The sequence below is a fragment of the Delphinapterus leucas genome, chromosome 6, assembly GCF_059928025.1.
Source record: "Delphinapterus leucas isolate spDelLeu-1000000601 "Yukka" chromosome 6, BTC_Dleu_Yukka2, whole genome shotgun sequence".
In the NCBI taxonomy this organism is placed as follows: Eukaryota; Metazoa; Chordata; class Mammalia; order Artiodactyla; family Monodontidae; genus Delphinapterus; species Delphinapterus leucas.
The window spans coordinates 54,396,546-54,460,306 of record NC_143134.1 but is presented as its reverse complement, the minus strand read 5'-3'; the positions used below and the strand labels follow the sequence as shown (position 1 = coordinate 54,460,306).

The 63,761-nt window shown below is 38.7% G+C and overlaps 1 protein-coding gene and 1 long non-coding RNA gene across 6 annotated transcripts; one reads left to right on the top strand and one right to left on the bottom strand.

Moving 5' to 3' along the window:
* Positions 1-15,656: 15,656 nt before the first annotated feature.
* On the top strand, positions 15,657-27,406 carry LOC111163123 (uncharacterized). The gene is made up of 3 exons (XR_016393544.1): positions 15,657-15,962; positions 17,054-17,181; positions 25,315-27,406. It is a non-coding gene; the product is annotated as an uncharacterized LOC111163123 (long non-coding RNA).
* Positions 24,185-29,927, bottom strand: CDKN2B (cyclin dependent kinase inhibitor 2B). 5 transcript variants are annotated; one of them, XM_089913129.1, is made up of 4 exons: positions 28,943-29,143; positions 28,550-28,610; positions 26,926-26,989; positions 24,185-26,434 (listed from the first exon to the last, which is right to left on the bottom strand). In XM_089913129.1, exon 4 carries the CDS (start codon positions 26,429-26,431, stop codon positions 26,174-26,176), a length of 258 nt encoding a protein of 85 aa, XP_089769255.1. In that variant the 5' UTR covers positions 26,432-26,434; positions 26,926-26,989; positions 28,550-28,610; positions 28,943-29,143; the 3' UTR covers positions 24,185-26,173. The 5 variants fall into 5 exon arrangements, with proteins under 5 accessions (XP_089769255.1, XP_089769253.1, XP_089769252.1 ...); XM_089913127.1 differs by lacking the exon at positions 26,926-26,989 and having other exon boundaries at positions 29,117-29,927; XM_089913126.1 differs by lacking the exon at positions 28,550-28,610 and having other exon boundaries at positions 29,117-29,926.
* Positions 29,928-63,761: the final 33,834 nt, after the last annotated feature.

Here is a 63,761-nt window from a genome sequence, read left to right as displayed (position 1 = left end):
AAAACCATATAAAAACATCCCTTGGATGCGTTATATACAGACATGGAGATTGACTTTCTTCGAGAGCAGGTTTTAGACATGTATGCATTAGCTCCAGCACTTACAGTTGAGTTCCCCAAAGATTATGGTATCCTTGAGTATGGTCCCTTTGTTCTGGAAGTTGATCCCATACTCCACTGGAAATCTTGTGTAAATAAGTAGTTAATAATAGTATGAAAGCTTTCCTAGTTTTTCTTTTAAAGAACTACCAAACTCCCAATTTACTCATGTATATCAGCTCAGACCTGAGGGGAAAACCCTCAGAAGAAATAAAATATAAAGCCCAGGATCCTGGTGCTGGTTATCCCAGTCTCAGATTCCCCATGTGTAAAATGGAGTCATAATATATTTCATGGAATGATAAAATAAGACGATGTATGTCAAAAAGCTTCAAAAATTCTAAAGTTTGTTGGTTATTTCCATTACCCTCCTCAAAATTTCTTTCTTCTCTTCTTCCCTGAGGATGTCATGGCCTTATTTAGGTTTGTGCTGTGTTGGCAGTTTTGAAAATCTATACTATGAAATAAAAATCTGTCTCAATTCTGATCAGTTTTTTAAGATTATTCATTTAAAAAATGAATGTGCATTCAACAAGCTCACAGGTTAAAGGTAGAGTGCAGGGGGTGGGTAGAAGATGTTAAACATATGGGCTTGAGTTGGAATGCCTGGGTTCAGATCTAGACTTTTCACTTAATTGCTCTATAACAAAGTAACTTAATGTACCTGGACCTCAGTTTTTTCATTTGTATAACTGGGATAATAGTACTCGCCTCAAAGAGTTGTTGTAGGGATTAAATGATGCATTATGTGTAATGTGTGTAGAAGAGCAAAGGGAAACAGAGGATGACACAAGAAAATGCAAATGGAACCAAACTCATTCTGGTGGCTTAGGCAAAGTCTTCATGGATGCTGGAAGCTCACCTTAGTCTTGAAAAGTGTAGGAGTATAAAGATGGAAAAGAAGAAGAAAGATGTTCCAGGCAGAAGTGAGAGCAAAGAAGTTTGGGAAAACTGAAAGTAATTAACTGGGATGCATGGTGAGAAACCGGAAAAATAAACTTCTGGAAGAAAAGCCTGCAAAGGCGTCTGCTAAGTGCTGCTCAGATTGTCAGGAGGAAAACCAGGAGTGAATGGGATGCCGAGGAAGTGGGGACGCTCTGTGCAGGCTACTCTTTCACAGGTTAGCTGTGATAGCTCAAGGCAGTGAGTGGTGAGGGGAGGCAGAGGGAAGGTGCAAGAGGCCTGTGCACACACGTACCCTAAAGGAAAAGTGCCAGCTGACAGGAAGAACAGTTAGGAGAGAGAAAAAAAAGAGAAACTGAGGACATAGGCAAGATAGGGTATTTCTGAGGACCTGAGCCACCTAAAAAGTAAGGAAGCAAAGGAATATAAGGCACAGGGAGTCATCACAAATTTGGATGCAGGAGATTCAGCTAGATTTGAGAAGGGAGAAAAGGTCAGGGCAGGAAGTTGAAACACTTCCTTCCATGAACAAAGAGGCTGGCTTGTTTTCAGTGATGATAAGATGGTGGGCTAGGAAGTGAGAGTGCTGAAGGTTTAGGAAATGTTATGAGGAAAGAGGGATGGGCTAAGTCGGACTTAGAAGGCTTTTCATCAGCCTGGAGAACCCAGCTGAGGGTAGGTGACACTAGAGGGGCACCTGACTCTTTAAATTAAAGGAAGCCTTGCAATGATGGTGCTCCTGTGACCCTACAAATCCAAGAATAGTATTCTAGATGTGAACATTAATTCAACACATCACCAGAAAGAGAAAGAAAGACATTTGAGAAGGTAGTATTCTGAAATTAGGTTCTGGTTCTTACAAGGCACTGCAGGATTGGCAAGGTATGATATGCATAATATGCAAATACATCATATGTAAACTAACGTCATTTTATGAGGAAGATAAAGGGTATTGGATAAACAGCTCTGAACTGGGACCAAGTGACAGTCCTGATTTGACTATCAACATGCTTTTTGATTGTGAAATCCTTTGAGGCTATTCTTAGCTTCAACGTCCATATCCTTAAAATGGACTCTATCTTGCTCTACCTTTATATCTCATGAGGTTATTATATCAAGTGAGGCAATACACACAAAAGCATACATCTGTTTACCATATTTAATATTAGTATTGTTATAAAAGAATTGTTCAAAATATAGTTTGAGGTTAAAAATAAAATATATATAGAATACCTCTGGACAGATATAGAAAAGTCTGTTAACTGTGGGGAGAAGAAATGGGGAACTGGGATGGGCATGTGATTTTCTTGTCACACTCTACAACTTGTATTGTTTGGATTTTGTACTATATGCATATATTAGCCATATAATTAATTAAGTAAACATAATACATTTTATTAGACAAATAAGCATTGAGCATTGCTTTTCTGAAAACCATCATTCATAACCTTATTTGACAAAGAGTAACTGAGTTCATACTATATGTCAGGCACTTGGCTTTAAGTTGTGTATACAAAAAAAGAAGGGTCCTTAGTCAAGAGGGTAAATTGGTAGCAACCATCGACATGTTTGATTCTCTGGAGGAGGAAGTTGGTCCGGAATTGGAATGCACGCTTTAGGGGAGCCTACATTAACAGTATAGGAGAAGGAGGATGCACTCTGACAACTGACAATTCAGACCTGTGTTACCAGGAAAAAGATGTTGCATTTCTTTTGGAGAGGATCCAATAATTAACAAGACCTCCTTAGGAAACAGCTTATCAGAGCAGGTATGCTCTGTTAATGGAGCTTCTGGACATCGCTGGGTTAAGCCTGAATAGATGGGCTCTAGGGTGGAATGCTGGGTGCGGTAGAGGATTATTTGAAGACTAAAGCAATGGAAGAATAATTTCATGTACCCCTTTTAATATGGAAAGAGTTATCAAAGTAAAGACCACAGGCCTAGCTCCACCACCGACTTTATTACCTTGAGAAAGTAATACTTTATTCTGGCTTTGATATCTGCATCTACAAAGTGGGCATAATAACAACTGTGCCTCGAGAGATAGCTGTTCAGCTAAGAAAAGTGCCCCTCAAAGTGCCCCTGGGTAAGAATTCTAAGGGCTCAGTGTCCGATCTGGGTATTTTAAATGGGAAGGAAGGACTTTCTTGGGTGAAAAATGGCAACGAATGCAAGGTTTTCCTTTAATTATTTATTTTTCCGCAAGGATAAAAGGTAACTTTAACAAAAAGGGAGACCTCTGAGAAAAAGAGTAGACCTCTGTCACAGGTTAGTTAAGACACAGGAATGTGCCCCCAGGGATTAGATCTTTGGAAAATTCAAGATGGAGGATATTTTCTTTACCTTTTTACTATTCTCTAACTAAACTTAATACAGCACAATTATTGAGTATCTGCTACGAATAAGGCACTCTTTTAGGGACTCTATGATAGCTCTTTTCACTTTCACTCAGAGTTATTGTAAAATTTATCTTCCTGCTCAAACACGATTTGGGCAAAGAGCACAAAACTCAAAATCCCTTTAACTTATTATAAACCTGATATATAATTATAGGTAAGTCCTAATTTTTCAGTCTTATTTTCCAAAGTATTAACTGGGTATAGAACCTGTAGTATCTATCATCATCTTCCCAAGATCATTTTGAGGATAACCTGTTATATAGCAGATGTCTTTTCTAAATTGTGTGCAAAACAAATGTAATTTTAAATCTACGTAAGGAGTTTACTGTTAAAAATATCTCTAGAGTGGAGTCTTGTGAAATGAGGAACCTTTGAAGCTCATGAAAACAATCACTCCCTAACTCAATTGTTTTGTAAATGTCTGTTTTTGTTTGTTGAGAAGTTTCTTTTGTTGAATTACTTATGCCTATTTGTGGCTACTTGGCCAGTTGAAAAAAACTAAAAGACTAGCAGTGTGTGTGTGTGTGTGTGTGTGTGTGTGTGTGTGTGTCTCTCTCTCTCTCTCTCTCTTTATGTATATATGGTATGTATATATATATATCAATAGATACAGTATGTATTTGTGTGCATACGTGCATAATTTGTTTACATGCACAGATATGGAGAATTAGAATTAGCCTCATCCTGAGGGAAAAAATAAGTAAAGCATATAATTACAGGAGAGAGAGACAGACAGAAACAGAAACAATAGAAAATTCATTCAAAGTTGCCAGCAAAATCATAATGGCTACCATTTATTGAACCCCAACTATGTGATAAGCATTAAGCAGCTTTACATACGTCATTTGTAATCCCATGACTGTCCTGTGGAATACAGAGTAGTATCTTTTCTTCATTAATTAGAAAAGAAGACGCCCAGAGTGCTTAAGTCATAAGGTACAAGGAGATGGAGTCCAAGCTCAAGGTTCCCAGTTCTGTCTGAGAGGTGCACACTCTCCCCACTATGTTTCCCTGCTGATTGATTTGTACAGGACTTGGTGGACAACTCAGCAATGCTTTCTTTTCTTTGAGAACTGTGCCATCAGGCAGGTTGTAAATTCTGGACCCAGGGTGACAGGATTTCCACCTTCAGGAATTACTGTGCTTCTGTGTGATTATTCTTGGATAATCATACACATAGTGATAGAAATTTGGATCTTGAAGTCCCTCAAAGTGACTTAATCCAGTCCTCTCATTTTTGAATGATTTTTTCTTGATTATAGTTCACATATGTAAAAAAATGTAAGAAATGAGCTTCATAAAGAAAATGAAAAATTATACTACATGGAAACAATAACATTTTGAAATATTTCCTTCCTGTCTTTTATCCTTGCTCAGTGCTTGTGGATATAATACAATTTTGAAATGAGTTTTTCCTTTCACTTATCATTAGAGCATTTTCCCAAACTCTCCAAAATTGCTTTATAAACACTATTTTTAATAGCTACAACATACTCCACTGGGGAAAAAAAGCTCCAGTTTACCTACTGATGCTCCTGTTGTCATATATTTAAGGTGTTTCTAATTGCTACAACAAATAGTACTGCAGGTTTTCAAAGAGTCTAAGTCTTGTGACACATATTGAAAAATTGTTTTTCAAAAAGCTACCCCTATGATTTATAGATAAGGAAATGGAAGGGTGTGCATTGCCATGGTTACCCAGCAAATAAGTGTTTCCTGCAGGTCTTAAACCCAGTCCTCTCTTCATGTTCTTTCTATGGCCACAGCTACTTACACTGACTGCGACAAATGTGGTTGGTGAGGATGTCAACCACAGCCTTAAATAATAATCTTGGAGAAGACACAAATGCAGCATAGGTAATGGGACAATCTCAGTCTTCATACTCAGGTAGCCCTCATCCCTCATTTACCAGTTCTGCCGACTTGAGTAAATTACATAAACTTTCTGAGCCTCCATTTCCTCACCTCTCAAAGTGGGGAATAAAACATAATTCATAGGGTTATTATAAGGAATAAAGAATGTCAGATATAGAAAAATCTAGGTACACAGTGGGCTCTCAATAAATGGAACTTACTTTTTTTTTTTTAAGGATATGACATTTACTATCTTCTTATTCATTTAGGCCATCAAAGTCAATTTCCTCTTGGGTATTTTTTTCTCATTACTATACATTCTGGCAGGTATCTGTGGTTTGAACAAGCAAACTCCCTTCCAGAAAGTGTGATTAACTCTGTCTTCTTTGATTCTAACCCCATGAAAACAGAGCTTCTTTGTAATAAAGTTGGCTGTGATATAATAAAAGTACTTCCACAAAAACTTTCATGAAATCATGGGAAGTGATGATGGAGTGTGTCACTGTGTTCAATGTTTCCTCTGCGTTCATTGCTACCCACAACCAGTCCTTGGAGTGCAGTTCAAGTAGAAAGTACAATGGGGAAGCTATAGGCAAAGCTGAGAAATTATAAAGTTTACCTTCTCTAAACCTCTATTCCCAACCTCCCTCGTTTTCCTCCTTGATTGCACAGATTTTCTCCTTTCAAACACGTGTTGCTCTCTTAATTGCTAACCTTGAACACATACAGTATTCCATTTCTGCCTATCCTGCTGATGCTTGTATGTGCTATTATTGCCTTGAGAAAGTGAAACTCACAGAGCAGTAATATTGTGCTCAGTTTTCACTCTTGGTGGAAGTTGAGTGTTCATGGTTGATTGACTGGGTTTAACGATGATTTAGGATACTCTAATTTTGGGGAAACATCTATATTGAAGCTTTCCTCTTCAAAGGGAGACCTAGTTACCACCCTCCCCACAACTATCCCTTAAGAGTAGCCTGCCTTCTTGGAGCTCTAGAGTCTAACTGTTATCTTCTTTTTTTTTTTTTTTTTTTTGCCTTTCCTGGACTTCTGAAAATTCTGAAGCCAAACTATCCTCTGATATTGTAAAAGATCATAAGAAAATTTTCTGTGTTGGATCACTTTTCCTGGAATCACATTCTTCACCCAATATTAAACTCCTCTGGAAGGAATCAACTTCAACTTCATGATGATATACATCAATCCTGAATAAATCAGAAAATGCTTCCTATTCATGTTTTAGCACCTTTCACTTACAGATTTAACATTCACACTCATGTTTTCCTTTGAGTCTCAGGGTTGAGGGTATAGTTTTATATTTCTCTTTCTTATGGTTAAGATGATAACTCCCAGACTTCATTTTTTAAAGGCAATGATAACAGAGCATACTTTATGTTTCTCTGCACTAATTTTATATACCTAAGTCAATTTTGCCTAAGGAAGTATATTTAACATATTTTGTCTCTTTGATATCCTGCTAAATGTGAATAAGAATAGTTGCAGGCCACCTTCCAAAGCAGACATTTTGGAGGTTTTGAGGATGACTTTAATGCTTCTTCCCCTCTTTCCTTCCACCACACACACACACACACACACACACACACACACACGCATGCACACTCTTCACACTAAAGAGTTTTTAGAAAATTCTGTGCCGAAGCTATTGATTCAGATATTCAGACTGCAGCAACTGTTCTGAAGGAATCGAGAGCCCATTATCTCAGTGTTCCCCCCAGAAATTATTATTTGGGGTTATTGAATTTTTTGATAAGTTGAAGGCAAGTTAATAACTTTTTTCAGTTTTCTAAAACTAAGTTAATTTCTTATCTTAGAAAACAAGTTCATGACTATCGCTTAATAGCTATTTAGTAATTACGAATACTAGAAAAGTTTAGAATCACACTGTAAAGGCCATCATATTGGGCTTCTGTACAAGTTTACAATGATTTTTTGTACAAATTTACCTGACACCTTGGAATATGCCAGGGATTTGAATAAATATATTTTTATTATGATATGCATATTCTTTAAAATGGAGTTGAGGAATTTCTAGCTACTCTAAATAATTAAATTATAGTTAAGAAGGCATTTACTGTAAAAGTAAACTAATGTGCTTTTAAGGATTAGTTTAATTAGGCACTTTAACAATAATTGACAAATGTATGTGATACATACATTTGTATGTATGTATCATACATATCAAATGTATGTGATAGTATATGCAAACATCTCTTTACATATACTATTTTATCTAGTTCTTAATGGATGAGTACTATAGGGTACCACCTTAGGTTTACAGATAAGAAAGTGGAAGCATTGAGAGCTTTAAGTACTTAGTCCTAATACCACACAGCTAGTAAGTAAAGGAAATGGAATCTAATCACAGATCATATATTCCAAGAAAGTGACATTTCTACTTCGTGCTTCAAGTGATTCCTATGCTGGTGCATAGGTTTCCTATTTACTGCTCTTAAATTGAAGTGTGAGTAATTTATACTTAATTTATAAGGGAGTTTTGAATTAGTTTTATTCTGGGCAAGAAATGAATTTCTGAAAGAAGTTAATTTTCTTGTTTTATTATGAGATTCAATGGCTTTTAGGACTTCAGTTATTAAACTGCCTTATTTTTCAGAACTTTTCATTCACCTAATTAAATATATATTTGCTAGAACATATGTGGCTGATGCTGAGTAAAACAGAGATCCAAGGGAGTTAAGCAATTTACAAAACAACAACTAACTATAAGAGATGGAACTGAAACCATATACATATATACACACATATAGGTATATATATGTGCATGTATATATATATATAACATGTATTCACTCAAGAGGCAGTTATAAAGGGCTAAGTTAGGGCATTTGGGGCAAGAAGCACGCCTAGTTCAAATTGGCACGAGTTACTAGTCAATGACTTTTGACAGACCATGCAACCTATCAGAGCCTCAGTCTCCAGCCCATGAAATGAGACAATAAAATCCCTAAAACATAAGGATAATGTGACAATTAACTAAGATAATGTAAGTTGACGTGCTCTATTACTGTTAAGCTCCTCATAATTATTTTGAGGGAAAAGAGAAAGCAGACTTGACCATATGCTTTTAGAAGAAAGTTTCAATAAGCTTCTTTTAAAAATTGTGTTACATAAAATATATTCAGTTTCAATTATTCAGCATGTAAATTGAATGGAGTAAAATTCAAAGTGTCCCATGTTGTATGTATATTTAACAATTATTTCAGAATTAAAATATACTGCTAGTTCTACAGGTTGGGAAAGATTTGCAACTGGGGGGATTCATTGTGTTTGGATAGCTGCTGTTTCTTTAAATTGGGTGAAAGAGTTGTACAGTTGCTGAGTCAGATGGTCTGGCAGCCTGAGAGATTCAGAGCAAGAAAATGGTGGCACTCAAAAAAAGAAAGTAAAACGTAAGCTTTTCCCCCGATACATCAGCAAAGTAATAGGTGTAACATTAGAAAAATGTAGTTGAAAAGCAGAAAAATTATGATTATAAGTTGGAAGGCATAATATTTTAGTTTTACTTATAATGGCAAATTATTCTTTAGCTTACATTATTCTACATATTTCCCCCTCATCAATGTGATTTTATAGACACAAAGACTGCTCATTTTATCTATAAGTGCTTTATTCTGTTATGGCTACGTTCTACTGCAATTTTGCCTTGATCATAAATAAATATAATTTAAATCTGTGGAATACTTTTATGTTTTCTTTTTCTTCTCTTACATAATTTTATGTTGTTATGTTTACTGCCTGGTTTCTGATTTGGAAGATAAAATAAAATAAAAGAAATCCCTTATTACTTATTACTCTATCTATCTATCTATCGAGGACCATCCGTCCTATGTAAACAACAGTAAGTGTATGTAGTGTTTCAAAAAGGTGATGTCTTTTGTGGAAATTTTCTGGCTGGTGCTACAAGCTTTAATGCACAAGTGTATTCTGTTACATTCTTCGCCCCCAAATGTGTTCTGATTGTAGAGATCTGGCATCTAAGAGATAATTTTTTCCAATTCAGATGAAGGATCACATAATAATAATAAAGGGTATCCTTCATTTGGTAAAATAGCTCCTCCAATGATTTATTCAGATTCTCAGTGTCCTTCCTGGCACCCAAAGTGTGATTCTAAAATTTTAAATCTTATCTAAAAGGCTGAACCTCGATTCAAAAATAAATGAGCAAAAATAAGGTTTAAAAAAGCAATGTTGACCATATTTGTCCCAAGGAGCCACCTCCTAACAGAATCCCCCTTAAATGCTTTAAAATGCAGATTCTTGGGACCCATAGCAAATCTGCTGAATCACATATTCTGAGGATGAGCTCCAGAAATATGTATTTTAAACAGCAGCCCAGGTAAGGATGCTGCTGATAACCTTTGCCTTACTTCTTTGACGTCACATTATTCTCATGCTTAAATTAAGAAAGTAAGGGCATATATATTAACACCACTCTGATTGCACAATTTTATTAGTTGCAATTTGTTTAAGAGATTACATGTCTTTGTTCATATAGTTCTGAACCTCTACAATCTACAAAACTTTTCTTCCCTGAGAAAAAACTCCTACTGGCTTCGCAACCATGTAAATAAATTCTGAGATTTTCTTTTTGAAGGTAAAGGGGAAAATTGAGAGCTAGTTGAAGAAGAATTAAAAAGTCATTTGTGATAAAAAATAAAAATCAACTTATTCTTTTTCAAAGGACCTCTGAGGCACTGTAATTTTAAATCTTGTAGTTGACATTTTAATTTTTTCTCCTTTATTACTTCTTTCTGATTATGTAGTTCTACCCAACTGCAACAATCATTCCAGGGTTTATGAAATAGAAAACTGCACTGACAGGCAGAGATTTTCTTCAATCCTTCTTTCTTTAAAAAACAAATGTTATTGACATTTAGTAAATTCAACAATTGTCAATACACATGGGATTGCTGAACACACAGTGAAATACCATGAATTAGGATATGGTGGCTCTGCGGAGACCCCAGATTGGTGGGCATTTTCTAAGATGCAGCAGTCTTTAAAAGGACCTTCCTTCTCGTATGAACAAAGCCTTTATTTATTCCTAAGGTTTTCTCCATCGGTTGGCTTACTGACATAAAAGTTGACCTTATTTTAATACTGACTCATGTTTTTTCATTCTAATAAATGATTTTATTTGAATGTCTTGACTAAAGGAGAAAGTTTACAAACATGAGGAAAGCTTCAGTATAAGAAGAAAACTATTGAGAGACATCATCACTAGCAAAATATGACGGGCCATTCTTTATACCACCTTGCACCCCGGACAGAGAAACAAAGAAAACGAGGCCTTTCAATACTCTGGTCACCACCTAGCCTGGAAGGTAATGGAATAGCCGCCTAGTCTTGGAAGTGCCCCTCACCATCTCTCGTTCCGTTCCGTGCCTCGGAGTGACCCTGTCCCATCCCGCTCCCTCCCTTCCAGAAAAAAAGGCCTAGTCAGTTTCACACTGGGGGAGGTGACACAGAGATGTCCCCTGTCATACCTTGCACCCCCCTGGAAGCCACGAAGCCCACTCGGACTCCGCCTGTCCCCACCCCTTCCTCACCCAGGGCAGCCCCCATCCTGCTCTGCGTTTAACTCCTGCTCTGCTCTGTTACTCTAATGAAATATTACCTGCGGAAATAGTTGGGGTGAGGGGCGAGGTCCAGAGGAGGTTAAAAATAGAAGGGCTGGGTGCGTTCGCGGAGTTAGGTGATAAGTGGGCCTGTGTCCTACCCCAGCGGCCAATAAAATCTCCGGCATCCGAAGCATCTCTAAGAATTGAGAGGGTGAGGGATGAGTCGAGGAGGGTGGTTGGAGTTGAGAGGTGAAGGAGGCGAGGTCCGAGCAACTTCGAGTCTCACTTCCTACTCTGGGGTCCTGGGGACACCCGCTGCGACCCCAGCTCAGCTCTGGGAAGTGGAGAGCCCCACCCTGAAGTCGTCCAGGGAGGACTTGGGAGAAGGGGATCCCGAGGAGGGGCAAGTGCTGGGACCAGAGAGGCCTAACACCCAGGCGCCTTGGAAACAGGTATAGCCACGCATTTATCATTTATTTAAAACGAACTACGTTGTGAATAGGCACAGCGTGCCCTACAGTCTGAAGTCAGAACCCTCTCAGGCTTTCTCCAGACCTTAAAGCCACCTTCTTATATAGGATACGTGTACAACTTATTTTCCTCACCCTTTCTCACTCCTTCCCCAACTAACGCTAAGTAAGCTCTTAGTTCATCTGTACTGTATGAAAATAACTTTTTTTTTTAAACTGATGATGGTCATAGCACTTTGGAAGACACAAAAGTGTAATGAAGAAATAAAGATCACCAACCATCCTGAGGAAGCCACTATAGATATTCTGATACATTGCTGTGTGTGTGTGTGTATATGTATGTGTATGTGTAGAGAAAGAACGAGAGAAACAGAGAGAGACGGAGAGGAAAAGCAAGAATAAGAATTGTTTATTGCTTTAAATCTTACTTTTTTTTTTAAAAAAAGGAAATCACCTAACTTTATAATGTAATAATTTTACATTCTATTAAATATTCTTCAAAAACATGATGACTGTCTGTTACATTCCAGCTGAAATATTTCAGACCATAATTCCAGAGTATAGGTATAATTGAACATAATTTAACAATGTGATTGCTAGAATTTTAGGCAATTTTCAATTTCCTGCTACTATTTATCTGTTTGTATTGCTCTTTGTCAGAATCTTTCTTTCCTTAAAATAATGCCTACATATAGAAAAACTGAATAAAAGTATATGGATATTTTACAAGTTCTTGATACATAATGTAAAAATGTTCTTGCCAGTGAGGTGTTTAGGAAAGTGCATTAATCTTCAGTCAATAAACAGACACAATAGTAGTCATCAGGTATGTGAAAATCAGAATTTAGAAAACTGTAGTTTTTTTAAAGCTATTCAATATTATAATTTTATGTTTAGAAAATGAAACTATACCCATTGTTTACATTATTTAAACTGTAGAAATAAAGCACCGTAAAAACTCTTTATGAGGTTGGATTTTGTAGCAGAGAGAAGGATTCTCTGGCCTAGGGTGTTTCAGGATGGACTGGGGCAAGTGAGATTGTCACGCTTCTCAAAAAGTACTAAAGGTTTTAAAAGAGCAAAAACACTGGGCCAAACGTTCAGCCTTCCTTTAAGACGGTATTTTTGAGATGATGTAGATCACTTTACTATCAGGTGTCATTCACATGTTGGGAAAATGGTTTAGCTTAACCCTACGGTGTTAGTTACTTGTGATGAACTAACACGTAATTAGTAGACCTGTAAAATACTGTTGGATATAGACAGCAATAGGCTGTGTTGTTGTTACCTTAGGATGAGAATGGACTTTTTAAAATTCAAGAGTCCCCAAAGAAGTAAGTGAATATTAAGTCTTGATGTCTGAAAGAATTATTGTTCATTTAGAACATAATACAAGCTAGGGATCATGTACACATTGGGAATAATGGTTTATGCTAACCGTATAGTGCTTACCTTGAGAGGACACTATGCTGTTAAAGGAGGGGAAAAACCCTAAGAGTTCCCACATAACAGTAAACAAATAAATATTTAATTTCAGAAAAATATGACTAGTTTGTAAACACACCAAGGTAGAAGTAACGAGTCAATTAGCATAATTCATCAGGCACGTGTGGATAAGAAACTAGTAACGTGGAATTTTATTATATACAGTTTCCAGTTATATAAGAAAAGTCATAATGAACATGTTTGCAAAACTCTAAAAATATGTTAAAATAATAACACCTTACAGGTCTGCATTAGTATTAAATAATTCATACAAGTTAGTTTTTAGCACTATTGCTCTCAAGGAATTGTATGAGTCCCAACATAATTACCACCCATATATATTCTTAAATCAGTATAACCATAGACATAATATATATTAATGTGAAATATATAATTACATGTCACTTATAATTAATACTTCCAGATGTTTGTATATGTGTAAAATTTCATATATGAAGTTGGAGAATTGCACATATTTTCAAAACATATTCTATTCTATCTACGTCATGTGTTCTGTCTTCAGATATTTGCTGAAAATTGGGCTTTTCATATAGTCAATGCATTTAAAAATAACTTTCATTCCTGAAAATTGATTTATACCTAAATAACAAGAAATAAATGGCTATTTTCAATGAATCTATCATTTTTATATTTTTAACACTTATACAATAAATATATTATAAAATGAATATTTCTCTAACTTAAAATAATCACAATATTATATTATGTATTCCTAAAATAGAAAACACATAATTATAGTATTTACATAGATTAAATTTTTCTACTTTGTTACTATAGAGTTTTGGATGCAACTTAATAATTTAAATAAAATAACTTTATATAGAGAATAATATTAACAAACTAAGGTATTCAAAAACACATCATAGTGGCTAAATGCTTGCTGGTACGGATAAAGCACCGTTTTAAAAAATAGGATCCTGTTAATGTTTTAAAATGAACTGAAATCAAGACCAGCAACATGCCTTGAAATTCTTTACAAACTCCTTCTACTAATTCCAAAAAACCCCCTGAACTTTAATAATAATATGAAAAAGAAAATGTGTATTTTTCCTATAAATTGTTTGTAGATTTTTGCCAATAGAAATTGAGGCACCTGATTAAACACTGATAGTGTTAACAGTTTTACATTTACACGTCAAAAAGTCTATTAACGTTACAATAAAAAATAATTCCCCCTCTGCTGACCTTTGCTTTTTCAAAACACATATTCATGGGGAAATAATGCCACAAGGAAGGTCACAAAAATTAAGCCCCATTAAATTGTTTTTGGATTCATTACCCAAGTTCTAATTAGGACTCTATATATTGTAGCTATATATATATATTTCAATTATCCTCGTCATAGGAAATTACATCGACTATGTAAAGATTTATCTTATGTGAGGACAAAACTACCTAGAATTCTGTCTTTCAAGAAGTAGGCCTCATTTGGGGCCTGTTAATTGGGGCCTGAGATGACTAAAATATGATCGGTGCGATCCTTAAGACTCCCCACTGTAGTTCTGCCTTCTGCTAAACATACGGGCATTGTCCCAAGTACTTAGATACACCAGGCCGCTAAAGAAGAAACCTCCATCTCACTGCGAAAGTTTGACTCTCCACTGACTGCAAAAGCAAGTGATTGCTCCTCTTAGCAGTTACTGATCCTTCGATCAAGATCAATGTTACTATTTCGTGAAGTCAAACTCTGTGCGAGCCCGCACCCTCAAACGTCCTCCACTACTGGAAGGAGGGAGGGTTGACGAGGCAGGAAGACTGGGGAGGAAAAAGGCGGCCTCCAGAAAACTAAGACCGTTAGTGATACTTTCCTCCAGGGCGCAATAAAGTGCCTTAGAAATACACCTTGTGTGTGTGTGTGTGTGTGTGTGTGTGTTTACTGATTCCCACTCAGGAAATTCAGGAGTGACTGACTTCTAAAGTGGGTTTAGAATCTCCCGGTTTCCCCCAGAGTTTCAAGGGATTAAGGAGGTGTGTGAAGGCGGCTCCGGGCTCCACATACTGGGAGAACAGCACCTCTAAGTAACTGTAACCCGTATGGAGAGAAAGTGGAAGGAACCTCCACCCACGCCGAAACAACCTCCTCCAACCTCGTCTGGAGATGATTTATCTGTGTATTAGCTTACATCAAACAAAATCACCCAAGGGCCGACTGCGCCCGGGATTTTCGAGGCCTTTCCTACCTGGTCTAGGATGCGGTTGCTGCGCTCTGCGCTGGCTCCTCACTAGCATCAGCACGAGGTCCGCAGCGGCCCGCACGACCGGCGCTGCCCACTCACGCGCTGGCCGCGCGATCTGCACGACGAAAGCCCTGACTCGCGGCGGGCCGTACGCGCGCCGAATCCGCACTGTGATCAAGAGTCGGCGCACCATGTTCTTGCCGCCGCCGAGCTCGGCGGCCGCTGCGCCGCCTTTTGACTTCAGAGGTAGGCAGCTCGGCGCCCGCCCCCCGATAGCAAACTGAGACCCACGCGCCGCCCCCAGCCCATCCCCGCCCCGCACGCGCGCACCCGCCTTCCCTGCGCGCGCCCGCTCGCCCCCCACCTCCTCAGAGCCCAGAACCGTTCTGCGCCCAGCGCGCGCGGGAAAGGCGGGCTGAGGCGCCTGGAGGCGCGCGCGCGGGCAGCTAGCGTCCTAGGTTCCTCTCCCTCCCGCCCACCTCCTCTTTCCCGCCCTGTCCGCGCCCCCCCCCCCGCCCGCGCCGCCACCTTCCCACCCTCCGCGCGGGCGCCCCACGCGGTGACAGCTCAAGGTCCTGACGCCACAACGCATCTCCAGGCAGCCCGCCCCCTCGCAACATCCGTCACCTGACCCTGCCATATCAGGAACCGCCGCGGTCCAGCTCGCGTCCCTGCTTCCCTGTCCCCCTTCCTTTATTCCTCGCTCCCCACGCTGGGGATTCTTCCTTTCTCCAAACCGGATTATTTAAAAGAGAAAAAGAAAGAAAAAAAAAAAGCAAATTTATCTCATGGGTCTATCCGCCATTCAGGAGGCTGGATGTCAGTTTTTAAAGAAATGGCGCTATGCTCCACTTCTCGATTTGGGAAACGAGCGAAATTAAAGGAAACTGCTGCGACATCTGGACACTGCGTGGCGCTGGCGCCGCTGGAGCGGCGGGCCCCGCGCCGGACCAGGTAGGCGGAGCCGAACCCCAACCCCTGCTGGATCGGCGCGCCCCTTCCCCTGCCTGCTCCGGCGTTGCGGAGGGCTCTGGGCTAGGCCGGCAGTCCATTCACCAGGCAATTTTTATTTTCGGTTTTAACATCCCGCTCAGAGAAGCATCTGAACGCTTCTTCCTCTTTCTTCCTGCCGCGGTGCTCCCCTCCCCCACGGCTGCTCCCCGCTCTCCCGTTGTCCCCGCGTCCACTGGTCGTTCCTCCCGCAGCCTCCTCCTCCTCCTTCCGCCCGGCGCTCCGACACCCTTCCCTCTTGCTGCCTGACTCTTCAGCGTGGTCCCTTTCCTCTCTCCTCCCCTCCTCCCTCTTCCCCCTCTTTTCTTCCACATCACTGACCCTTTCTTTCTGGATACCCCCCGCCCCCCCGCGCTGCTGGGGTCCACTCGGCACAGGAAAAGCGGGGGAAGGAAAGGGAAGAGCCGCATAAAGGAGGGGTGAGTCGAGGACACCGAGGCGGCCTGAGGACACGCAGGAGCCGGGTTCCAGAGCGCAGACTGACGGGTTCCGGCTGTCGGGCTGGATGGAGCTTTGGCGCTGGTTCGCCGGCTCCCCCGAAGGCGAGTGGTCGAGCCCAGGACGCCCCTTTCAGGCGGGCGGTGCTGACCCGATGCCCCAACTTCCCAGGCCTGAAGTCAGTCTCGATGGGCCGAGAGCCTCGCGGGCTGGAGGCGCGGCCTGGCCGGCCCGGCGTGTAAGAGAGGATGTGGGACTAGGCCCAGCCTTCGGGGCCTGAAAGGTGGCCCGCCTCGAAGTGGCTTCTTTTACTTGTGGCCGAGCCAACTGGCCGAGCTGCAGGACTGGATCCGTAGCGAGACAGACGCCAAGCCTCTCACTATCTGGAGGAGGCAAGTGAGGCTTGGATGGTGCAAGCCACCGTACTGTAACTGAGAGACCTGGTCCAGCGGCACGCAGGCTGCTTCCACTTCCCGTCCCTCACCTCCGCACAGGATGTAGCCTCCTGACCCGCCGGCTGAAGTGAGACTTAGGGACCAGGCTTAAATAGCCACTCTAAATAACTTTTACAAATGCACCTCTCCCCTCTCCTGTAGGACTCCCTCAGAATTTACGGAACATCCAGGCTCCATGCTGAGGCTGCTTGCCGCTCCACTGTGACAGAATGAATGCGCTTTCTGGCTCTTCACAAGGCTAGCTCCTACTCCTTCAGGGCGCTTCTCAGGTATATCCGCCCCCCCCCGCCCCCCTCAGAGACTCTTCCTCCAGGCACCGTATTTTTTTTTCCCCTAAAGCACTTACCACACAGAAGTTGTCATTAGTAATTGTTTACTTGTTTGTCTGTCAGTAGTTAGTATGTAAACTCCGTGGAAGGCCGGTCTTGCTCTGTCTTGCACCACACCTATGATTCCCCTCCTCCACCACCACCCCCAAAATAAACCTCATAGGAGAGAGATGGACTAGTAAAAACATACAATTATAGTGAGGGGATTTCATTTTATGGCAAACAGAAGAGGGGTACTTTAGGAGGTGGGGGATCAGAGAAAGCATCCTGGAGGGGAAATGCTGCCCAGTTTCAGCACAGTATCATTTAAGGGCTCTGGAGAAGTGGAAGAGAGAAGGGTTTCCTGGACCCAGGCAGAGTTACTAGCTGTGGCAGTAAACCATGGTGCGGGAGGGTGAGAAAACCTGTATTACACATTTCTTGAAATTATTAGTCAGGGTTCTCTAGAGACAAAACCAATTGTGTGTGTGTGTGTGTGTGTGCGCGCGCGCGCGCACGCGCTTGTATGATTTATTTTAAGGAATTGGCTTACCCAGTTGTGGGGCTGGCAAGTCCGAAGTCTGCAAGACAAGTAGGCAGGCTGGAGACCCATGGAGGGGTTGATGTTGCAGTTTTGAGTCAGAAGGCAGCCTGGAGACAATTCTTTCTTCCTTGGGCAACCTCTTTTCACTTAAGGCCTTCAACTAATTGGATGAGGCCCACACAGATTATGGAGGATAATCTGCTTTATTTAAAGTCTATGGATTTAAATGTTAATTATATCTAAAAAATACCTTTACAGCAATAACTTGACTGGTGTTTGACCAAACAATTGGGTACCACAGCCTAGCCAAGTTGACACATAAGATTAAACCTCACATTATCCTATTATGCCTGAAAGGTCTGCTGAGCCTCAGTTTCCCAACCAAGTTTACATTCTGTGATCTTTCTGTATTGATTGGGCCTGTATAGCTTAACCTATAACCATTTCCTCTCCGCCCAAACTTGTTCTGGGGATAAGGGTAGTTACCCACTTCAGAGGAATGCCATTTGAGTAAGAGCACTGAGTAAGATGACTATACAGTAAGCTCTGTGTTCAATGAATATAAAATTTAAAACTTAAACTTAAATTCCATCTTGGTTTTCCCCTGCTACCCAACACCTGTGTTTTGTTAGTTGTGGTATGCAGGGGAATTCTATCTAATTTTAATATTAGACTAAGCAAAATACAATTATGAAGATGAATCTTTAGCAACACAACTAATTTGTGGCATTCCAAACACGTTTGGAATTCCAGATGACTTTGGCTTTGTGTTCTTCAAGAAGAGTATGATCAAGAGCTGATCAGTGTTATTTGTGCACACTTTCACTTGTATTACTTATCCTCACAGCGGCTCTTTGAATTTGGGATTACTACCCTACTTTACAGGTGAGAAGACTGAGGCCTAGAGGCACTCAAATCTTAGATACTTTATAGCCAGCAAGTGCCAGGGCTGGAATCATTAAGAAGGTCTTTGGACTGAAAGCCTTGTGCCCTTTCTATTGTGCTAAACAGAGTCAATAGGAAGTGAAATATTGATGCGTCATTTTTGCAGAAAGAGGATCATTGAATGTCAGAGCTTTTATTTGCTCTCTTCCTTTGGCCTAAAAGCTGACTTGGCAGCTGAGTTTTTGAATGGAGGAAAATGATTTTCTATTTTTTAAAATGATTTTCTATTTTGGATCAGCAAATTCATCCCACAGGCAGAGATAGGAGAGGGCATTTTACTAATACCTTGTCTGTGCCATGCCACCCAACTACCCTCTAGCTGTGATGTCCTAGGACACCAGCTTTTTCCCTCAGGTATCTCTTGATTATCAAAATTCTGTGAGAAACTTCCCTAATATTGCACATGCTCAAACTACAAACCCCAAAGGTATAAGACACAATACACTAGAAGATTTTAAAACTATTATTTGAACACATATAAAATATTAACTTCTAGAATATATAAATACATAAATGAGTAAAAAAATAACCCAGTAGAAAAGTTAGCAAATAATATAATGGGCAGTTTAGAGTAGAGGATATTCAAATAGTCAAATGGTTAAAAAATTATGAAAATATATTCAATTTTACTGGTTAGTAAAGAAATGTAACAAAAACACTGACATATACCTACAGGTGTGGCAAAAATAAAAAGAGTGATAACATTGGCAAAGTTGTCAGGAAACAATCTTCTTACATACTATTGTAACTTGGTACATTCATTTTGGAAGGCAACTTTACAGTATTTATTAAAACTGTATGTGCATATACATACCCTTTGACTCAGCAATTCCACTGAGTTTATGTATGCAAATATACACATACATAAATAGATGTATGGAAATATGTATACTTTTATGTAGTGTGTATATACGTATGGAAAAAATACGTATTACATATGCATGTATATATGTATTACCCTTTGACTCAGCAGTTCCACTCCTATAACTCGTCTAAGTATGAAAAGTATATATGCACATATACGTGTATATATATTAATGAAGATATACACATACACACATATATATACACACATAAGTATGTAAAGATTTTACACACACATATGTGCAGACATATATGGTATGTGTGTGTTTGTGTGAGAAAAAAAGAGACAGATGTACCTTTAGCCTCAGCAATATCACTTCTATAAATTGATACAGATTGCTCATACAAGGATGAAAAAAAGTTTCTTTATAGCAGCATATGTAGTAGCAAAAAAAAGGAAATAATTTTTATGTTTGTTAATAAGAGACTGGTTTTAAAAAATTTGGGTTTATGCATAAAATACAAAACTATGCAGCTATACAAAAAATGAAGTGCATCTTTATTTCCTAATGCAAGTTGTCAAAGATCTACTATCAAAAAAAAAAAAAACAAGTTGCAGAATGGTTTCCTAAATGTGTGTGTTGGGGCAGGGCTGTTTACAATTATGTGTACCTATATTTCTGGGAAGTTGATTAAAAGTTTTCAAAAATAGTGGTTACTCCTAGATAGTGAGAATGGTGGATAGGGAGGTTTCAGGAGATATTAATTCTGTTTACTTTCTGTACTGTTTGAAAGTTTAACCATGAACAAGAATTTTAGAGTAACAACTATGGAAATTTTTGGCTCCAAAACTAGAGATTCTAATTTTGTAGTCCTGAAGTTGGTCAGTGAATTCAAAATTTAGAACATGAATGATTGAGAGCCAGGGTTGAGAACAACTTCCCTATATGTTGGTCTCAAATGACTGATGGGGACAGCACCATCATTGTACAGACATAATAAATACCTGAGGGTGAATGTAAAATGAAATGTCATGTAATTTTTCCCTAGAAAGGGGATGACATTAAATTCTTCTGTTCAAGGTGGGATTTAAACAGACCAAAGGGCTCCTGCAGCTCTGGAATGGATCCATATATGATATCTCTAACTGTCCAAGGCAGTCTAGACATTAGAGAGTAGTAGAGGATGACAAAATATTTTAGGCAAGTTTATAGCTTATAACTCTAAGGTGGCATATTGGGAGCAGATATAGGAGACTGTACAGGGTACTGCTGTGCCCTAGGAAAGGTGATAGAGCTTAGTATTCATAACCCACAGAATGAGAAGCCATTGGATATAAATATTTCCAACATTCACCCTTCAGAAGAAAACTCTGTGTGTTGTCATAATCTGTTGACCTATCTGTGGCTTTGTGAACAGAAAAAATGTTTACTGTTTTATGTTTATATATTATCTCTTATAAACATATTATAAAATAATGACACACACTGAAATTATTTACAACTTAATTTGATAAGGAAAACAAAATGCAATTATTTATACTATGAGATGAGTGAAAACTGAAGAACAATGAATAACCTTTACCTATCTGGTTTAGGACTATACTGAAAGCCACCCAAACAGCAGACACTCATGACTGGTTCTGACTCCCACTCTTATCCACAGCTCAGTAACTATTATCTGGTCAGAAGAAAGTGGAATTCTCAGGGAGACCCAGTTTTCAGCTAAGGCAAGGAGATGAAGAAATTTGTAAAGTGAGAAGAAGGTAGAGTGGCGTTTGGTTAAAATGCAATGGAGACCCTGAGGTCACACAAGAAAGGGTTCAAAGGAAGTAGCACCAATCCTTTCATAATATAGAGTATTCCAAAGAGAAGATAGACAAATAGATTATGCATTTTGGGAGAAGGCCAAATTTGAAAGGGAAATGAGCCATGGTTTAATTACTGTAATTGGTCTTAAAGTTTTCACTTTAACTCTGTTGTAAAACATTTTATGTGCCAGCACTGACTCTATAGATCTACTGGAGGTCTAATGTCAGGGGCTTCTGAATGAGAAGGGCATTAACAGGTGTTTGGGGTTCCTTTGTAAATTTCCAATAAAACATAGATGTCTGTGAGACAGTCTGTGTATCATCTTCATAGTTTTTTTTCCCCAGAAAAATCTTTGGTTTATACTGATTTCAAACTTCAAATTATAATACAAGTCAGCCATTTCAGGAGGGCAGAGAATGAGATGAAAAGAAAGTAACACAAGGAATAGAAGGAGGAGAGGCATGGTGGTGTTTTATGGAAGATGGATCAGTAGTTTAACAGAATTAATCAAATAAAACCAAAACAAACTGCTTATGGTCTACACACTGGTGGGGCTTGTGAAATATTCCCAGGCCTGAAATAATGGGAAACTGCTCATTCCCTACTGTCTTGATTTTCTATAAAACTTTTCTCAGGATCAGTTTTTACAAATGGTAGGAGTCCTTTTTGGCCTCTTGAATTCCTTACTCAGACTTTAATAGCATTCCTTGCATAAAGGAAACAAATACTTTATAGAAATGGTAACTTGTATATATCACCCCTTTGTTAATTATGTAATACAGGAAATTCTGCTTTGAAGCCAGTGCTACTAATGAAATAATATGTAACTGGCATGGATTACATATTAATCACAGTAATATAAATCAACATGTATTGATATTGAGGTGATACAGAGCTCTTCCCTGACCAGCTGGTTCCTACTATCATCCAGGTAACATTTAGGGACCTAAAACTTCATGGAATCCAATGGAAACAAACCAGAAAGAACGGACCTTTAGAAATGGGTCTGTAAACTCCACAGCAGCTATTTACAGAGAGTTATTCATCTTCTAATGACTTTTCTACATATTTTAGCATTCTCGTGCCTTTGCACCTTCTATTCCTTCCAATGCCCCCAACATTTTTTCTTGGTTACAACTCCTATACCAACCCCATTTAGGTCAGTATCACTTGTTATATGTTTACTTAATAAACACTGTTTCTTTCAGAGCATTTACATTAGTTTGTAAACACCTACTTCAGCATTATTTTAATAAATTTATTGGGTCTACCTGCTTATCTCACTTAAAGAAGTGAATTCTTTTGGTGGCTATGAGTCACATGAGAGAAATGCAAAATGCAACAGAAAAAAAAATCAGAGGTAAGACAAAGTAAGAAAGAGCTTAAAATTAAACTACATATTTATTTTGCAAAGCATCTTTTCTGTGCTAGTTTCCACAAACTTGTTGGTAACTTCTCAGCTAACTGGTGGAGGTGGTGCTTATGGAGATCCCCCACCCCTCAAGGCTCCTGAATTTAAAAATGCATCTCTTCTCTCTATTCCTTTATATAACTTTTCTTGGCTCAGACAAGCAAAGTGGCAAAATCATTACTAATAAAATATAAGACCCCATTACAGTCATGTATGCAACAAACTTATAAAGCGATAAAACTTTAGTGATGGTAGGGAGCTTAAAAGTAATCTAGTCCAACTCCCATCTTTTATAGATGAGGAAATTGGAGCTAATCATGTCACATGATTTGGTAGGTCATATATTGAATTAGTTGAAGAACTAATACCAGAACCCAGGTTTTCTACCTTCCAATCAAGTCCTAATTTATCTCTGCTTCATTCCTCCTTTCTTCCCTGGGATTATAAATAGAACAGGAGAAGATATTGAAAGTATTGTGATTCAACTCTTGTTGCTCCTTCAAGTAATTTTTAAAATTAAAATGTTCTTATTTTCTTACTTATTTCTCCCCGTTTCCATCTTTTTAAGCTTGGTAATTGAACACTGTGAAATTATGCCAACCTAAAATTTATTTTTCAAGTTTTCACAAGATAATGAAATAGTTTGTTGATAGTGAAAACTTAGTGGTCATGTCAGATTTTGGTTATGATTAGCTGCTGACATAAATACCAAAGCAGACTTCTTAGTCTGCTAAGAAGATGACTGTAGATGACACCAGCTTTTGCATTTGTTTCAGAAGGCAGTCCACAAGAGTGCTTCCAAGATTATTTCTATCATTTTTGAAGATGACTACTTCTACTTGCTCTTTTTTCTTTTCTTTTCTTTTGGTAGAGTGGCAACGTCTTGAACGTTGGAAAAATTACACCCTATCATAAAAATAATCAGCCTCTGATAAAGCATAAAAGGAAAATAAGCATTTCTTTTGTTTTTTAAAAAAATAATTGATACTTGCAGAGGTGGTAAAAAAAATCCCTATTCACTACTACATATTAACACACAAATAGTTTGTTTTTAACATTTCCCATAAAAGGAAGGACAATATAGAATCTCAATGTGGTTGGTCTAAGTTAAATTAATTTTATTTATTTGCTGAAGGTCAGTTACCTAGCTTCATAAAATGAACTAATTTGGTCCTGGACACCATATTCATATTGCTTTTGTGATAATATAGAAATAAAATATAATAAAGCATTCCTATGAACACACTTTCCCAAAGCCATTTGGAACTGTATGGATCTTGAGCTCTCTGTTTGAATCTATTTTTCATTCCTTATATCTGAAATTACTAATTTTAGCCATTAGAACACAGGAAATTTTAAACAGATTTTGCTTTCATAGTAAATCATCCTTGTTTTCTCATCCATTCACTCGGCTGAAAAAGGAAATATAAAAATGAGGCCAAATGAATACATTATTGAATTCTGAATTTATTTCACTTCCAGATCTTGCAATGAAGGTCAGGTAGTAAGATGTGTACAAACCTTGGTAATATTTTAGATTTAGATACAGAAATTAACATGTATATTTTTCTGTAATTGTAAAATAGAGCCAGAAGCAGGGCTCATGTATATAGAGCTATATTTGCCTGCATGTATCCTTCAAAGTGAAATCTTAAACAGATTTAACAGTATATACTTCTTGTGCTGCTGATAAAATACATTCACCAAATCTGCCTACCAGGTGGATTTGAAATCTGAATTTACTTTTACATGTATTCATAAATTACTATTTCAGTGCAACCACGTGGTACTTGATTTTCCAATAATGTATGATGTTTTGGTTTTGCCAAATATATATATATATTTGCCGAATATATATATATTTGCCAAATATATATATAATATATATAATATATATATGGCTGTGGATCTCACAGAACCCTATAGTACCCAACCACATTTTCTTGATTTAGTTTCCCTTAATATCAGGTTGTCATCAGATTCCACAATTTCTTTAAATTAGGAATGGAATCATGTTTTAAGCCAAAATCTTGGAGTCCAATCTCAATTTTTTTTACATTAAAACAGTGAAATATCAGTTATTCCAATGCTGTAATGTATCAAGCAACACTGGAAATTAAATCCCCAAACAGTACACCTTTAGTTTGTTCAGCAGATATTAAGACATTCCGCGAGCCATCATCATATATTTTCAACAGTTTTATATTCAATCTACTCTTTTAGCAACGCTTTGGGAAATATCCCGAGATAATTTACTGGGTAAGTGCATGGATCTTCTAAAATACATTTGTAATATTTCATTGTTTGACCCCCTGAGGCTGTAGTAAAGGAAACAGAAAATTTAACAGAGAAATAAGTAGGTTAAGGATCAAAGTAATCTGGCCGTTGCTACTGTGCCATAGCTTCGTGTAAAAGCTGTAGTTCTTCCTCACCTCTTTCCCAAGGGCCACGAGTTACTTTGTTATTTAAAGTCTCCGTAAGTAAGACTGCTATTGAAGAACCACCCAAAAGTACAAAATATCACGAAATCTTTTCAAGTGGCAATTTACAGGGGGCTCTCTGTATCCTACCGTTCATAGATTAAACAAATCGTTACAGTTAACGGCCTACCTACAGTTGCTCTCGCTACAATCCCCGACTTCAGTCTGTGCGCGGACTGCTGGAACGCCGCAAGAATCTCGCCTTGATTTAACAACAGCAAACGAGCGCCCCTTTCGGAGAGCTGTTCAGAACCACCTTGCCCTGGGGACTTTAGAATAAGCAGGCAAGTTCGAGGTGGCTTCCGGGTCCTCTCTTCTCCGTCACTATCCGGTGTAGCTGGGCGCGAGTCCCCAAGGCTTCCAGTATGGAGCGTTTTGCACGTGACCTGCTCTGCTCCGTGCAGCTTGTAAAGAAAGAGCCCACGACGACCGTCATCATTGCTTGGTCCTCCGTCTTCAGCTTTGCCCTCATATCCCCAGGGCCTAACGCCTGAAGTAGGGGCTTAAAGGGGGGGGGTCCTTCAAGGTCAATGGGGCGAACGTTATCACCTGCCCCCCACCCGAATGCCAGTCACCGCCGCCTCCCACTCCGTCCCAGCATCTTTTGTGTGAAGATTCGCAGCGCTTGGGTTCCTTCGCGGGTTTCTTCATGTGCCACTTTTCGCCAGAAAACCCTGAAAAATAAACCTGGGAATTCCACATTCGGCTCCTAAATCTCGCTGGAAATCCATTTGCCCCACCTCTCTGCGTTTCACTTCACGGTGAGTGTCGAGGGCTGCATCCAGAGAAAAAAAGAGAAAAAAAATTTCTTCCCGGTCTGCCCCTCCTTCCCTGCGGGGAATCAGGTCGCCCAGGAAGACTTCCGCCGCTCCACGTTTGCAGACCTCATTGAACTAAGTTGGGGTGAGGAACTGGAGAGAAAAGAAAAATCGTTTGGGGCGGCTGTGTGCAAGCGCCATCAGTCTCCCTCGGCCGCGCGCAGGTAGCGGGCGACGTCGCGGTGGCCCCGCTCCTCAGCCAGGTCCACGGGCAGGCGGCCCCAAGCGTCGCGCACGTCCAGCCGCGCCCCGGCTCGGTGCAGCGCCACCAACGTGTCCAGGAAGCCCTCCCGGGCGGCGTCGTGCACGGGTCGGGTGAGGGTGGCGGGGTCCGCGCAGTTGGGGTCCGCACCGTGGAGCAGCAGCAGCTCGGCCACGCGGGCGCTGCCCATCATCATGACCTGTCGGAGAGAGCAGAGCGGTCAGGACCGGGGTGGGGGCAGGTAGAGTCTTCTCAAAGAAATACCTATTCATGATCCAGAGACTCTTAAAAGCCTCAGGAGTCTAGTTAAGCTTCATTTGCTGACGCAATACCATCCCCCCCCCACCCCCGGCCCCAGCCCCAATTATACTCTACTCAGCCCTAATTAGTTCCATTTTATTCTCCAAACGTGGGAAGACAAGAAAGAGCTGATGATAAACTGCTTATCGCCGTTGTGGGAGATTTGTTTAAAATTTCCATTGAAACAGGGGAGTCTATTTTGTTAAATGATTTATGGGCGGAGTTAAGACTTTTAAAGTCTTAATTATTTTCCTTTTTCTTTCCTCTACCCCAGCCATAATCCCAGTCTACAAAATTTACTAGGCAGTCAGCTGATATGTTTATTTTAGAAGTTAGAGCAGTGCTTTAGGAGAGAAAATAAGAAACAACTAAGTCTAAAACAAGGTTTACTTTGTTTAGTTCTTGCAGTAAATCCCCTGTGGAAGACGTTTGCTTTTCACTGTTATATATGTCTCTGCTCATAAAGGGAATACAGTCCCACAATTGGAGCCAAAATTGGAGATAAAAGGGAAAAAGTAAAGTCATGCATAGTTTTATAAGATGATGAAAACAAATTGTTTTTAATGAATGGTTCACCACTTTTAATATTTAACATTATAGATAAAGGCTAACGTTTAGAGGATAATATATTTGAGGTAATGTAAAATAAACACTATATTTACATTGTACAGGATTTTATAATGTTGAATAGTAAACATTTCGCTATCTAAAAAAGAGCTTGGATCTTAGCAGTCACATCAGAGCAATGCATAATTTAGAAAAAGGATGTTTTGGAGCAGTAATCCTATAGTATCCATTTGTGTACATGTACATTATGCAAGTATTTACTTTCTCATTTTAACAATAAAACAAATTTTTTAATGTTTATCCATTCAAGTTTCCGATTTCCATTATTTTATTTATTTAAACATCTTTATTGGAGTATAATTGCTTTACAATGGTGTGTTAGTTTCTGCTTTATAACAAAATGAGTCAGCTATATATATACACATATCCCCATATCTCCTCCTTCTTTCGTCTCCCTCCCACCCTCCCTATCCCACCCCTCTAGGTGGTCACAAAGCACCAAAGCAACGAGCTGATCTCCCTGTGCTATGTGGCTGCTTCCCACTAGCTATCTATTTTACATTTGGTAGTGTATATATGTCCATGCCACTCTTTCACTTCGTCCCAGCTTCCCCTTCCCCCTCCCCGTGTCCTCAAGTCCACTCTCTGCATCTGCGTCTTTATTCCTGTCCTGCCCCTACGTTCTTCAGAACCATTTTTTTTAAGATTCCATATATAATAAAATAATTTTTGATAATTAAATATACAAAATGTTGTTATATGTTCTTGTGAGTTTATGTTTTAAAATGTACCACGGAATCAAAAGATAGTATGCAAAATTTTTTTGTTTGTTTCATGGATATTAAAAACATCTATTTCCTCCCTTAGAAACCATGATATGATTTCTATTAGTGAAGTAAAGGGCATTTCATACATAGAGAAGAGGCGGAAAAGTGGTTCTTAATATCTCAGAATATGCTGAATTAAAAACGACAAACCTCTTTCTACAATTAATATAATTTGAAGTCTTTAAGAGCTACTTTACATATTGTTGCTGCTTTAAACAATCCGTCATTTCTTCCAATATTTTCTATGAATTCAAAATGAATGAATACATATTTTCTTTAAAATCTACACAATTAACAAGATTCCTTAATAACGGCTTGGTTCTGGAAGGTGATTGTGAGGTGAATACTAAATATGACCATAATAGTCAACAATAAAACACAAAACATTACCTTATATTTTAAAGAAATTAAAAAATATATTTAGCACTAATTAAAGTGGGATTAATAGTTAAACATATTGAATAAATGAATTTTAACAATGAAGAGACTATTTATGAAGGCCCTTTGCCATTTAACAAAGCTGCAGCAATGCTTATGTAATCCAAGCATTCAGTATAACTAAATAAAAATATATAGAAGCACATTTTTTTCTTACGTAACACTCAAGAGACACTGCTTACATAAAAGGAATTAAGTATTGTGGTTGAGGAATCCTGTCTTTTTTCTTTGTATTCAATTCGTCTGTATGAGGAAAGAATACAAAATTTCACATCACAGCTTAAAGATTCAGGGTGATTTTTTTTTCATGTGCTGTGATTTTGTATGATTCCTTAAATTCAGTCCAAATTGTGTACCTTGTAATTTAATTATCTCTATCGTTGAAAGTTGATCGCTGTTTGTTGAAAGACAAACAGATAAGACAAAACAGTTCTCCTCCCCAAATAACATCTCCTCTTCCCCTTTCCTCTCCAGTTGAACCTATCCCTTGCATCTCTTATGAAATGGGAGAGGGGATATTGGTCTTTTTCCCCCCATTAAAAAGAAAACCAAACAAGTAGTGGGGTTTCCAATACCTTTCTTTAAAATTTTTTGTGGGTGAAAACCTGCTTTACACCTGAGCTGAATACTAGAGCAAGAGAGACAGAGGTCTAAGTCGGTGGAGATCTCAGTCCCCAGCCGCTTCCCACGGAGGCCGCGGTGCCGTGTTTGTGCGCCCCCTGACGGCGAGGCCCGGGGCCCCCAGCTACCTGGATAGGGCGCCTCCCGAAGCGGTTGAGTCTGTTGGGATCAGCACCGGCTTCCAGGAGCTGCCGCACGGCCTCCACTTGCCCCCGCGCCGCGGCGTTGGAAAGGGCCGCATCACCGCCGCCACCACTGAGCATGCCCTTGTCCTCCTCGCTCACTTCGCAGCCCCCAGGCGCAAAGTGTCCCGGATAATCCACCGCTGGCCGTGAGCTTCACAACGCGCCCCACCCCTCCTTCCCACCTCGCCCTAGCGGGCTCGCCCCATTCGGAAAGAGCTCAGTTCAGCTTCAGTCCCCTTTCGCCGTCCTTCTGCGGCTTGGGGGGTCCGTCCAATGGCCGAAAGGCCTGTAGTTAAGCCGGGCTTTTCCCGGATGGGTCCCAGGAAAAGGCTCCTCGCGCAGCCGCAACGTCGCGCGAATCCACTCTGGCCGCAGAGTGCGGGCGCGTTGCAGCGTCCTCACCGCCGAGCTACACTCTGCCGGAGTGGAGAGCCGGCAGTGACTGAGTTCGTTTCCAGCTGGGCAGTCGGGCTGGGTGCTTCCCACCTCCTTAGGCTCCGCCCCCTGTCCGTTCGGGCATGTCCCACTGTGCTGGCTGAGAGGCCTGGCAGGCAGCTGACGTTACAGCCGCGAGGGTAGGGGCCAGGAAGAGCAGCCCAGAAGGTGCCCGGCCGCACGCGCCAGACACCGCAGAGCGGACCCCGCTGCGCAACTCGCTGCGGGGTGTCCAGCAATCCTAGGCTAAGTTTTTTGGAAAGGTCGAATCAGTGCACTCAGCTCTTAATCACCTCCCTCCAGCAGGCGGAGCAGAGGATTTCTATTCCTTCCGTCCCGGGCCAGCTGGTTTCACTAGGAGAAGTTAGTCGCTCCCTGTGTAATCAAAAGGCTGAGAGAAAGGCATTTAAAATAACCTCGTCTCTCTTAAGATGTCTTAAAGTGACAGCTCTGCACCTGTCATGCTGGTGAAATTCATCCCCAGGCGGTACTTGAACTTCACTAGCTTCACGTCTTGCATCAACCTTAGCAATTTGTGTGTGGGGGGGTATCTTCCTACTTGAATGAGCCAAAAATCAGTCTAAGTGAAAAATCCTGAGAATGCTGCTTTGAATGTACTTTTTATTCTTTTCATCTTTGAATTATGGATACAATCCTAAAACAAAACAAAACAAGAAAAACGAAAAAACAACTCTCACACACAGCTAGTTTGAGATTGAGAGTTATAGCTTGGTACCTCACTTAAAAATATAAATATATATTTTAAGAATCTGAGATCCCAGTTTCATGATATTTGAACAACCTATTTTTCTTTACACTCTTACCTATTTAAACCCACCTCAGCAAGTATTTGATTTCCATTTATCATAGGTAATAAAGGAAATTATGCAGTAACAATGAAACATAATAAAACAGGGATGTGGTTCTGGACCTGTCATTAAACAGGCTGTCATTAAACTGTCATTAAACCCACTTCTGAAGATTTAAAGGCCAAGTGCTTTGCTTTTCTTCCTAATCTTTTTAAGTGAGTTTGTATTAACATATGCGTTGCTTTTTTTTTTTTTTTTTTTTTTTGCGGGTGTGGGCCTCTCACTGTTGCGGCCTCTCCCTTGAGGAGCACAGTCTCCGGACACGCAGGCTCAGCAGCCATGGCTCACGGGCCCAGCCGCTCCGCGGCATGTGAGATCCTCCCGGACCGGGGCACGAACCCGTGTCCCCTGCATCGGCAGGCGGACTCTCAACCACTGCGCCACCAGGGAAGCCCATGCGTTGCTTTTAAGGTTAAAAAAAATTACAGGTGATGCTCTACTGAAATAGGAAGAGAACCACAAGTTATGTATCTGTTGCCTGAAAACTTTGGTGAGCAGTTCTCATGCTCCTAACATTTAACAGCTCTTATCTATAACGTCATTTTTGGTTTAGAGTACTGAGAAACACAATCTTAAAGTGAGGGCAATTGCTTGGTTACTCACAAATGAGAGACTCCACGTGTTTCTTCTAGCATATCTTAGCTTGGATTCCCCTCCTCCCAATCCACTGTAGAATAAAGAAGAGCTCTTTACAGACAGGGTAGGGGGTGGCATGGAAGTGGTGATTATGGCTAAAGATTTGCTGATTGAGCCTCAACAGAGTTGAAATTAACCTGGATGGGGAAGGGAAGGGGGCAGCATTAATAACAATTTTTCTCTCTCTTACCACACCACATTTCTTAGTCTTCAGGTTCTTAATTCCTCTACCTTTCACTCTTTTTTTTTAAACATCTTTATTGGAGTATAATTGCTTTACAATGGTGTGTTAGTTTCTGCTTTATAACAAAGTGAATCAGTTATACATATACATATGTCCCCATATCTCTTCCCTCTACCTTTCACTCTTATTTGAACCTCCACTCTTATCTAGCAAAAAACTGTCTTTTTATTTGTTGATGATGATTCTATTATGGTCTGGCCAGAAGAATAGAAGTCTACTGCTGGGTGAAAAGCATGGATGAGCTGTTTTCATCTAGTCTTAGAGGCCAGTTCCCATGCACAGTGTATTGGGGATTACAGGTGTGCCAGTTGAACGGGAGAAGGAAGAGAAAAGATGGATGGTAGGAAGCCAGGGTCTTTGAAATAAATGGCATTGCTTCTTTGCCAGTTACCTGGAGGGCCTGAGTCACTAGACTGATATTGGTGGGTGTGGTGGCAAATGGGCTCAGTCAAGAATATCTTCATCAGAACAGCCTGGTCACTCTGAAATTTAGTGCACAGCCAAATGCAACAAGGCAGGCTGCCTTTTAAAGGAGTATTGTTGGATCTGCCCTCTAATGGATTCAGTAATTAAATTTAGTTCAACAAAACTTAGTTCAGCATATCCTATAACACAGTTCACAGTTGGATAAGATATGGGTCCTAGATTTTAAGAAACTCTCCCTAGTGGCATTTAAACCAACAAATAGAGTTTCAGAATCAATGCAATCCCTATCAAAATTCCAATGGCATTTTTCAAAGAAATAGAACAAATAGTACTAAAATTTCTATGGAACCACAAAAATCCCCAAATAGCCAAATCAATCTTGAGAAAGAAAAACAAAGCTGGAGGCATCATACTTTCTGATTTCAAACTACATTACAAAACTACAGTTATTAAAACAGTATGGTATTGGCATAAAGACAGATACATAGATCAATGGAACAGAACTGGAAGCCCAGAAATAAACCCACACTATGTGGTCAATTAATTTATGACCAAGGAGCCAAGAATATACAATGGGGAAAGGAGAGCCTCTTCAATAAATGGTATTGGGAAAACTGCACAGCCACATGCATAATGATGAAACTTGACAGCTATCTTACACCATATACAAAAGTTAACTCAAGATGAATTAAATACATGAATGTAAGACCTTAAACCATAAAACTCCTAGAAGAAAACATAGGCAGTAAGCTCCTCGACATAGGACTTGGCAATGACTTTTTGACTCTGACAACAAAAGCAAAAATAAGTAAGTGGGACTACATCATACTAAAAAGCTTCTTCACAGAAAAGGAAACCATCAACAAAATGAAAGGCAACCTATGAATGGGAGAAAATATTTCCAAACCATATATCTGATAAGGGACTAATATCAAAACATATAAAGAACTCATACAACTCAGTAGCAAAAAAACAAGCAATCCAATTAGAAAATGGGCAGAAGGTCTGAATAGACATTTTTACAAAGAACATACAGATGGCCAACAGGTACATGAAAAGATGCTTAACATCACTAATCACCATGGATATGCAAATCAAAACCACAGTAAGATATCTCACACCTGTTAAAATATCTATTAGCAAAAAGACAAGAAATAACAAGTGTTGGTGAGGATGTGGAGAAAAGGCAACCCCTGTGTACTGTTCGTGGGATGTAAATTGATGTAGCCACTGTGGAAAACAGTTGGAGTTTCCTCAAAAAATTAAAAATAGAACTACTGTATGATCCAGCAATTCCACTTCTGTGTATTTATCTGAAGAAAATGAAAATACTAACTCAGAAAGACATATAAATTATTTACAATAGCCAAGATATGGAAACAACCTGTGTGTCCACTGATGGACGAATGGATAAAGAACTTGATATATATATATCTGCTGCAAAAGACTGAAATCTTCCCATTCATGACAATGTGAATGGACCTTGAGGGCATTATGCTAAGTGAAATAAGTCAGACAGAGAAAGACAAATACCATATGATCTCTTTTATATGTGGAATCTAAACAAAAACAATCCCCCACCCCCCAAGAAACAAAAGAAAAATAATCAAGCTCATTAATACAGAAAACAGATTGGTGGTACCAGAGGCAGGGGGTGGGAGTGTGTGAAAAATGTTTGAACTTTCTCTCTTTTTTAGTTTAAATAAATGTAAAAAACGCATTTCCCACTTTTATTGTAATAACAGTCTCCTCTTTCTCAGCTCTATAATTTCTCCTTTGGTATATTCTAATTTGAAGTCTAGTTCACCCCTACAGCAAGTCAGAATACTTGTGAAGGTTAGGAAGACAACTACAGCCCTTGCTACGGCAGCTGGTTACAAAGCCACTACTAATAATCCTTGTCTCCCTCTTCAATTCCCTTTCTAGATTCCCTCACTCTTAGCACATCTAGTTATCTAGGTGTCTAACTTAGTAGGTTAAGTAGACCCCCATTCCTGAGAGTTGTGAGCTAGTAACCATGCCCTTTTCACACCATGGCTGGTATACTTGTCCATTTACTATCACAATTGGACAGATAAATATCGAGATATTCCAGTGGATTACCTGGGTATCAAATGCTTTTTTACTGAATGCTTCTAGATTCAGAAGCCCTATCTTTTCCTGATAAACATGATCAATTATCCTCTTTAGGAGAGATGACCCCTTTACTTCCTAACTGGTCTCTTAGCATGAAGAGCCTGAAGTGATTGGGCAGCATCTAGAGCTTAAATGGGACTCTTCCAACATCTCATGGTAAAATTGTTCTCTCTATATGAACCAAGATTTCCAGGCCACAGATATTAGAATTGTAAGGATGGAAAATATAAATTCCTCGTGTGGGTTACAAAATATGATAAATAGAGCCACTCCTGGCAATGGTCAGAGAGGTAGCGATGTCTGGGTTCCAGAGGAGGGCCATCCAGGATGAAATAGAATCCTAGCTCATGATCAGAACAACAGAGGAAACCTAGGTAAAGTTTCAGGTTTCCCAACCAAAATGAGTTCAGGATAGAATTTACTCTTATGAGAGTTCTGTCCTATGACAAGACAGCATTAGGATTGAGGAACTGAAGGAAAGGCTACTAGCGATGGATAATCAAGGTACTCAAGAACTCAGAAGTAAAACAACAGATTACATGCAGATTTGCTTTTTGAAAAGGTAGACGTAGGGATAGATGAAAATAGTGCTTGAATATACTACTACTACTATGACTATTACTACTACTATATAAGTATACAACTCTAAAATGAATACTTGTATGACTGCATAAAAATATGCCTGCATGAATTACAAATCCAGGTGAGCATGAAAGCTAAGATCATAAATTTTCCTTAAACTGAAATGAATTTTCCTGGCCTAGTCTTCTGAAACTGCATGCTTCATCAGCATAGGTAGATATGACATGGTGGAGAAGAGAGGAAGAGTGGAGTGGGTACAAGCTGGCCAGTGCTTAAAAGAAAAAAGGCTCCTAGATTTTAAGAAACTCTTTCTAGTGACGCTCAAAACTAACAAAACTAACAACAAGAGTTTCAATTTAATGTGATAACTTTACTGAGAGATACATCTACAGGGTACCTTGGAAGTAAGAAAGAGGGGAACTTAAGAAGTGCAGGGAATTTCCTTAGAGGTGCTGCAGCTGAAGAGAGTCTTTAAAGAATGCATTGAAAATCAACTGTTTCCTATGTTCTTGCTTTGAGCCTCGGATTTCCTTAAAACTTAACAAAATGGTTAGTAAAATATAGCCTGAGCCAATATTTAAGCCACCTTCTTAAGTAGTGGGTATGGGCAAAGTGTCTAAGAAATAAAAACTATTTGAAGTTGATAAGATGGAAGAGAATGGTTGTTGTTGTTGAAGGAGACATAGATAAAGAATGTTAAGACAGGAAAAAACCCAAAGAGCGGAAATATTGATAAGCTTCCCAGAGGCAGATATGTGAGCTGCACTAGACAAATTGACTGGAAAAGAACTTTGGGCAGGGAAAAACTTTGCCAGGGGTATGCGTGGTTACTAGCACCACGGACAGCGCTTCTCTATTAAGCAAAATCTGGGTGGTCCTAACCCACTCCAAACTGAGAATTCCTGAGGAAGCTTCAAACTTGATTTTCCAAGGCCTTTTTCTCCCCTGAAATTTAAAGGAAACACATGGAAGCTCAGTGGACTTCTTTACAAAACCAACCTGCTCAACCTGGTTTCCAAATATTATTGGATTTTCTAATATTCTCTATGTAAAGAATATTAAATATCCTCTATGCTTAAAAGATGAGAGGAGAAATTACACTTGTCTACTCTGTTCCAAATGTTTTGAAGTATTATTTTATTTAATCCTCATAAAACTCTTATGCAACATGCACTCGTATCTCACTTTTACAGGCAAGACAAAAGAGAAGTTAAGTCACTGGCATGCTAGCTAATCATTGCTGGAGGTGTAGTCTAACCTGTGTGGCTTCAGATCCTCTACCATTTGCACTACATAGGGTTTTTAGCAGCTGTCATTGTAGGCTTAACTGGAAAGAAAACACAATAAACTAGTTTATAATTATTTTTCAGTCTACAGTGTGTTTTCCAGATGGCTCACCCTCACAACATATCCTTAATAGACTTCAAAGGTGACTTTTCACACATAATACAATAGCACATTTGTCTTGGACAACAGAGTGAGATAATGAAACGTTTTACCTCTTCCTGAAACCCAGCTGTCTCTAGGGTGAAACACAACCTGTTGGTAATGCTTTAGACACATTTAAGAGATGAAATGGATGAGAACATAGTGGGCAATTGAAACTTGGAATAGTCACAGCTCTGCCTTTTAATAGGGTGGATTATTTACAAGTGAGAAGGGAGAGAAAGTAAACAGTAAATTGGCATAGAATTTAGGAGGTTAATAGAAGGGAAGGGATAGAATCAGTTTCAATATTATAAATAGTTCAGATCCCTAGTGAAAATGTTTATATTCTAGTTGGTGAAACTATATATGAACTCACTATAAAAGTGTGAATAAAATCAGCTGAGTGACCAAGAGAAGTAGTTCCATAATCATGTCCTCACTTGTGTGTGTGTGTGTGTGTGTGTGTGTGTGTGTGTGTTTTGGTTGGATCTAAGACAGTGATTCTAAGTTGGGAGAGAAAGAAATTCAGAATCATTTTCGTGGCTTTTTCAAGCTATATATGACCCCCATCTCACCAGGAGGCTTGATTCTCTCCATTTCATCAGTTGAGATTTATTGCTCCAGGATCCACAGTATAGCTCCTTCTATATCCCCATAAATGGTTCTAAGTCTAATTGAATGATGGACATATACATCATTTTAGCATCTGTATTAGTTTTCTAGGGCTGCCATAACAAAATTCCACAGACTGGGTGGCTTTAACAACAGAATTTTATTTTTTCAGTTTTGGTTTTCTCTCCTTGGCTTGCAGATGGTCTCTCTCCTGCTGCCGCTTTACATAGTCGCCCTGTGAGCATGCAAGCTGCTGCTATCTCTTTTGTGTGTCCAAATTTCCTCTCCTTATAAAGACACTAGTCAGATTGGATTAGGGCCCCCCCCCAGCCTCATTTTAACATAATCACCTTAATGCCTTATCTTCAAATACAGTCATTCTGAGGTACTGGGTGTTAGAGACTTAACATATGAATCTTGGGGGACACAATTCAGTCCATATGGAGTCTCTTCCAATTTTTACACATATCACTTTTCATTGCTTTTTAAAAACTGTTGTTAATAATTTATTTATATGAATAAGGATGAAAATAAAATCAACACATTGAAATTGACTGAAATTTTTACCAGTCTCTTGTGTCTCTTCTAATCTATCAGTTCCCCTCTTTCTTTCTTTCTTCTCCTTCTCCTTCTCCTTCTCCTCCTCCTCCTTCTCCTTCTCCTTCTCCTTCTTCTTCTCCTCCTCATCCTTCTTCTTCTTCTCCCTTTCAATTGATTTGTTGCAGGAATTGAGTTGTTAATTCTGTGGTTTTCTGAAGTCTGGACTTTACAGAATGCTTCTTCATGATGATATTTAACATTTTTCTCTGTCACTTGTATTTCTTATCATGTGGTATTTAGATCTAGAGTTTGGATGAGACTCAGGTTTGATATTTTGGCAAAAATACTTCATAAGTAGAATTGTAAACTTCCACCAAGAGGCACATAATCGATTATCTCTTTTTCTATGACTTCAGCAGCCACTGATAATTATTTCTTAGATCTAATATTTCCTTAGGGGTTGCAAAATGGTGATATTTTAATCCTATCAACACTTCTTCATCCACTAGCTGGAATACTTCTATAAAGAGAAAATTTTCTTTATTATCTGCTTGGTTGCCCTCAGGTATATATAAGAGACAGAATGAATACTTTATTTTCAAGTTTTCAAAATGGTGAGTTGAGTCCCTAGCCTCTTCCAAAGGTGATTACTGATTTTTAAATTATTGTAAACATATGCATTTAAACATAATTGGTGTGTTTCAATTTACTATAATTATCATTCCTATTGATGCTCAAGCCCTATCTTTGGCCACTGGGAGCTCCTGCAAGTTGGCTCTTGAGTCTTTTTAACATGACTTCAGTAGTCTTTGACAGAATCCTTGATTTCTGGTATGACAACATATTCCACTCTTATCCGGTACATTTCCCGCACTATGCATGGTATCAACCATTTCTCAAAGGAGCACTGATTATTTTTCAGTGGGAAATGGTATTTAAAAAGCACAACCTGAGTGCTGGGGACCTTATTGCTACCCAGTTGGTCATAGTATTTCTAAGCCTTTGTGTTTATAAATAAAACATAGTTTCTTAGATCAGAATATTTACATACATTTTCACCTACATGAATGAGGACTTACATACATTTTCACCTACATGAAGAGGACTTACTGCTCAACTTAGACATGTTGAATAATACAGCAATATAGGAGTCAGTAATTACTTGTGACGTGAAGTTCTCTGTCTTTCTCTTATATTGGATGTCTAGTTTTAATGTTAGGATCTGGTGAATTTCACAACTCTTACTATTGTAGATGGAATATCAGGAGGGGGAATGAGAGGTTGAGTTACCTGAAAAACATTTTCTCAAAGTAGAGATAGTTACTTAATTTCTTGAAATATGCTAAAAAAGATCAGTGAATTGAGAATTTTACTTTATCTTAGTTTTCTTTTGAAGATTGTTATTTGGCATAAATTACATATTTAATTTGTGTTTTTTTTCCTCAGAGATATGTTATTTCTGAGCTATGTTTAGTACTAATCTTTCATTAGGTATAATGCATACATTTCTTTTTCATTTTTATAAATTTATTTTTGGCTGCGTTGGGTCTTCATTGCTGCGCACGGGCGAGCAGGGGCTCCTCTTCATTGTAGTGTGTGGGCTTCTCATTTCGGTGGCTTCTCTCTTTCCAGAGCACAGGCTCCAGGCGGGCAGGCTTCAGTAGTTGTGGCTCACGGGCTCTAGAGTGCAGGCTCAGTAGTTGTGGCGCATGGGCTTAGCTGCTCCACGGCATGTGGGATCTTCCCGGACCAGGGCTCGAACCTGTGTCCCCTGCATTGGCAGGCGGATTCTTAACCACTGCGCCACCAGGGAAATCCATGATTCATACATAACTGTTAAAGTATTTACCCCCCAGGGCTCTTGGCATAAAACCCTCTCTATAAAATGTAGTAATTTTTTAGAACGTTTTAAAAAATTTTACCAGGCTTCTTTGTTTAAAAAAATGCATGTGCCTGTACAAGCACATATACAAATATCTCAGCAGGATGAATTGGCTTGAAGATTTGATTAATATGATATGCTGTGGAGCCAGCCCTACATTCAAGCCTCCATCTTCATGAGTTACTGTGAAATGAAAAGTGGATTTTTTTCTCATCTGAAATTGTTGCTCTTGTAGAGCTAATCACACAGCACAGACACAATTAAATAATTACCTTATGCATTGCTAGAGAAGCTACATATTCAGAATTTAAGCTCCTTGGAAGAGGAATGTTATCTCTATTTCCATTCACTCCTCCATCTTTTATAATCTGGCTTTCATTCAGAATCTAGGTAACCACTTGGCAAGTCGTTACCAATGATTTTCTTGTTGCTAGATACAATAATCTCAGTCTTCATCTGACTGTAGTTTCTTTCTGCAGCTTTGTATCCCGATGGACTCTTTTTTTCTTGCTGCTTTTAACTTTCTTGCCTCTCATGAAGCCGTCCTCTCATATATCACCAATATGTCATGTGTGTGATGTAAATAATACCAACATGTTCATATCTTCCTAAAAATGTATTCTTAATCCACATTTAATTCAACCATATTTTCAGTAACAATGCTAAAATAAAATCTTGAACTATTAGCTATCTGTAAAATTTTTTACTTATCCATTAAGAAATTTGATTTGAGTCCATACTAAATATCAGATACTATGTGCTAGGTGTAAGTGATGAGCAAATCAGAGAGTATTAGCTATAAAACATGGTAACTGCCATTAGGTAAATGTCCTGGATGCTCTGTGAATGCATAATGAGGGAACTGACTTAGTCTGGTGCTCGAGGAAATTAAGGGATATTTGAGGTGAGATCTGCAAGACTATGTTGGTATTAACTAATCAAGGGAATGGGGCAGTAGTTGCATTCCAGGCTTAAAGAACTGCATCTGGCAAGCTGTGAGGTGGGAGAAAGCATGGACGTATTGAAGAAGTTATGGTTAAGCATAGGGGTGGAGGAGGAGAGTATGGCTACTGTGGTTGGAAAAAGAAGCACAGCAAGATCTTGTAGGGCAGTATAGGCCATGGTGAGAATTTTTATCTTTATCTTAAGAAAAGGAGAAGCCATTGAAGTGATGTGATCAGATTTTCAGTTACATAAAAAAAGAAAAAAATCACTTTAGATGCACGTTGGAGAATGGTTTGGAGAAGCGAAAGCGGATACTAGCAGGCTGGGAGTTCAGAGGAGAGATTTTGGTAGTTTGAACTAAAGTGTCTGTATGCAAGATGGAGAGAAGTAGAATGCTTTAAGATATATTTAATAATTAAGGAATAACTTCAACAGTGTTTAGCAATAAACTTGAGATAGAAGATAAAGGAGAGGAAGATGTTATGCAGGTTTGTATAGCTGAAGAGGTTGGTGATCATGGTTACCAAAACAGGGAACACTGGATGAGGATGCAGTTTGAGGTAAAGATCACAAGTTTGAGTTCAGAGAGCCTGAACTTGAGACATGGTGATATATCCAGGGTGGAGATGTTCAATATTAGAAAGAGCTGAAAGATGTTCAATATTAGTCTAGAGCTCAGAGAGGAGTGCAAATTTTAAATGTAGACTAATTTATACTGACAAGTGTAGAAATGAAATTTTATGTCACAATTTTAGCATGGAAGATTCATTTATTTTTCAGAAAAAAATAGTAGATGTTATAGTAATTCTGAAACTTGTCCAGCAAAAAAATTTGATAAAATATGTTGATACCACCTCTTCCATCCCTAAATTTGCTTAATCACTCTGAAGATTTTTTTACACTTCTTTACACTGTTAATTCTTTTTTATTTAAAAAATTGTAGTCTTAACATTTTCTTTGATTATTTGTATATAAGGACATGTTCCCAAGTATAAATATACAGGCAGACTTTGGAGATATTGTAGGTTCAGTTCCACACCACTGCAATAAAGCAAATATCGCAATAAAGCAAGTTGCACAAATTTTTTGGTTTCCTAGTGCATATAAAAATTATGTTTACACTACACTGTAGTCTATTAAGTGCTAAATTGCCTTATGTCTAAAAAAACAAAGTGCATACCTTAATTAAAAATACTTTATTACTAAAGGGACTTCCCTGGTGGCACAGTGGTTAAGAATCTGCCTGCCAATGCAGGGGACACGGGTTCGAGCCCTGGTCCGGGAAAATCCCACATGCCGTGGAGCAGCTAAGCCCATGCGCCACAACTACTGAGCCTGCACTCTAGAACCCGCGAGCCACAACTACTGAAGCCCGCGCGCCTAGAGCCCGTGCTCTGCAACAAGAGAAACCACTGTAATGAGAAGCCCGTGTACCACAACGAAGAGTATCCTCCGCTCACCGCAACTAGAGAAAGCCCGTGTGCAGCAACAAAGACCCAATGCAGCCAAAAGTAAATAAATTTATTAAAAAAATACTTTATTACTAAAAAATGCTAACCATCATCTGAGTCGTCAGCAAGTCATGATCTTTTTGCTGGTGGAGGGTCTTACCTCCATGTTGATGGCTGCTCACTGATCAGGGTGGTGGTTCCTGAAGATTGGAGTGGATGTGGCAATTCCTTAAAATAAGACGACAGTGAAGTTTGCTGTGCCCATTGACTCTTCCTTTCATGAAAGATTTCTCTGTAGATGCAATGGAGTTTGCTAGCATTTTACCCACAGTGGAATTCCTTTCAAGACTGGAGTCAGTCTTCTCAAACTTTGATGCTGCTTTATCAACTAAGTTTATGTAATATTCGAAATTCTTTGCTGTTATTTCAACACTCTTCACAGCATCTTCACCAGGAATAGATTCCATTTCAAGAAACCACTTTTGGCTCCTCTCGTGGCGCAGTGGTTGGGAGTCCGCCTGCCAGTGCAGGGGACATGGGTTCGAGCCCTGGTCCGGGAAGATCCCACATGCCGCGGAGCGGCCAAGCCCGTGCGCCAGAACTGCTGAGCCTGCGCTCTAGAGCCCGCTAGCCACAACGGCTGAAGCCTGTGTGCCTGGAGCCCGTGCTCCGCAACAAGAGAAGCCCCCGCTCGCCACAGGTAGAGGAAGCCCGCACGCAGCAACAAAGACCCAATGCAGCCAAAAATGAACAAATAAATAAATTAAAAAAAAAAAAGAAACCACTTTCTTTGCTCATCCATAAAAAGCAACTCCTCCTCTGTTAAAGTTATATCTATCATGAGATTGCTGCAATTCAGTTACATCTTCAGGCTCCACTTCTAATTCTAGTTCTCTTGCTATTTCCACCAAATCTTCAGTTACTTCCTCCACTAAAGTCTTGAACCCTTCAAAGTCATCTATGAAGGTTGGAATCAATTTCTTCCAAACTCTTGTTAATGTAGATATTTGGGTCTCTTCTCATAAACCATGAATGTTCTTTTTTTTTTTTTTTTTTTGGTACGCGGGCCTCTCACCGCCGTGGCCTCTCCCGCTGCGGAGCACAGGCTCCGGACGCGCAGGCCCAGCGGCCATGGCTCACGGGCCCAGCCGCTCCGCGGCATGTGGGATCCTCCCGGACCGGGGCACGAACCCGTGTCCCCCGCATTGGCAGGCGGACTCCCAACCACTGCGCCACCAGGGAAGCCCCATGAATGTTCTTAATGGCATCTAGAATGGTGAATCCTTTCCAGAAGGTTTTCAATTTACTTTACCCAGGTCCATCAGAAGAATGACTGTCTATGGTAGCTGTAGCCTCATGAAATGTATTTCTTAAGTAATAAGACTTTAAAGTCAAAATTACTCCTTGATGCATGGGCTGCAGAATAAATGCTGTGTTAGAAGGCATGAAAACAACCTTAATCTCATTGTATGTCTCTGTCAGAGCTCTTGGGTGACCAGGTGCATTGTCAATGAGCAGTAATATTTTGAAAAGAATCTTCTGAGCAGTAGGTCTCGGTAGCAGGCTTAAAATATTTATTTAGTAAACGACGTGTAAACAGATGTGCTGTCATACAGATTTTGTTGTTCCATTTATAGAGCATAGGCAGAGTAGATTTAGCATAATTCTTAATGGTCCTAGGATTTTTTTTTTTTTTTGCGGTACACAGGCCTCTCACTGTTGTGGCCTCTCCCGTTTGCGGAGCACAGGCTCCGGACGCGCAGGCTCAGCGGCCATGGCTCACGGGCCCAGCCGCTCCGCGGCACGTGGGATCCTCCCAGACCGGGGCACGAACCCGCGTCCCCTGCATCGGCAGGCGGACTCTCAACCACTGCGCCACCAGGGAAGCCCTGGAGTAGCACTTTTAATTTCCTTCAAGAACTTTTCCTTTTCATTCACAAATTAATTGTTTGGTGCAGAGGCCTAGCTTTTGGCCTGTCTTGGCTTTTGACCTGCATTCCTCACTAAGTTTAATCATTTCTAGCTTTTGATTTAAAGTGAGAGAACTGCAACTCTTCCTTCCACTTGAATACTATTGTAGGGTGATTAATAGGCCTAATTTTAATATTGTCATGTCTCAGTGAATAGGGAGGCCTGAGGAGAGGGAGAGAGACAGGGAAGTTCAGGTTAGTGGAACAGTCAGAACACACACATTTATCCATTAAGTTTGCCTTCTTTCTGTGGGTACAGTTCATGGTGGCCTCAAACAATTACAACAGTAATATCAGAGAAACTGATCACAGATCACCGTAACAAATATAATAATAATAAAAAAGCTTGAAATATTGTGAGAATTACCACAATATGACACACAGACACGAAGTGAACATATGCTGTTGGAAAACTGGTGCCAATAGATTTGCTTGATGCAGGGTTGCCAAAAAGCTTCAATCTATAAAAAACACAATATCTGTGAAGCACAATAAAGTGAAGTGCAATAAAATGAGGCCTGTAATTCATATTAGAATAATCTATTGAATTCAAACTTGGAATAATCTATTGAGAAAATTCAGAGAACTACATGAAAAACACTCAGAAACAATGTCAGGAGAAGGCATTTACCACATAATATACCTGATAAGAGTTTCTTCTAAAGTTTCTCTTTATATATGCACTCTTACTAAGTGAAAAAAATAGTGAGCAAGGCAATATTATTAGAAAATTATCTAAAAATAATGCCCTTTCTGAATGAGGAATGCTTTTCTTCATGGTTGCTCATTTCTGTGTGCAAGTTTGTTTTGATTGTTCAATTCATCTAATAGTCACTCAACAAATATTTATTGAGTGTTATGTGCTAGGCACTCTTCTAGGCTCTTAAGATACATCACTGACAAAATAGTAAAAGATCCCCATCTTCATGGCTCTTATATTCTAGCAATTTTTGTTGTAAAGTTAATCAAATTATAGAAATAATACTTAAGAGAGGTTATTTTAAAATTGAATATACTTCATATTTTATACTCCACCCTCAAACATACAAGGTCTGGCTTATGAGAAATCAATACTCACATCATATAAAGACTTTAAAACTAATTTTTGTTATATGAGTGAATCAATAATAAAACCATTTCCACAAAAATCATAAACAGAAGCAAAATTATTATTCATCTTAGAGAAACCTTGGTAGAGTTAAAATAAAAGCTTCAAGAAACAGACCTAGGTACCAGAATAAGGCATGTTGGGTTTGGGTTTCTAATTTTGCTATTCCCATATTAAATGAGTACTCATAATTCAGTGTTGAAGAACTAGATACAGTTATAAACCAAGGCATAGTTGAAATGAAAGTTTAAAAAAAATTCTCATAAGCCAAAATTCAGTATCACTATGATGGCAGTTTTTGGATTTTAATTTTGACACTCTAGTCTCAAATTGTGTTTGTTGTGGTTATAATCAAGGCAGTGTTGAAATGAAAGTTTCAAAACAAATTCACGTAAAGAGATAGCAGAAACATAAGCAATATAAAGGCAATTTTAGGATTTTAAATTTGGCACCCTAATCTCAAATTAGCACTTGAAATTTAACAGTGAAGTATTAGATAATGTTTATAAAACAATGTTACTGATTTTGATGTATACTTTGTTAGTACAGTTTGAGGTTCATCTACGTGGTGTTTTTGATGGAATGTTTGATGTGAATCTAATCACAGAGGAGACAGTCTAACCAATCCAGATTGTTGGATGTTCTGCAGGAATACTGGCCAGGACTCTTTAAAGGATTCAGAGAATAGAGAATGTTGGTGGCCATGCTATGATGGCACCTCTCATCTGGTGTATACGCCAACCCACAAGACTGTGGTAGTCAGTATGGTATGTGCCACTGAGGCACACACCTACTGCTAGTGGTGGTCATCTTCCAGGGCTATGAGGGCAGAGAAGAGCAATGGGAAGACATCTCTTCTAAATTTAATCTGTATATTATTAGAGAATATTTCAATGGCCTGTTTTCAAATATTTACTTAGAATTTTCCATTTTCATGTATTTACTTCTGACTTTGTCTTTTTACAAGTACATTTTACCTTGTATGTGATCACTAAGGTCTGAATATTGTGGTATTAATACCCCATGATTCAAATAAGCAAAAACTTGCTTCCTATTGCAAAATGGATAGTGGATAATCTGAGTATAGAAAGTAATATTTCCCATCTAGGACCTTCCACTCTATGTAATCTCCTGAATTCTAATTGCCACTGGTTCATGAGCTGTAACTTTAGTAATCAGTTTTCTCAAAGTAGATTTTCAAGTCTATTTTTCTTGATCTAAAGACATAAAGCTCAAAGCTCTTCTTGAAAAGAGAATTAAACACATTTTAGTTACCCTTATTACCTGGAAAATCTGGTTTTAGTCAGAACTTACATGTCATACTGAAAAAGCAAAAGGCAGATGCTGTCTTTTCTTGAGGAAAGACTTCTTTGCAGTTAAATAGCTCACTAGGTGTTTGGAGCCCATGGGTAATGTGCTTCTTCTTTGCTTGTAGACTTGTCCTTGGTTGAAAGGACATACAGAGGAAGTGGTGAGTACCAACATCCCTGCCTGGAAGGAGCCCTAGGAAGTGCCTGAACTTTATCTTTCTGTTTGCTCCTCTACCCTTTGGAGTGAGTTGGGTGAAAGAGTTTGGGCCAGGAAGCAACTGCTTCTTTTATTCTGTTTAATGTGTATGTCCTTTCTGGGTATTTGGCAAAAACAAAAAAAACAAAACTCGTTCTTTGACCTTGTTTTGAATGCCCTGGTGTTGATATATTTTCCCACATTCCAGAGGAAAAAAAAATTGGGATGCTGAAATGTAAAAGTGTAAGAAGTCAAAAAAACATGAGGTGTGGGCATAGTGAGTAGTTCAATCCTTTAAGACATTACTGGCAGAGTAGAATTAAAACAGGCTTTGGAGCTATAGGTAGACCTGAGTTTAAATTCTAGCTTTGCTATTTTCTTCCTGAGTTATTTTGGCCAAGTTGTTTAATCTCTTTAAGCTTCAGTTTCCTCATTCAAAAGACATGATAATACAATCTTCCTCATAGGACACGTATTAACTGAAATTTTTTACGCACGTTTTAGCATACAGTAAGCTCCTAATAAATGGAAGTTATTATTAATACATTGCTAGGAAAAGAAAATGCACAGGGAACAAATGTTTTATTAATAAAAAAGGTGATGGATTATTTGTAGTCAAAAAATTTAGAATTGGATTTTCAAGCAGTGGTCTCTTTTACCAGGTGTAGTTAGGTTTGCTCCATTAGTAACAAAGAATATATCTAGTTACCTTCTTAAACCAGAATCATGGGGCATAAGTTAATGAATAAGATTTGATGCATTTATTGAGCATGTTAAAATTTATGCAATCATTTGTATACCACTTTCACAATGTTTGCCCTATTCTTAGACTATCTATTACATTATTTTCTTAATATTTTTCAAGTTGACTCACCTTTTCCCCAACTTCATTTAAGTCTTATTTAAGCAACATTAGCTGTAAAATCATGGGTTTGCTGTGCAAGTTATGTTTTTCCTAATGTACTCTAAAAACAAATACTTGAAAAAATTTCCTCCTATAGTCCAGGTACCACCTATAATCATCTCAAGCACCTCCAGTGCTATGTTACTGTACTTTGGAAAACATTGACACATGTGATCTTCCTTGGTCCTCATAACAGTTATATGCGGCAAACAGAGAAGGTATAATTATTCTCATTTCAAAGATGAGAAAATCAGGTTCATGGATAAAATTTTACAGCCAGAACTGGGCCTGGGCCTGTACTCATGCTTTCTCTATATCAACCTAATGCTTCTAATGTACTACTACCTCTTCTAAGGAACACAAACTTAGAACCAAAGGCAAAGTTTTGTTTATTTAGCCATGACTGTTTTGGAATTTTTGTGGTAATTTGAATAGCGATCAGACAGAAAAAAAAATTAGCAAACAAAAATACTGAGAGTAGATTGCCAAGTTGTGGTCGGCATTTTCTCAGATAGCTCTTGATTAGCTCAACCTCCTAGGATTCATGCCTGTGTAATCCCCTCCACTTGAGTAACTTAGTACTTCTAGCCAATAGAATGTGGCAACTTAGAGGAGGTATCACTTCCCTGATTAGTTTACAAAAGATTATCACTTCTATCTTGCTAGAAGACTCTCTCTCTTGCTGATTCTGATGAAGCAAAGCTGCCATAGGAGAGAGGAGCTGGGCGCAGTCTCCAGCCAAAGCTGGCAGGGAACTGAAGCCCTTAGTTCAACATCCCTCAAGGAAATGAATCCTGCCAACAATAATGTGTGTTAACTTGGAAGCAGCTCCTTCCCTAGGTGAGCCTTCAGATGAGACCCCAACCCTGATGGACACTTTCACTGCAGCCTGGTGAGAGACTGTGAAGCAGAGGACCTGGTTACACCATCCTCAGAATCCTGACCCACAGGCATTGTAAGCCATTCATTTTTAGGAGGGAGGTGATTTAATTTGTTATTCAGAAACATATAACATAAGTCCACAGTGGTCATTTTAAGAAGTGATTCAGTGAGGTGGGATCAAGTGATCATGGCTGTGCATGGGCCCCAAGTGCTTGCAGTTCTAATGGACTGTGATATCTAACATTGGACACTTTTTCTTTCTCATTCTCCCATTCTTTCCTCCTTTCCCTCTTTCTCTTCATTTCTTCTACTCTTTCCTATGCTTTTAATTAATAGAGCAGTTAGAAACTTAAAGACAATAACAACACAAAAGAGAACTCCTCCATCTGCAAAACATTATCATGTATACTTTTCCACAATGTCCTGCCCTGGTCTTCATATATAAGCTTCATGTACATATGTAGGAGGTACTTAACAAAGGTTTGGCTGTTGGTATTATTTAGTCATCATGGAGTTGCTTCATTGCTGTCCATTCTATTTTGTTTTCATTTTTCTATTTGTGAGGGTGTCTTTATTCCTTGTGGGCTTTGTATAATTATGTTTTCTCTTTTCCTCTGTAGGCAGTTTATAGCACTTATCTATCAGTACCACTTGCTGACTTCAATGGGAAGATGTTTTTTTCTGCAGGTACTCTTTCTACAAAATTCACAACACTGAGCATGAAGAAATAACATGCATGCTTTACATCATCTTACTGAAAAGATTTTAAATTTTAAGCAGTGTTTGCTACTATCTCACATGTAAAAGTAGCTAAAGAGAATTAGGCAAGGACCATTCCAAGTGAGCCTATCTGTATACGACCTTGAAAATAATCTGAACCTAGACCTTGATAAATGGGGGAGGGGTGCAGTATGTGAAGGGATAGAGTGGGTTGTAGGGGAGGTGTATATATGGATGAATTTGAATCACAGATTCCTCACTATATGCCAGCAAAATTTAATAATAGCACTCCTAAACACACACACATACTCACACAAGTAAATGAATAACGTAAAAACTTCCAACAAGTGCTGGCAAGTCAGATGGCAGACTCACCCCAAAACCTGTCTCTCCAATAAAAACCTTGTAATTAAAAACAAGGTTGTCTATAAATTATACATATAATAACAATTATATGCAACTGGTACAAGTCTTGATTAGAAACGTAAAAGTTAGCTTTCTCAGGTGAATTCTTTACCTCTACCAGCTAGCAGGTTATCATCTATACTTGAACAGTGAGATGCTACCTGGTCCAAATGCTAATACCTACTGACCTTGGTCCAAAAGGAGACTGAGGTGATGCAGTTTTACTCATCTTGTAAGAACGATACTAGTGTTTTCCATCTACTGAGAAAGTTCCTACTATGTGCCAGATACATTGTTAGGCATTGAATGTGCTATCTCAGTTTATCTTCTCTAAAGTTAGGGAACAATAAACTATGTTTTACTTATATAAAACTAAGGCTTAAAGTGGTTTACTGATTTTCCTAAATTTACACAAGTAGTAAGCGACAAAGTCAGGGCTTGGACACAAGTCTGCCTGATTCCCCAAAGGTGCTCTTTCCATCGAAGTTGTGGCCTTGATAAAGGACATGAAATTAGTGAATATATGGACACTGGTGAATAGGATTCGATAGATCCTGTCGAATGTGTGGTAGAATGGATAAGAGAGGCCTTTTCTCTGTTGATATGTTTTTAATCTTGGACAAGTTACCCAGCTTTGCTGGGTTTTTGTTTTTCAAGTTGATAAACTCTATCATCTCAGTTGGTTATTAGCTAATGTGCCTTCCATATTAAAATTCTATTATCCTAGTCTATAAATTCATCCACCCAGGTGCACCAATCTGACAAGCCTAAGCTAAGTAAACCCTGCAATTTGGCATGCTGTTCCTTCGGATTCCCCCTGTGGCAGGCAGTCAGGGTCTGAGAATGGAATGGAAGTTCCCTGAAACTATAGCACTATTTTTTCATTGTGTTACTTCCTCTCTTTCTCTCTTAGGTGCCTAGTTTGATGAGATGTCCTGTGAGAACTTAAAGTGAGAAGGAGCTGGAAGCAGGACTGGGATTACCTGATAAAATTCAGATTCTAACATTTGAAACAAATATTCTTTCCCTAGTGGAGTTTTTAAGGAGTGGAAGAAAGATCTATGCACAGGCAGAATGCCCTAACAACGAAATTGATTGCAGTGTACTCCCCTTTCTTAGAATTTCATAATTCTCTGAAAGTATTTATTGTACTCAACCTTTTAAAAAATCTTAATGGCATAATGCATTGCAGAAGGTGGCAAACTTTTTCTCTAAAGGGCCAGATAGTAAACTCTTTACCCTTTGTGGGCCATATGGTTTCTGTCACTCAATTCTGCTGTTATAGCACCAAAGCAACCATAGATAATACATAAATGAATGAGAATGTCTGCATTCCAGTACAACTTTATTTACAAAAACAGGCAGCAGGATAGATTGGACACAAGGGTCATAGTTTGCTGACCCCTGGTATAAGTGGAAACAGTTCAGGTGGAGTTCGAGTATGGCTCTTTAACTCTAGCTAGTATTCTTGGGAAAGATATTTAATTTACATTTGATGGAGCTTCCTTATCTGTAAAATGGGAACAATAAAACCTACTTCACAGACTGTTATGAAGATTAAGCTGCGTAGCTAAATACAGCAAACTGGTGCCTAATAAGTGCTTAATAAATAGTAACTACAATTATTATTATCATCATCACAGTATTATTATTTTAAGTTTTTAGTTTTTTTCAGTTGTTTCAGCAGTCTAATGTATTTACAGCAAACCAATAAGTGCTACTGAGGGCAGTTGGAACTGTGTTTTGCTGGCTCATCATTGAAAATTCTTCTACTGGAATTGGAAAGTTGCTTTAGAGAGGGTTGGTGCTTATTTCATACTTACTGAGCTAATACCATTCTCTCTTAGTTCTAATTTCTCTACCTCAAGTCCTTTGAAAAGGACTCTGAAAGGAATTTAATAGAAACGGGTACAGGTGTTGCTTTTCTTCATTTTCCTTGTTGGGTAACCATGCATATGTTGATTGGCATCAAACACAGCTCTCACCTCTCCCCATGCTATAAGCTTCTATTGACTGAATTCAGACCAGCCCTGGTGGCCCTGTGAGTGGGAGAGTCTGGGTGTGTCTGGCTTGGGCTCTGGCACCAGGAGAGGGTGGATGTACCTGTTCCACTTGTGTAACATGGGCATCAATGTAGTGGCTGCTTCTCTGTGTATTTGCCTTTTTCTTCTTTGTGAAACCTCACTGGCTGATTTGAGCTGCTGGGCTGAGTCCCACATACTGTACTGGCCTTCTCTTTGTGGCATGCAGCCTCATTTCTAGAGGTGAATTTGGTTCATGAAAGTGAGACTCTAGTTCTATATCTTTATGAATTTCCCTAGAAGGAAAGAAGGCTATGATCACATCTGAAGGTCTTGAGTCATTGTAGACATGAACTTACTCAAAGAGAATGTTTTGTGAGAGGAGAGAATTGTACAGTAAGGCAGAAGCCACAGAATGGGGCCTGGGATGTTGACTTATCATAAACGTAGGGGCTACATTTAACAGATGACTTTCACTTCCCACTATCGAAAAGATGGTCAGTTCCTTTCTCTTTTTTCTTGAGCTTTCTTCCCTCCTCTCCTTTTCTTTTGCCTTTCTTATAATGAAGACTAAAGACAAATGATAACAAATGTGCTTTGGGCTGGTATGAAGGCAAGATATCCATTTAATAACAGAAATTGGGTCAAAGTTCACTTTTATCTTTTTGACTTGAAATTATAGTGTGCACTGGCTAATTAGATTGAAGGCTTTAAACATTAATGAAGATAAAGATTGCAAAAGTGGCTCCAGAGAAAGGGTCTAAAACAACCTAGTAATATTTAAGGATAATATTAAAAGTCTTTACACACTGCACTTTAAGACAATACTTTAAGACAAAATATTTTTTTTGGTAGGTAAAATAACTAATCCAAACACTCAAAATTTTTTTTAATTAAAAATTCACTGTAAATCATTATAATTCTGGAGATAAAACATGATAGTGACAAGTAAAGAATGCATAATATTTCATACTTTATTTACATATTCGTGCCATTTTCTGCTTTTGCTTAACCTTTTGAAAAAGTGTTTAAGTTGCATCAAATAACAAAGCAAGTTTTAGCCTAGATTGTTTCCTCCTGATTGTTTTCTTTCACTTCTATACATATGGACATGTCTCTATGCTAAGCTACCTCATTCTTTTAAAATCACTGTATGAGATATTCTATAATTTATTTATACTCCCCTATTAATGGATATTTAGCTTGTTTCTTATTTTACTTAGAAAGGTTTTACACTTGTGTGCTCATGACAAAGTTAGGAATTGTACGTTAATTTAATGGGTGGTGTTTTCTTCCATAACTCCTGGCTTCTTGTATGCCTTTGAGAATGATCTCATGAAACAAGCCCAAAGTGCTTTTGGAAAGGTGTTTTATATATATTTATATCTACTTCAGGTCTATTTCCATGATTTAGCTGCATCAGAGACCCAGCAGTGTAGGTGTAATTGGAAATCCAGCAAAAACTAATACTATGGTTGGACTCTGGTCAGACAAGTTGCTGCTAACGCACCTGTGGGATGGGGTTCAAACGTGACTCTTCCACGTTCTCATATCAATGTACCAATTTGGCCTTAGCTCCTTCCTTTCTCTTCTTTTCTCTTGATTGCTCTCATATAATTATTTGTGTACATGTCTGGCTTCTTCACTCCTTTAAGTGTAGGAACCATACCTTATTCATCTTTGTATTTTTGAAAGTTTCAACCACCGCTAGAAATTCTCATTCATATTTCTGTATCTGAACAACTGGCTTTCAACTTTTTTTTTTTTTTGCTGTATGCGGGCCTCTCACTGTTGTGGCCTCTCCCGTTGCAGAGCACAGGCTCCGGATGCGCAGGCCCAGCGGGCATGGCTCATGGGCCTAGCCGCTCCACGGCATGTGGGATCTTCCCGGACCCGGGCATGAACCCGTGTCCCCTGCATCGGCAGGCGGACTCCCAACCACTGTGCCACCAGGGAAGCCAGGCTTTCAACTTTTTGGGTGGGATAAAGAAGAAACATGTGTTTTAGGTACCTACTTTACTATGTAGAATTTAAGAGCTGCCACACAAGTTCAGAGTCCTCTGTGGTTTTCCAATGTTAACCTCACTTGTATCACTAGCCGTGTCTCAGTGCTAGGTGATTCTTATGCTGGCATGTTTTGGCAGGAAAGAACTCTTTGCCTGGTTTGCCTAATCTACATTGGCTTCTAGTTTCAACAAGAACTGTTTACATGCATTTAATTTTAGCTTTTGGGCTATAACATGTCATTGTTCTTTTCACTCATCCCCTCCCCTCTTCAGTTCCTGCTGTTCCTGTTTGGTGTGCTCTCAGGTGGCTTTTAGCTTTGCCTTTTAGCTTTCATGGCACTCCAAGATATCTTCCAGTTGTATTTCTTGTGTAGGAAAATATAGGGCTTCCCTGGTGGCGCAGTGGTTGAGAGTCCGCCTGCTGATGCAGGGGTCACGGGTTCATGCCCCGGTCCAGGAAGATCCCACATGCCGCAGAGCGGCTGGGCCCGTGAGCCATGGCCGCTCAGCCTGCACGTCCGGAGCCTGTGCTCCACAACGGGAGAGGCCACGACAGTGAGAGGCCCGCGTACCACAAAAAAAAAAAAAAGAAGAAAAAGAAAAAAGAAAATATAGACTATGTCATTATAAAGGGAAGTGGAAATTGGGGGACATTATTTAAATCATTCAGGGAACTCATATCCTGGCTCAAAGGAAAATTAAAGTGAGGTATTTGGGTTAATTTATCTCATTTAATTGTTCTTCTGTATTCAGTTTACAGGATAATGTACTCAGCTCTTAGTTTTATCTGTTCCTGTCACAGTGAATCTCGAAGAAAAAAAATATATTTGGGGCTTGGTTTTAAAAAATCATTTTTAGTAGAATTCCTTTTTTTTTTTCTTATTTAGGGAACAGTGAATTCCCTAGAAAAATAATAATGAACTTTGGACAAAACAATGTTTTCCTAAGAGTAAGTACTCGTGAAAATTGAAAGTACCCAAAGTAATCTTGCACAAGTGCTTTGAAAAGTCTCTTGCACAATTCAATTTCTTTATAGTACTTACACAATCATATTTCTGAATGATTTTCTATAAACAATTTTTGGACAAAAATCTTAAAGATGTACAAATAAAGAGATAACTTTGGAAGAAAATAGATTTATGACTGTACTTCTACACTAGGACAGACATAAAATTAGGGATTTTTAAAGTACAATTTTCAGGTCAGTTGTTGAGACAACGAAATGCAATACACTATAGGAGGTATCATTTCGCCACCTAGAGGAGAGATGTGAAATGCAACATTTCTCCAAATTTACTTCAGTAGAATTCATTCATTCATTCATTCATTCATTCATTTAATTATTTACTCATTTAAATATCAAAAAAATTAAGTACCTACTAGGCTTAATTACTGTGCCAGTACAGATGTGATAATCTACTCAAGAGTTATGAGCTCAAAGAAACCACAAAGTGTATCTTACTCTAATTGCACAGCTGCTTCTCTTTAAAATCTTTTGTTTTTAAGACTATAACTCAAATATCTAGACAATTCCAAATACCCATATTTGTGATGTATGTTACTTTTAGCTCTTGGGATATAATAAATCTTTATTGTTTTTTACTCATCCCACTGGAATATCTACAGTGTAGCTATTAGTGGCTTCTCTGTACAATTTAGGAAATGTAGCCTCAGAGAAGTTAAATAACAAGTTTAAGGTGTCACAGCTATTTCATTATAGTGCCAGTGTCTGAACTCAAGCCAATCTGACTCCAGAGCGACATCACCCTGCTCAATTCTAGTCCAATCCAGATGCTCACAAACAACCAGATTGCATCTGGGGGTGTGGGCAGTGCTTATGGGCTGAAAAGGAGATCATGGTCAGCATCAGACTGCCAATAAAGCAAGCTGGGAGAAGCTTTATGAAGTCAACCAACTAGATAGAGTGTACTAAAGATGGTAGGATTGCTCATATATATGGATTACTTGCACCCTGAAGAATGAACTCCTAAATATCCCTGAGTTAGTCCAGTCTAGGTAAGAGTAAACAGCAGCAGGCTGTGACAGCTGGTGTGCATGATTGACCCCTTTGCAGCTGGGTATCTAATATCATTAACAACCACATCTCATGTAATACAGAGATATACAGTTTCTAAATGAATGCAACATAAAACTCTTCTGCAGTCTGATTCAATTTCATTGTCATTTCTGTCAGGTAGGCAGGGCCAGTGTGAGCATGCTGATTATGTGGGTGAGGGAACTGAAATACAAGAGGTTCCCTGAATTCAAAGTCCACCAGGTAATCCTTGGTGCCAGAACCAATCCCTAGGTTTTCTGAAGTCAATCCAGCATTCTATCATTTCTCACTGCCAGTAGAACTAGCGTTGCTTTCTTTGACTTTTCTTAGTCACCCCTGTGGTTTTACACCATTCCCTCCTTGTCATTAAATAACTCTCAGGCAAGGCAGAAATTCCCATGAAAACAGAAAACAAATGTACCAAAGAGTTAATGGTGTAAGAGAGAAAAGAGATAAGGAGAAGGCATGTTGCAAAGTGGTGTCCATTACTGCAAAAGAGAAAAGGGATATATTGGGAGGAAAGGAAAAGAGAGAAAATGAAAACTTCGGAGTCAGTTCTGAAGTAGTGAGGAGAACAAATGTTACATGTGCACCTGAACCTCTTCAATAGGTATCATCCGGAGGAGTTGCATATAAGGCAAACAAAAGTGTAACTGTGGAAATTGTCTAGCCTTTGGGGTCCTACTGGGAATGATTTTTCAAAGTGAAGAAAACTCTGATCAACCTCTAGTTCGTTTCTGGAGAGGACTTTCCCCAGCTATACCCCAAAAGCTTGAGAATATCACACCAGCATAACCCTGAGACAAATTTTGTTTACTAGGAAAATTTGCTTAAAGAGAAACATTAAAATTTGTTTAATTCTACTGCAGGGACATGTGGCATTCTCATTATGACCTTCTATTGTAAGTTGGTAAGACTAAACCTTTCTGCATCTATTGCCAAAGGAGGAAGGAGAGCATTTTCTTAGGGTTTTGAACTAGTTCAGTTGAAATCTGACTGAAAAAGGCAGCACCAGAGACTGTATCTTACTTACTTTGTTTCTTTCTCTGCACCTAACAACGGTTTTTTTTTTGATGATTAGTAAAAGGTGCTGTATTTTATTTAGATATTTATATTTAGATATATCTGGATATTATTCAATAAATTTACACTATTTTAATAAAGACATTTGAAGACACTGTACATTAGAAAATTGGATCAATTTGACTTACAATATATTTCCTTCTAGTTGAAAACTCACAGGCTCCAAAGCAACTGTTTTCTGTTTGAAAAAAATTCAAAAATCACACAGAAGCAGTGGCCCTGATCCCCATGCTTTTATTTATGTGTGGTTAAAGTTCAAATTTCTCAACATACCATAATCTCAGTGTAACTGGCCAAATTCCATGGTGGATAATTAGATCTAGCTTAGCAGGGCATATTTGGATGGAGAGAGCAGTCACACTGTACTTCTGGGAGTCTATTAGCCAAGTTTACTATGTTTGATGAGTGGTTGGACTCACCTCACTTGCTGACTGGACTAGCCCAGCAGGTTCTACGGGTGAGATCACTGCTTGGCTCTCTCATTGCTAGGCCTGGTGGGTGGAAGAGGAACTGAAATAAATGGCCTGACTTTGGATTTCAGAAATTCTCTTTCCTATTCCCTCTCCCAAATGCTTTCTTCTGCCAACTCTCTAGGGACTGAAGCATTCATTTCCAAAATCATGTATTCATTCATTCAACAAATATTTACTTAATACCTATAATGCATCAGGCACTGACCTAGGCTTTAGAAATATAATAGTGAACCAGACATTTCCTGCCTTTGAGGATCTATGATCAATAATTATAGTACACAGTGAAAAATATTACCATTCGCAGAGCTCAATAATCCAAGTCTCTTAAAAAACAGAAAGTGCACAAATGCTCTTTGGAAAGGTATGGCATGGAAGAGTATCTATAGATTTGAACACATAAAATTCATGGATGTGTGAAGACTTGTTCATCTGTTTCACTGTGAGTCCAGAGTAAACCCCACCCTCCCTGCCATACCCCCCAACTTTGTCTTGGAGAAGGCCACCACTGCAGCGCTGCTGGAAGCACCACTCTCAGGGGTCTCAATCCACATTGTCTTTGAGTGTCTTCAGCATGTTGTCTCACAAGTACTCAGACCCAGTAGTAAGATTAAAATATTCTACCATAATGTTCACCTTGGCCTTATCACGTTAAAGAAAGAAAAGCAGGTATGACTGAACTTACTTCTCAAAAAGCCCTTATGCTTCAGCAAGAGTCTCTGAAGTCTCTTTTGTTACGTAATCGTACAAGAATGATTGATGCTAAATGATATTCTTAAATCCTCCTAATCAATTACATTTATAATATTTATGATTAGGTAATGTGTTGCCTTGTTTATGAAATATGTACATGCTTTGAAAATCTATTTACAATGAGTTTTTATGACATTCCTATTAATAGGCTGTCATTGTAACACTATTATAACATTGTTTATATAGGAATTTTAATCCCATCTGTTTCTTTTAATTTTTAGCTCCCTCCCCAACCAATTGTAAAGGGCTATCAGGTCTGTACTTTATACGATTGTGAAGCTTTATGTTATTTGTTGGTATAATATCCACATTAATCATTCATTTAACAAAGCAGTATTGAATGCTACTATGTGCTTAGACTCTTCCAATGTTGTGAAGAGTGAGTGGTTAAGTTTCTCCAAATATATTTGAAATCTAAAAGTTTTTTAATCCATGCATTTAAAACATTGATAAAGATTGTCTCATATTCACACGTTTTTCTCAATAGTAAGAAATTGTTGGTGTTGAATAAGGTATGAATTACAGTTTAAGCCTTGTCCATATTTGCTGCCTTTGTAAGATATTTTTCTTCAGTAAGAGCTCTCTGAATAAGGGGAATGTTCTGATTAAAGACACACACACACACACACACACACACACACACACATTTTAATTACCTTCAAATTTAGGTAGCTTTCAGTTGTTGAGCACATGTTAACATACTGACCCAGATGGAGACTGAATTTTCCCTTAAGAGATTTGTAATGCAGTAGGCGAGAGATTTGCCTCTTTCAAAATGTGGCACTCCTTCCCTACTTGTTAGATTGTGAAAGCAGTTGTTTATGCTTTATTTGTTTCCCAAACTTCAGTTGTTGCTGTACCATCTTTATAATTTTTGCTATATTCACATACCACCTGTACTATTGTGCTTCTGTAAATATACTACTATTTTTAACTTAATTACATTTATTTAATAATAATAATATTTGTTAAAACACTAGGTTAATGTGATAGCTGTAATATTTTCAAATATACTTTAATATAAATATATGACTTCTAAATTAAATATTTTTGTGTGTGTCTGTGTGCACCCCCAAGTCTTCTCAAGTGCTCTTAGTACTACACATATCATACTTTGGGAAGCTCTATATGTAGGAGTTACCTTTGAAAGTGAGGAATGGCAGAAAAAAATAAAATGAATAAATAATGATAATAACCGTAGCAACGGTAACAAGAGCTATTATTTATTAAAGGCTTTACATGTGTCATTTAATTTTATCTTATTTAATCTCTGCAACTCTCACAGGCATGCCTATCACAATGTGAAGCAAAAGGGCAGGAAAGAGGGAACAGTGGAATTGAAACTTCATTTTGCATAGAGCAGCTGTAACTAGTACATGCCATAATATTTTAGTATTTATTCTTTAGTTAGCTGAGATTTCATACCTGATTATTTTACAAAAATTGGAGTGTGATGGTGGCAGGTTAAAACACTTTTTATCAAATATATTTGCTGTTAGTCAAACAGAATAATAATCTCAGAAAAAGGATGTTAGTGTCAATTAAACCCATTCTAAGAATGCAGGATTAAGTGGAAGAAATCAGATTAAAATACTTTTTTTTTTTTTTTTTGGCTAATTGTTTTTTGTTTCTCCAGTTTCTAATCAGTGAGAATATCTTTGTCCTACTGAAACAAGGCATTTGTTCAAAAGCCTCTGCATTCTCTGGTACAAGTGCTTAATCTATTAAAGGCAAAATTCTTCTAGCTCTCTGCTAAAAAGTAGTGAAATAAATATTTTTATAAACATATTGTCACAAAATATTAAAGCTGGAAGAGCCCTGAGGATATGTATATGTATATTGTTGCTGCAACTATGTATAAATGCAACTGATTCTTTGCATTCATTTATATGCTGGTATAAGTGTTTCATCCTCACAAGTTTTATAGGGGAAGTCTGGATGCTGGTGGAGCAGTGAGAAAAAAGAACTTATTTTACCTCTGACTTGAGCACTGAAAAGATACACCTTCACCACTGTTGCAACTCCATACTTCTAAGAACTGGTGAGTTGAAGAACATTGTGTCTCCATTAAAGAAGATATATTGTAAAACATAGCTAATGATGAGACAGCAACAACAACAAAAATAGAAAAAGGATCTACTATGTAACTGCTTCCTAAGTATTCTCCCTTTAAGGAGATTTTGAGATCCAGCTTTTTTGTGGTTAGACACTGTGAGAAAATATTGTTGGAAACACCAAGGGTGATGTAAGTCATTGGGTATATTTTAGAGCTGGATTTCATCATCAGCTAGCTTGTCACTGCCATCTTATAAATGTGTTTTTGTACTAACTCCGTTGCCCCAGGTAGTCGCGTGCCTCTGTAAGAAATCTCTCAGCTGTGGCCTTCTCTTGGAGGGAGGGAACTGGCCAAAGGGTGCATATCAACCAAAGCTCTTCATTATATTGGCCTAATTGATCCTACATTTCTCAGCAAATCTCTCTTTCTCCTTCTCTTTTGCATAACTCCAGTGGAATCATTTCCACTGAATTACATGGAAGAGTCTGTTCATGGGGCTAGCCTGACAGTTAGGTTCTCTGTTGGATTTTTAGCTTTCACAATTTCATAATTTGCATATATTCTTTTCTTGGAGGCATATTTCATTCTTGGGTCCTTTAAAGAGTTAAATGTCTTTAATTGCCTCTTTTAAGGTTTTACTGTTTTTTTTTTCTGGATAATTTTTGGGGATATATCTAGTAACCAATCCATGTCAGGGAAGCAGTAGGACAAATAAATGAATTTTGAACCACCTTGGTTGATGGAATAAGATATTTGAGAGAACATTGGAGAAGTGAGGGGGTTGGAGGGGGATATATTAAAATGTTCTATTACTCTTGCCCTAACTCTACCCCTTTGTCATTTTGGTGGCCATTTTTTTTTCTGGCTGCATTGGGTCTTTGTTGCTGGGCACGGCTTTCTCTAGTTGCGGGGAGCGGGGGTTACTATTCCCCTTGCAGTGCACGGGCTTCTCATTGCGGTGGCTCCTCTTGTTGTGGAGCACGGGCTCTAGGTGCGCCAGCTTCAGTAGTTGCAGCACGTGGGCTCAGTAGTTGTGGCTCACGGGCTCTAGAGAGCAGGCTTAGTAGTTGTGGCACATGGGCTTAGTTGCTCTGTGGCATGTGGGATCTTCCCGGACCAGGGATCGAACCTGTGTCCCCTGCATTGGCAGGTGGATTCTTAACCACTGTGCCACCAGGGAAGTCCTTGGTGGCCATTTGACCTGAAGAAATATTAATTACAAATCTAGTCTTATTTGAAAATGAAAATCATAACAGTGTTTACCTCATAGGGATATTGCAAGATTCAAATGAAATAATTTGTATAAGAGGTGTGGCACTATGTTTTCCATTCTATAAGGGCTCAGTAAATATCAGCTATCCAACTATTACTACTCTCAATTCTGAATTCCTATTGTTCAAATCTTTCCCAGTTGGAGTTTTAAAATAAAATCTAATAACTAGGCTAATATGCTATGTGGTTCCTCTAGGGTTCAAGCATTACTGTGAAGGATATTAGAAACCTTTCCTGAGTCAGCACTGCTTTTGAGGATAAAATTGGGATACCTATTTGGAATGTATTTAACTCCAAAGAAATGGTCTGAGGTAACTGGTGGGAGATAGGACACAAAAACCTTTTAGACATCCTAATTGAATTAATCCTAATTGAATAAAATTCCTGAACAGCTCATTGCCACATCTGAAGAACAATTTGGGTCTAAATGAGACTGACCAGAGAATATAGGAAAAGTTCCTTCCTGCTCTTTTAGAATATATTTGTTTATATATTGAAATACAGATGATGCACAATATGTTAGTTTCAGGTGTACAACATAGTGATGTAACATTTACATACATTATGAAGTAATCAGCATAATGTCTAGTAACCAACTGTCCCCATACAAAGTTACCATAGTATTACTGACAATATTCCCTATGCTGTATATTACATCCCTGCTTATGTATAAGTCAAAATTTGTACCTCTTAAGCCTCTTTGCCTATGCCTATTTTGCTCAACCCCTCCCCCCTCCCTGGCAACCATCAGTTTGTTCTCTGTATCTATGAGTCTGTTTTCATTTTGCTTGTTTGTTTTATCGTTTTTGGTTCTGTTTTTGAATTTTATTTTATTTATTTTTTATACAGCACGTACTTATTAGTTAACTATTTTATACATATTAGTGTATATACGTCAATCCCAGTCTCCCAATTCATCCTACCACTACCACCCCCCCCGCCACTTTCCCCCCTTGGTGTCTATATGTTTGTTCTCTACATCTGTGTCTCTATTTCTGCCCTGCAAACTGGTTCATCTGTACCATTTTTCTAGGTTCCACATATATGCGTTAATATACGATATTTGTTTTTCTCTTTCTGACTTACTTCACTCTGTATGACAGTCTCTGGATCCCACCACATCTCTACAAATGACCCAATTTCATTGCTTTTTACGGCTGAGTAATATTCCATTGTATATATGTACAACATCTTCTTTATCCATTCGTCTGTTGATGGGCATTTAGGTTGCTTCCATGACCTGGCTATTGTAAATAGTGTTGCATTGAACATTGTGGTACATGACTCTTCTTGAATTGTGGTTTTCTCAGGGTATGTGCCCAGTAGTGGGATTTCTGGGTCATATGGTAATTTTATTTTTAGTTTTTTAAGGAGCCTCCATACTGTTCTCCATAGTGGCTGTATCAATTTACATTCCCACCAACAGTGCAAGAGGGTTCCCTTTTCTCCACACCCTCTCCAGCATTTGTTGTTCGTAGATTTTCTGATGATGCCCATTCTAACTGGTGTGAGGTGATACCTCATTGTAGTTTTGATTTGCATTTCTCTAATAATTAGTAATGTTGAGAAGCTTTTCATGTGCTTCTTGGCCATCAGTATGTCGTCTTTGGAGAAATGTCTATTTAGGTCTTCTGCCCATTTTTTGATTGGGTTTGTTTTTTTAATATTGAGCTGCATGAGCTGTTTATATATTTTGGAGATTAATCCTTTGTCTGTTGATTCGTTTGCAAATATTTTCTCCCATTCTGAGGGTTGTCTTTTCATCTTGTTTGTAGTTTCCTTTGCTTTGCAAAAGTTTTTAAGTTTCATTAGGTCCATTTTGTTTATTTTTGTTTTTATTTCCATTACTCTAGGAGGTGGATGGAAAAAGATCTTGCTGTGATTTATGTCAAAGAGTATTCTTCCCATGTTTTCCTCTAAGAGTTTTATAGTGTCCGGTCTTACATTTAGGTCTCGAATCCATTTTGAGTTTATTTTTGTGTATGGTGCTAGGGAGTGTTCTAATTTCATTCTTTTACATGTAGCTGTCCAGTTTCCCCAGCACCACTTATTGAAGAGACTGTCTTTTCTCCATTGTATATCCTTGCCGCCTTTGTCATAGATTAGTTGACCATAGGTGCATGGGTTTATCTTTGGGTTTTCTATCCTGTTCCATTGATCTATATTTATGTTTTTGTGCCAGTACCATATTGTCTTGATTACGGTAGCTTTGTAGGATAGTCTGAAGTCAGGGAGTCTGATTCCTCCAGCTCCCTTTTCCCCTTCAAGAATGCTTTGGCTATTCGGGGTCTTCTGTGTCTCCATATAAATTTTAAGATTTTTTGTTCTAGTTCTGTAAAAAATGCCACTGGTAATTTGATAGGCATTGCATTGAATCTGTAGATTGCTTTGGGTAGTATAGTCATTTTCACAATACTGATTCTTCCAATCCAAGAACATGGTATATCTCTCCATCTGTTTGTGTCATCTTTAATTTCTTTCATCAGTGTCTTATAGTTTTCTGAGTACAGGTCTTTTACCTCCTTAGGTAGGTTTATTCCTAGGTATTTTATTCTCTTTGTTTCAATGGTAAGTGGGAGTGTTTCCTTAATTTCTCTTTCAGATTTTTCAGCATTAGTGTATAGGAATGCAAGAAATTTCTGAGCATTAATTTTGTATCCTGCTACTTTACCAAATTCATTGATTAGCTCTAGTAGTTTTCTGGTGGCATCTTTAGGATTCTCTACGTATAGTATCATATCATCTGCAAACAGTGACAGTTTTACTTCTTGTTTTCCAATTTGTATTCCTTTTATTTCTTTTTCTTCTCTGAATGCCATGGCTAGGACTTCCAAAACAATGTTGGATAATAGTGGTGAGAGTGGACATCCTTGTCTTGCTCCTGATCTTAGAGGAAATGCTTTCAGTTTTTTACCACTGAGAATGAGGTTTGCTGTGGGTTTGTTGTATATGGCCTTTATTATGTTGAGGTAGGTTCCTTCTATGCCCACTTTCTGGAGAGTTTTTTTTTTATCATAAATGGGTGTTGAATTTTTGTCAAAAGCTTTTTCTGCATCTATTGAGATGATCATATGGGTTTTATTCTTCAGCTTGTTAATATGGTGTATCACATTGACTGATTTGCATATATTGAAGAATCCTTGCATCCCTGGGATAAATCCCACTTGATCATGGTGTTTGATCCTTTTAA

What these genes read in the sequence shown, in the direction of transcription:
- CDKN2B (XM_089913126.1), bottom strand. Translation starts at nt 29,229, where the DNA reads ATGCGGCCCTTTCCAACGCCGCGGCGCGGGGGCAAGTGGAGGCCGTGC. An exon ending in TCGGGAGGCGCCCTATCCAG is followed by an intron (nt 26,990 to 29,116) that starts GTAGCTGGGGGC and finishes CTTTATGAGCAG; the next exon opens with AGACATATATAACAGTGAAA. An exon ending in TACTGCAAGAACTAAACAAA is followed by an intron (nt 26,435 to 26,925) that starts GTAAACCTTGTT and finishes TCTCTCCGACAG; the next exon opens with GTCATGATGATGGGCAGCGC.